The sequence below is a fragment of the Nuphar pumila genome, chromosome 16 (assembly GCF_984573655.1).
Source record: "Nuphar pumila chromosome 16, dmNupPumi1.hap1.1, whole genome shotgun sequence".
NCBI classification, from domain to species: Eukaryota; Viridiplantae; Streptophyta; class Magnoliopsida; order Nymphaeales; family Nymphaeaceae; genus Nuphar; species Nuphar pumila.
The window spans coordinates 24000434-24072522 of NC_143264.1; the positions used below are offsets into that span (position 1 = coordinate 24000434).

The 72089-nt window shown below is 37.9% G+C and overlaps 2 protein-coding genes and 1 pseudogene across 2 annotated transcripts in view; all 3 read left to right on the top strand.

Annotated features, from left to right (window-relative positions):
* Positions 1-10621: 10621 nt before the first annotated feature.
* LOC149813097 (OBERON-like protein) lies at positions 10622-25136 on the top strand. Its single transcript, XM_089991365.1, has 2 exons — positions 10622-12016; positions 24237-25136. The coding sequence occupies exons 1-2, from the start codon at positions 10834-10836 to the stop codon at positions 24857-24859; spliced, it is 1806 nt and encodes a 601-aa protein (XP_089847491.1). The 5' UTR covers positions 10622-10833; the 3' UTR covers positions 24860-25136.
* Positions 20128-21695, top strand: LOC149813098 (E3 ubiquitin-protein ligase UPL6 pseudogene; annotated as a pseudogene).
* A 40198-nt stretch (positions 25137-65334) lies between the features above and the next one.
* Positions 65335-72089, top strand: part of LOC149813099 (uncharacterized) — an 18839-nt gene continuing 12084 nt past the window's right edge. The window contains exons 1-4 of the mRNA XM_089991830.1: positions 65335-65480; positions 65562-65632; positions 65720-65800; positions 65934-65977. Coding sequence (XP_089847956.1) covers positions 65390-65480; positions 65562-65632; positions 65720-65800; positions 65934-65977 — 287 coding nt within the window. The 5' untranslated portion in view covers positions 65335-65389. The remainder of the gene's footprint in view (positions 65481-65561; positions 65633-65719; positions 65801-65933; positions 65978-72089) is intronic.

A 72089-nucleotide genomic window follows, 5' to 3' on the forward strand; every position in this document is an offset into this window, starting at 1 on the left:
AAACTTTATGTATTGTATATTATATTAGCTAGGGGTGGCAATCAGGTCAGGTTGGCAGGTCGTGTCAGCGGGTCAGCATACCTCAACACGAATCTGACCCGTTCATTAAATGGGTCGACTGTGGCAAACACGAATCCGACCCATTTATTAACCCGACATGACCTAGTTAACCCGTTTAATAAACATGTTGGGTCGGGTAAACGGGTTGCCAGGCGAGTCGGGGTCGGGTAAACGGGTTGGCAGGTCGAGTTCAGGTAAACAGGTTGACTCACCCGCCTAACCCGTTTATTAAACGGGTCAGCCAGGTTGGCATACCCCTAACACAAACCCGACCCGTTTAATAAACGGGTTAGGCAGGTCGACCCGTTTATGACACGAACCCATTTAAGCCAAACCCGAACCCGCCTAAGAAGCGGGTTGGCGGGTCGTGTCATGTTTTGCCACCCCTAATATTAGCTATGTGAATCTTACTGAGACTCTTCAAAGTCTAATGCTTTCAAAACAAAATATTTTTCAGGTAATATGTGATCTATGGAGTGAGAGGAGGATGCTGGAGGGCGCTGTGAGGACTGATGATTTTGAAATCTTAGGGGATACTTGTCTTTTCTTTTATTCGATGTTTATTGATTATTTAATTATCTATCTTTAGAATAAATTTTTGAATCGTTTAATATTTAAATGAGACTATTTCACATTTCAATCAATTTCTCTTATAGATGATTGAATGACAATATTTTTAAAATATAATGTGTCCGTTAGCTTTCACAAAAAATGTAGCTTATTAAATTGATTTCAAAATCAATATTTTTTTTTGTATTTACTCACATAAATAATAACTTAAGGATTTTTTCATTTGAACGCTTTATTCTCGAATTTTGTTATAGGGAGCTATTAAACGCCGATGCATGCGTAAGCTGACTCCTTAGAGCTTATTTTAGTTAAGGCAATGCTAATGATGAAAGACTTAATTATATAATTTCTTCTATATAGTGGTTCAATCAGATTTGTTAATGGTGGTTTCATACTGGATCGGGTACTAGGAGGCTAAGGCACGCTCGCACTTGCACTCAGGCGATCCATCTAGTACTTGGTATGGTTGAAACATGTTTGTTGGTGAGACTGTTGAATTATTACATATTGAAAAAGAAAAGGCAAATCAATAACATGTTAACTTTGAAAAAAAAATCCTAGTTTTTTAGCTTGAAATATGTTGAGCTGTTACAGTTGGTATCAGAGCCTGAGATCGAAAGTCATTGGTTTACAACTATCCAACAATCTAGTATCTCACTATAAGTATGTTTCATTAAAACCGTGTGGTTGCATAAAGAAATATTTAAATTTATAAATATTATGAGAATAATAATAAGATAAACAATGTTTAAATTAAATATTTTACATTGTAGCTATGTTGTGGTTAAATTTATTGTAGATGGTGTATCATGGGAACACTTCCAATAGAAATATTTCAATGAGACTAACTATAGTGATGAGTGGAAGACGTAGAGGGGTTTTGTAATGGACTCCCTTCAGAATATTGGTCAAGTCATTCAGGCACTCGTGTAGAACTAGAACCGTCTAGTTCCTTCTGTACAGGTTGTCCATCAGAATTCAAACCTAGGGCCGGTGACCTACGAGAAGTTCCTTAAGTTAGAACCACTTACGTTTGCAGGAAAAGTTGAGCCCAAAGCTGCAGAGAATTGGCTCAAAGAGATCAAGCGAGTTTTCTGAGTTATGCCTGTTCCTAACGACAGTCAGACAGATTTTGGTACCTACCGCTTGAAGGGCGATGCCAGAAAGTAGTGGAACACTGCTCACACTGTGTATTTTGTAAGAGTGACCGACATTCCATGGGAGACTTTTTGAGGAACGTTCTTGGAGACTTACTTTCCTCAACATGCTAGGATCAGGAAGCAACATGAGTTTTTGGAGCTCGAGTAGAACAGTATGAGTTTGGTAAACTACACTACCAAATTCAGGAGTTTGGAGAGGTACTGCCCTACGCTTTCACTGATGATGAGGCTAGGGTGACTAGGTTCGTTTGAGGTTTGAAGGACGAGCTTAGGTATTGGATTATGACCAATATGCTCGTGACCTTCGCTAATGCGATTAAGGCCTCTACAACCTTTTCAGTGGAGTGGGAGAAAGGCAAGAAGGAATCGTCCAAGCAACGGCAGCCTGTGAAGATCGATGATCATCGCAGATAGTATCCCGCAGGTGAAAAAAGTTTATTCCTCCTGCCAAGAGGCAAAAGCAGCAGACATGGAGAGATGAATAGCAGCTGCCCCAGCAAAGATTCAGGCATATGTGTCAAAAGTGCAGTAGGGTGCACAATAGACCAGTGTGCCCTAATGAGACCACCATCTACTACTACTATGGTAGAAGAGGCCACTTTGCTTGAGACTGATACAGAAAGCAGGGTGGTGAGGGATGACAGCAGCCTGAGAGGACTCAGCCCCAGCGACAGCTGCAACACCAATAGGTTCACCAATATAACCGAGTACTAGGATGCGTGTATTCCACTATGACAGATCAGATGCAGTCGAATGATCTGGTCCAAGGTACTATTCTTGTTGCGGAACAAGTCGCTTTAGTCATTTTTGGCAGTGGGTCTACTTACTCTTTTGTCTCAGTTGGTTGTACTAATCAGTTGGGATTGCCTGTAAAACTGCTTATTTTTGCTCTCGATGTTCATACCCTGATTGGGAATACTTCTTTGTGTTTTTCTCATATTCGTGATGTTACTATAGAGTTATAGGGGCAAATCTTCCTAAGAAGGAGACCCATTCTATTAAAGTAGGCCAAAAAAGGAAGAAATCCTTTCAAGAATACGTATTAGCATGCCTTTACTTTACACCTTACAATATTTATAGGTGTGGGTTAGCAAATTTTCAAAATTTACCACACCTGGTTGATTCATGTTTAGAGGAGAGATTTCCTCTCCTTTACAATGACTAAATTGCCTCTGGGTGGATGTTAGATCTTGATTTGAACTAGAATATCCCTATGATGGTGTTTTGTATGGTCATGTACCTGAAATGCCTCTCCTAACAATCTTAATTACCCCTCTTGTTACACCCATATGGATCATCAGATCCAATTTTTACTCGACAGATCCAATTACAAAAAGACAAAAGACAAACTAAGTAATGTCTTTGAGCCAAGCTATTATCATATATATATATATATATATATATATATATATATATATATATATATATATATATATATATACACTACTACTACTACTAATGAGCTAGAAATCATATGTGCAAGTTCTAACGAATCAATCTAACCACATAGATATTTTCAGCATTGTTTGTTTGCTAAGGATCAAGCTTTGGGTCACACTTTTTTTTATGTAAAATTGTGATATTTTGAGTTATGAAACTTTGGCACATTATGGACCGTTAATTTTTTAACCGCTTTAAAAACTTAATTATTTGTCCTAATCACATTATTCAAAACAAGTTTCTTACTCAACAAACTATGTAGATCACACATCCTTATATATATAGAGAGTGTGTGTGTGTGTGCATTTTTTTTTTTCTTGTTACACTTTTTGTTGCTATTGTATTTTCTTTTGTAATATTTTGGAGATTATTCGTGACTATGTTAACGGCCCATTAGTGGCGTCTCTTTACATGGACAAGCTTTTACCAAATATGATATGGTGTGCCTTCTGACTTGTTTATATCATTTTCCTCCTATATTGGTTATGTATATAGGGTTAGGACTCAAAAGTTAGATTTGTGGTAACGTAGGATTAATCAATATATGCCCTAGGAAGGAGTTACGTTGATGTGGGATGATTCTATCCAAATTGAAATTGAATTTCTTATAAACAAACAATGTAGACCTGTGAAGTAAGGTTATATCTTATGAATAGTGACACAGTAATGGATTCATTAATTGGGTCAATACATGATGGGTCAGGAAAGTGGTTTTCTGGTTGAGTGATAATAGTTTATTGTAAATATTAAGTGTAAGCAGGAAGATAGCCTTTTTAATAATGCATCACACGCCATGAAAAAAAATATGGTATGTTTCTGAATTATAACAATCTATGCAAAAAAATCTTGGTATATATGTATTTTGCAACTAACCACTTTTAAACTGATTAGGTAGTGTTTGGTGTTGACTGTCCCATATAAAAGTCAAAAGGTAGGGTTAGGCGGGCTTGAGCTCACAAAATCGATTTTCATGAGCTCATGGACCAGCGAATCAAGATTTTTCTATAATTTGTCTCAACACCGACTCCCCCAAAGGTGGTTCAGTTTGAGAGATCTAAAATTAATCTCATGGTCCAACTAGTAATAGTTGATGCAACTAATGAATCTTATTTTCTATGATCCAAACCTTCGCAGGGAAACAGGCCCCACCCACCTTGCCCCACTTTGCCCCATTTGGACCAGGGATGGATGTTAAAATCAAAACCTGTGCGAGGATGGAGGTAGGGATGGACTTACGCGTTCTCCCGCCCCGCCCCGTCCCCTCCCCAATCCTCATTAGTAAAATAACTAAAATATCTTTCGACGGTTCAACTTCTTTCTTTAGGAATGACAGTGAACTTTGGGGAAAACAGGGCTCCACCCCGCCTCACCCCGTTTGGACCGGGTATGAAGGACATGGAACGGGGATAGAGGTTCAAATCAAAATTAACCCGTGCAGGGATGGAGGTTAAGGCGGGGTGGGGATGAAGACCTTGATCCAAATCCACCCTGATCCACTGTCATACCTAACCTCAGAGAAAATGGAACGGCTGAAGATTCTAAAGGCTTTCACAATCTCTTTCCATAATTGTGAACCCTTCTTCCAACATGGACCAGAGAACCAATTGACTCGATCTCCCAGCAACTTTATTTGCATTTGAACAGCTGAAGAAGTGGGTGGTCCACCACCATTTACTTAAAAGAGCAATATTCTACTCTGACAATTGCCCGGCCTCCCGTGAAGAATTAACAATTGCTTTGTATAGCCTAGAACCATCTCAAAGATTTTTTTTGAAAATGCATATAAGATTTGCTTTCACGTTTTTAGGCATGTGAAACCGTACAATATGAAATAACAAAAGGTAATTTTCTATTTAAAGAATATCTAATGAAAACACATGAGTTTGGTTAATTTTAGCTCAGTAAGCAATGCAACTTCAAACTTTTAAATATAATTTAAATTCTGTTTTTTTATTTTTTTAAAGTATTGACTTACAATATGAAACTCTATTCAAAGTATGACATGAACAAAGCATTACCCTATAAATTATAAACATTGAATTAATCGTATCTATAAGTGCCTTATTTCTTCTTCTTTTTAATACCAATATGCTCAAAAGTATGTATACCAATATTTTATCTACGTATTTCATTAATTTTTTTACAAAAACTGATGAACAGATATTTACCATCTTTATCGGATCTAAAAAAACTTATTTTCTAATTGTAAAATTGAGGTAGGATCTCTTCTCTTTAAATCTAGCATTCCATTCAGCCAATCTATCCCCCCAAATCCAATAAGAAACCTGTGTTGATACTTTTAGGCAGAGACTAATGCATCACCCACACCTTATAATCCATCAGTGGGTGGGAGGAATGAGTCTAAGCCAGCCATAAAATCTTTGGCGGTAGCCAAAGACCGTCATCCAGCAAACATAAGTTGGCTATAATATTTACTTGTGACTAGGGGTGGCAAAATCTGACCAGACCCGCCAACTCGCTTCTTAGCCGGGTTAGGGTTTGACTTAAACAAGTTCGTATCATAAATGGGTCGACCCGCCTAACCCGTTTATTAAACGGGTCGTGTTCGTGTTAGGGGTATGCCACCGTTTGACCCTTTTAATAAACGGGTTAGGCGGGCGGGTCAACCCGTTTACACAAACATGTCAACCCGCAACCCGTTTATATATATTAACTTATCTAACCCTAACTCCTAACTTTACACTTTAGTCACCCACCTAACTCCTTCCTATCCAGCCGCAGCCGAGAGCCCGAGACCTCTCCTCTCCTGTGGTGATGTGTGCCTGTGCGGTTATCGTGTCTATGTTATCGAGTCGACCCGTTTAATAAACGGGTCGCCGTGTCGTGTCGACCCGACCCATTTATTAAACGGGTTAACCGTGTCGTGTTGGGTTACCCGTTTAATAAATGTGTTGTGTTCGTGTTTGCCACATCCGACCCGTTTAATAAATGGGTCGTGTTCATGTCTGACCCGCCAACCTGACCCGATTACCACCCCTACTTGTGACCATCATTAGGAAGTTATCATATTTAGAGTTTATTACAATTATAAGATAGATTTTATCAAAATAAAAAATCCTCATCTAGATGAACCATATGGGATGTTAGGGTTCAGAGTTTGAGATTAGTCCTTGTTTTATTTCCAAATTATTAGATTCTTTTTATCTTGCAATTTTATTAATGGCAAATGTCCTCCATAGCTGCTAAATATTGGGCATTTTAAAAAATGGATGCGACATTTGCGAAATTCTGTATATAACCAAAATTTTATTTGGTAATTTGTTTTGGAGAAATGTACATTTCATCTAAAAAATAAGCTGCTCTAATTACACATTTAAAACTATTTATTTTCTTTCATTCTACCCCCACCATCCCTATCACCGTCACCACCACTACCATTATTATCATCAAATATAACCATCATCGCCATTACCACCACCATTATTATCATCAAATTGATACTATCATCATCACCATTACCACCACCATCATTCATCATTATTGTCATCACCGCCATTACCACCACTAACATTACCATCATCACCGTTACTGCCACCACCATTACTATTGATATCACCACCACCATAATCACCATTGTCACCACCTCCATCCACACCACCGTTAGCACTATCTGTCACCACTGTGTATACAGCGTGCACCTAGCTGAAGGAAACTACTTCTTTGCCCAATACTCCAGCCACCCTAGCCTACTTCTCTTAGCACTTTCACTTACATCCACTCAGTATATAGGAGATTCCGTCCCCTAAAGCTCAGCATAGCCAGCACTACAGTGACCTCCATAGGCCTCACCCAAAATTGTCTTCCCTACTTGTTATATGTGCATAACCAGTGATGACCACAATGGTGGTGGTGGTGGTAATAGTGATGGTGGTGGTAATGGCAATGATGATAGTGGTGGTAATGGTCATGATACTAATGATAATGGTAATGATGGTGGTGGCAATGGTGATGATAGCAAAGGTGATGGATGGTGGTGATGTGATGACAATAATCTAAACCACATAAACATGTCATTGTATGAGCAGTTTTCTGTCGACATGCCATAGGACTTTAATTGCACTAAAGCAGCTCCCTTGCTAAAATTCGGTTCAACTTGGGTATTTTGTTTCAACCCCATCCCCTTACCTCATCTTGGGATCTTGTTTCAAGTTGTTTTCATCAAATCTGACTAAATAGACGTGATTTACATGATTCATTTAGTGAATATCAGTATTTGAATCGTCAAACTCTAACCTATCTAGTGATTAAAAAATCAATGGCTATAAAAATGCTATTTTTTTTTACTTAAATGATCATATTTTTTATTCAAATTAAAATGCAATTCAAGGGTCGATTTTCTATCAAATTGACCATGTCAAATCCATCTGTGGAGTCAGTTTTGATCAAAATGACTTTCATCAATGAAGGACGAGTATACCTAGATTGTGTCCTCCCTTCTTCTACACCTGGTGGTGTGGGGGCATAGTGACAAATATCGCGAGATTTATGAAAATCTCACAATAATATCATGAGAAATTGCTAGAAACTTTAAAACAGCAATTTCTCGTGAGATTTATGAAAAAACATAAATACCGTGATTTAAACGCGATATTTATATTTTAAACAGCTATTTATCATGAAAAATTCATGTATTTTTATTTTTAAATATTTTTTATTAATATTTTCTTATAAAAAATAAATTTTATATTTTTTTAATTTATTTTTTTATTGCCAAGATTTTGCCAAAACAATACGAGATTTACCAAAATTTTTCAATTTCTCATGAGTTTTTTGAAAAATGAGAAATTGCCGAAAAAAACTTTTGTCACTATGGTGTGGGGGAATGCTGTGTGCGTGCTAAAGTCGGTAGATAGCATGAAAGATGGTAGGTCCCACTACCTCTTTCCCATGAAGGTGTGGTTCTGTGTTCGGGGCCGAGCAATGTTGCATGTGATCTGTAGAACGTACCATGCAGAGGTGTTACCCAAAATATCTTTTATATTGTAGGCTAAAATGCAAACCCAAGAACCATAGAATGTAAGGTGAAATTATCATGTCTCATTTTTCTAGTCAACATGATTCAAACTGCATGATTTTCATGCTTATATTTGTTGCCATAAAATCAGATTATGTAGATGTGATCTGGACATATAAATAATTTCATTCCCTAAAAATCTTGCTTAACATTTAAATATCTTTATTTGGAACTATATATCAGGTAATATGAGTGGTAATGAGCATCTTATCTTATGGTGACGCATATGGTTGCAAACTAGAGATATAATTATGATGATCTAAATACTCGGGGGTGCACATCTCTTGTGGCAAGGCTGAAGCAGTGAAGAGACTTCATGGTGCACAAAGATAAAAAGGGAGGTACGTACTAAGGGTTTTTAACATGGACATACATCTGGAACAGGATATGGTAACTAGACATGCACCTCCTACATGATATGTCCAAAAAACTCGATGGTTTCCCTCATCAAAAAACAAGAAAAAAAACGCACTGTTAGTTGCATAACCAATGGGTCGGGTTTACCTGGACCCAACCCATACCAAACCTTATAGCCACCGGGTATGGTGATAAATAAGAAGACTCAAGTTCGGACCTAAAGGTCCAATTAATACATAGAGCCAAATATAGTTTGTGAAATTTTACATCAGACCTGGTCCCAACCTGAGTTCCAATTAAGATCCACAAATTTCTAAATATAAAAATGATAAAAATAGTACGGGTCTGGTTCTTGTAGTTTTTATCGTATCCCGGTAAAGCTTCTTTTATAGTGGGTCTGATTAGACCCGGGTCCGAACATGATACCATACTAGAAAATCAGGGCCAGGTCAGGTTTCACCTGGGTTTGAACCAAACCCGACCTGTTGACACCCCTCCTATATGAAATGGAATGGAGCCTTCTTCAGTAGTAAATGAATCCACCCACCTCGTTTGATTTCAGAGATCTCGTTTTGCAAGGGAAAAAGATATGTTGTTTGTGGCATCATGGTGAACCTTAGGAAAATAAATTGATGTCTTTCGGATTTGGAGACACACCCTAAGAAATTAGTGGCTGGTTCAGGTGCAATCACATTGCCCTCAACTGCACAAGTGATAAAAAGGGGCAGAGTTGGACTCAGGTTGATCCATATAGGAGAAAGGCAGAAAAGAAGCTGGATAAGTACTAGATTCGGATCCAATTTAGAAGTAGATAAGCTCATTTATTTTCTGCATTTTAATTAAATTCATCTAGATTTTTTATATTTATCTGAAATTTACAGTAGGATTCAGGTGTTCTTTTTCAGTATAGATGAATTTTTATGAGATTTGTAATTAGTTTCTTTGATTAATTATTCCAAATTTTTTTTTTTTTTTTTTCTTTAAACCCTATTCTTTCGTAGTAACTTATAGATCGGTAGGTAGATCTTTACTAATCTGACAATGGATTTGCATCATCAAGACAGATAGAGAGTGCTCATCTGCAACAACCCATTTGCACTTGATCCCAGTTCAAGAAATTACGGTTTTCGAAGTCACTAAAAAGCGCGCAAACAAACACACACCTCAGGATAGACGAACTCGTTTATCCAGAAAAAATGAGATAAAGTTTGGATAGATCAATTGTGCCATAAACACAACAATCCACGATGGGTGAAGAAGCCGGTTGTCCAGAAAAGAAAAGAGTATCTCCGATTTTCCCAAAAAGAGGATGCCAACGAATAATTCCGGACTGCGGGTTCGAGAAATGAGTGGAAATTTCTGGTTTTTGTGGTGGCATGGCATCCGAAACACGGAACTGGACAATTTCCACGCGTCGAAGTTGTAAAATTCCGTCGGGCCCACGCTGGAGTCGTGTGCACGCAAACTTCCACGGCACCAAAATACCCCTAGTTGATCTTCTTATTTCGGATGATCAAAATGACGAAAATACCCTTATAAAGCTCCCAACGAGGTAGGGGCTGCTTTTTACCTCGGGTTCAGTTTGCATATATCCGACCCATTAGTTATCACTTATCCCAGATCCAGTGAGTCCCTTATAGACCCGGGCAGTTAAAACTATAGAGCCCGACTGACTCTAACTCTAATTCTAACTCATGGATGTATTAAATTGGAGTCAAGCTTCATCGGTTCCGTTCGGGTGAAAGCAGAAAGGCAAGTGGGATTGGGGATCGTCGTCATTAACTCTAAAGATCAGACTAGTTACGTAATTCTGTCTCCAGAATCATACTTTCTGACAATGGGGCGCTAACGTACGCGAGCCGCGTTCTCGAGGGAGACGTGCCACGTCAGTAGCACCGAAGTGATGGTGGGCTCCAGATGGCGACCGGTTTAGCCGGTCACCAAGGCCGACGGTCGTCACCTCCAAGGAGATTTAATTCAAGCGGTGGAGACTCTTATTAGAAAAATTCCAGGCTAAAAGAAAAGAAAAAGGGAAAAACTTCGGCCACCATAGTCCACCCATGGCGTCGCTGGAGTGAGAACTCGTCCTTCCGAGAGAAACCCTAACCCTAATTCCGGGTTTATCTTACTCTCTCTCTCTCTCTCTCTTTTGGGGCCATAGATTTGGATGAGTAGGAGGTGAGGGTCAGTGAGGTGGGGCTTCTTCAGGGCATGGGAACCTCTTCCGGCGCGAGCTTCCAGCATCAGATGCCGCCCCTCCGGCAGCCCAGCGGCCTGCATACTTCGCTCTCACTCGCCTCCTCCGACGCCGGCTCCGCTGATCTGCCGGAGCCGGCCACCAACTCGGATCCCGGCCAGGATTCTCCGACGGAGTGCGCAAGCTCTCGGGAGACGTGGTCTGCGCACAACAGCAGAGGCGGGCCTGCCGCTGCCGCCGCCGGCGGCGTGGAGCTCTCCTCTCGTGGGAAGTGGGTGTCCGAGAAGAAGGAGAAGGAGGGTGGCGAGGAGGAGAGTGACTACCGCGCTGCAGACCACGCGGTCGTCCGGCGGGTGGCGAACTCCGACCGGATTTGGCTCCGGGACGTTGCCCGGGAGCGGGTGGAGGTGGTGGCGGAGCGGATGCAGACAATGCCGGAGGAGCTACTCGAGGGGCTTAAGGGCGAGCTCCGGTCGATCCTCGAGGGCACCGGCGGGCCGCAGCACCGGGAGGAGTTCCTCCTCCTGCAGAAGCTCGTCCAGGGCCGGGCAGACCTCACAGCAAAGTCGCTTGTTCGGGCGCACCGAGCACAATTGGAGATCCTGGTCGCGATCAACACGGGGATCCAGGCGTTTCTCCACCCCAACATCTGCCTTTCGCAATCGTTCCTGATTGAGATATTCACCTACAAGCGGTGCCGCAACATTGCCTGCCAGAACACGCTCCCAGGCGACGACTGCGCCTGCGAGATCTGCACAACCAAGAACGGCTTCTGCAATGTCTGTATGTGTGTGATCTGTAGCAAGTTCGATTTCGAAGTGAACACTTGCCGGTGGATTGGGTGCGATTCGTGCTCGCATTGGACTCATACCGATTGCGCCATCCGCGTGGGTCATATCAGCATGGGCCCATGCCAGAACGGTGGGGCGGGGTCCTCGGAGATATTGTTCAGGTGCCAAGCTTGTAACAGGACTTCGGAGTTGTTCGGGTGGGTAAAGGATGTCTTCCAGCATTGTGCACCGCAGTGGGATCGGGCTGCACTGATGAGGGAGCTTGATGCTGTGAGTCGGATCTTCAGGGGGAGCGAAGACCCAAAGGGGCGGAAGCTGTTCTGGAAATGTGAGGATCTTCTGGACAAGTTGAAGAATGGGGTTGCAGAGTCTGCTGTATGCAAAGTGTTGTTTCTCTTCTTTGAAGGTAATACTTGTCTCGATTTCAGTTTTTCCTTAAATGTTTTCCCTAGCTTTTATCTGAAATGGTTTTGGATTTTACTACATTACTTGGACGGTGCTGCTAGTTATATCAAAACCAATTCTGCAAATGTGAAATAGGCAAAAAGGAAATAGTGAGAAGATAAAAAAATGTGGAGTTTTTATGTGTTCTTTACTTCATGTTGATTTGTTGAAATGCAGCTGCTTAGTGTCAGTATGATACCCATGTCATCGTCAACGGGGACTTAGCAGTATCCCTTGAAAAAATTCTGCCCATGTGTTTATTGTTACCCATGATGATGGATCTTTTATAGTTTCTCTGTTTGTTGAAAGATCTTTATTGTTTTCTGTGTTTTCCATTATCACAAACTTCTTTAACATGATTGTAGTTTGATGTGTGAATTATAATTTCCCATTTAAATGACAGGATTTTGAGCTTGGTTTGTGGGTTTAAGATTTAAATGAGATGGACATTTTGATTGAATTTGGGAAAAGAAAAAGAATGAACTTTGGTTGCTAATTACTTGGCCAATTATGCTGCTATGGTCTTGACATTTTAAATGTCAGTGTCTAGTTGAAGGATGCCTGGAACTCAGGATCAATGCGTGTACGAAGCAAAAACTATCACAGTTTTACAAATGAGGGGAATGTCCCTGGAAAAAGTGGTCGAATGGATTGAATAGGAAAAAAATGTTATTTGAAATATGTAAACTGGGCAACAGTTATTTCAAGTTTCAACCATGGGTTACCTTAATTAAAGATGAGCCCATAGTGATGCAGCCATTTGAATTCGTGGCTTGAGAGAAAGTCTGTCAACTTGTCAACATAGGTTTGCTACAAGTCCAAGAATCTGCCGTTGCTTACCTAATAAGGATTGAGAAGTTGCTGCAAAGAGGGAGGTGAAGGGCGTCTCCTAATCTCTTGTTTAAGCATGAAGTTGTTTAAACTCTTTAGATGCAATTATTGAAGGTTCGGAAAAGAAGAAATCCCTCTTCTTTATTCTTCCCCAAATGATTCATTTTTTATTTCTACCCGAGTCATTTCTTTTCCTAGAATTTTTTAAGCCTTCCATTAAAATTATTTAGCAGGATTTTAGGTCTAAAAAAATTTGAGTGCAAGCTGTAAAGTGCCAGTTTTCTAGTTTCATTTCTTCCCCTGTTTAAGAGGTAATATTGAGTTGGGTAGGTTGTGAGATTTTTTAAAATTGTGAACAAGTTAATCCACCTTTGGAAAGTCAAGGGACTTGCCTTTCAGGAAATTTATTTGAAGGATTCATAGGAAAGGGATTCTCCTTTATGTACTTGATATAGAATTATTAATGTGAAAGATTATGAAAAATACACATTTACAGGTGTTCTATCAAAATGCAAGCTTCTTATGGTATTTTTTTTCTTTTTGGAAAACAAATGTGTAGCAATACATAAATTCCTCATGCTATGACATGGTGATTTGTCAAATTGTTGTCAGTTTGTGGTGTCTCTCTGCATGAGCACGTGTGTGTTATTTTTTGTTTTTGCTCGTGTGGTGTGTGGCATATGGCATAAATGACTCGAAAATGATGGTTTAAGTGTTTTGATGATGAGAAATGTCTGCATCTAACAAACATGAGTCAATGGAGTCTTGTTTGGACCAAAACCAAGTCAAAAGAAGAGACACACACGTGTGCGCGTGCATGCACACACACAGATGTTCTTGATTTCTTTGGAAAACAGTATTTTGGCTTTAGTACAACAAACATTGTTTGTTGGGCATAGTGTCTATGTAAAGGTATGATATTAGTTAAAATATGGTTATTCTTTTTGTCATGTTACATCTAAGACTGATGTTGAGGGTTTGAAGTGCTTGTGTGACACGCGTGCGCGTGCATGTACACACACACAGAGATGTTCTTGATTTCTTTGGAAAACAGTGTTTTGGCTTTAGTACAACAAACATTGTTTGGTGGGCATAGTGACTATTTAAAGGTATAATGTTAGTTAAAATCTGGTTATTATTTTTGTCATGTTACATCTAATTCTGATGTTGAAGGTTTGAAATGCTTGTGTGACACACACGCGTGCATGTGCATGTACACTCACACAGATGATTTTGATTTCTTTGGAAAACAGTGTTTTTGCGTTAGTACAACAAACATTGTTTGTTGGGCATAGTGACTATGTAAAGGTATAATGTCAGTTAAAATCTGGTTTTTCTTTTTGTCATATTACATCTAAGACTGATGTTGAAGGTTTGAAGTGCTAATGTGTATGTGTGCCTATGTCACAGGGCATTTCACTTAGTATGCATATCCCTTATCAACACAACGTGACATGGGGACGCTAGTGCACTTCATGGACACGGTCAAACCAGTGTGGGACACAATCAACATTGTGTCATTAGCTTTGTCTATTTCCTTTTATGAGCTTGTTTACTTGTGGATGTAGTGGTTTTGATATAAGAGTGCTTTTTTTTTTGGTGATTAAATTTTGATGTCTTGTGGTGGACCATTGATACTTGAAGCTCTCAAAAGCGTGCTTACACAACAGAATTGGATGATCCATGATATGTTTTAGACTAAATAAACCTTGGGGATCATATGTATAAGGCATAATCCACAAAACATTATGAAAATATGAAAAAATAAGTTATTTTTACTAGATTATGCTTTAGCTGATTGTACCAATATTGTCCCATAAAAACTGCTATGCTATCTAGTAAAAAGCCACGATTGCAGTTATTATTTGGTCCATCATGACCTTTTTAGATGCCACTTATCATAGTTTGTTTGCCAAGGAAACATGCTTTGAGTCTCTTTCTTTTGAATGTAAAACTTCTTTGTTTTTTATTGTGACAGTTTGGTGCATATAAGACATTGTTTTTAAGAATCTTTTGAAAGCCTTCTAAACATCAATTGTTCTTAATTTAATACATGTTTGTAACTAAAAAAATAGAGGTCGTGTCTTATGGTCAGATTCTCAAAACATCCAATGGTAGCATTAAAATGTTAATGGGGCTACTAGATGGTATGGTACTATAGAAGGACCAAAGCCTATAACCAATGGTATTTGTCATAGATTTTATCCACTTAATGAGATTTCTTGAATGTATTTTTCTTTTCTACCATGAAACATGTTTTGGAACAAGTTGTTTCAGCACAAAAACTCAATTCTTTTATTGTAAAGTTTTAGATGCATTGTGGGCTGTTAACATTTTGGGTTATTAAAAAACATGTGAAATATCAAATATCATAATATAGTAAATATCAAAAAACATGGTAAGGGAAGTGTTTCAATGCACACCCATTTGTGCATAGTAGTATCATGCACAAGTGATTCTGGGACAGATATGCAAAGAAAGAAGAGCCTTCAAACACAAACAAAAGTCCACCAAAGAATCCAAAGTGGACAAGCACAAAGGGCCATTGAGAGCACACTCACAAATGCCACTAAGGGCACACACCAAAAGAAGCCCCACAATAAAAAAATATATATTTTATTAATGAACAAGTATGCAAGAAGCATGCTTAGAATGGGGGAGGATCCCCTATTTATATACACAAGAGAGAGTGAGACCCTCTAGCGGTTGGACCAAACTAGCCAGCCATTAGACTAGGTCTAATGGCTAGATTAACTCTCTCTGCTAATTAGACTAGCTCTAATGTCTAGTCAAGGTCAACATAGGTTGATGAAAAATACAACAAATAAATAAAAGAAAAACAATACAACAAATAACAAAATAAAGAAAATATATACCAATGGGATACATATTTTAACACTCTAACTTGAACTTAGTCGATCTTTGTCTGCCTGTCCTTCGGTACGGGCAAAACATGGAAGGCATGGTCGATCTCTTCCACCCAGCTCTCAACGGTTTCAGGGTCGGCCTTCATAGAGAAAGTTGGTGGACACCGTACCGGCGTTAGGAGTCACAACTGATGCGGGCTGCACACATGATGCAGGTTGAGTAGTCTGTGCCTGGATGTGCGTAGTCACCTTCTCGGCCAAACTCTTGAGGGCATTTGTCAGAAAATCCCTTTGTTCCTGCCAGTTCTCAGCAGCGTTCGTGCAATTACGAGTATACATCTAAAAAATATCAGTAATGTGAAGACTGCTTTTGTAGTGCGAGTTTATGATTTTTATGGTGGTGGTTCTGACTAGCTTTGATATCAACTCTATAACGACCTTAAATTAACCCTCGAAAAATACATAATTTTTTTTAAACATTGCGTAAAACATCCTAGGGATTTGGGGTACATTATAGATTTAATATATACAACCCCAACAAGCATTCCGACATAGAATAAAAATTTAATCCATGAACTGAAATCGAATTGACCTAATCAAATAGTCTCAATGAAGGTTCACACAGTTTCAAAACAAAAAACAGAACATCTCATATACGTCAGAACCCGAACCACCAATTCATAACCCTTGTACCCTGTAGCCAATTGGTCTCTCTGTCACGGTACCTCAGTACCTGGAAAAGATTTTTAAAAACCGGGTAAGAACCGAAGTTCTCATACGAGACCTCAAAATTCAACTATAAAGAATTTATCATAAATCAAATCAAACACAAGTTTAAGAGGGCTCAACAAACAACACATATTCGGAACAACTTATTATGTTCATGCAAACAACCAATAAATTTCATGCTAAATAAAACATCTAAAGATGCATGAAACAATGCAACATGCATGAATAACTTTTAAGTTCAATTCTCAGAATTGCTTTTGCATGCATGCCCCTATTTAATGCACACAAATTTTAATTTTCATTTTCTTAACAACTTGCCGATACTAAAAACTTGACAAAGTTTTTGTTTCTAAGGTTTAAGACAATTCTTAGTGATAGCTTAACACACAATTTTATTTTATTTACTGGGTCCTATACATGTTCTTCGATCGACGTCAGGAATCATCACCATCGATCAAAACAATAGGAATCATCACCTTGGGGACAACAAATGCAAACGGCGTTTAGTATTCTCACAGTCCTCCATGACCACCATCCAAGGTTCCCACCTTTCAAAAGGACACCAAGAAAAAAAAGTTATTACACTATTTGGTCTCTTTTACTGAATTAAATTTAGAGTCATGCAAATCATCATGCATTAACATATTTGTGCCATTGCCCTGTCACATCAACAATGCAATTATTTCAAAAAAACCAATTTTCAACAAATTGTTTTGCAATGCAATTTACAATTTAGCATTTCATAAGCAACCAATACTCATGTCCTTCAAAGGCCCAACAATGGTTCATACATTACCATAATAAGGTAACATTGAAAAAATTTTAGTGAACATGAAGCACATATAGATATTCAAATTTTCATGTTCACAATACAACTCATGGTACAATAAAAAAAATTTGGTGGATGCTTATTGAACCATGTATAATGGTTTTGAATATTGACCTACACGCAGAAAAAATATATGCTTGTATTAAACCCAACTAGAAATTCAAATTTTCAAAATTGGTTATGCAAAAGACAGTTTTTTATTTTAAACCCAAACACAAATTTAAAAGTTTATAAATCTACTGTGTTCTCGGTTTAAGAATGTAGATATATATATACTTGATGCTTACCCTGTCTAAGAATGCAAACATATATATATATATATATATATATATATATATATATATTGATGCATACCCTGTTTAAGAATGTAGATCTATCATTCAAAAGTATGGAGAAATTTATGGAGATGTAAATCATAGGATAAAGGTTGGGTGGATGAAATGGAAAAGTGCAACTGGAGTGTTGTGCGATCGTAGAATGCCATTGCGGTTGAAGGAAAAGTTTTATAGGACGACTATTAGGCCCGCTTTACTATATGGTACGGAATGTTGGGCTGCCAAGAGACATCATATTCAAAAAAATGAGTGTAGCTGAGATGCGTATGCTTAGATGGATGTGTGGAAATACAATAAAAGATAAGATTTAGAACGAGGAGATACGTAAGAAGGTAGGCGTTGCACCCATTGAAAATAAGATGAGAGAGAATCGTTTACGGTGGTTTGGACATATTCGGCGAAGGCCTAATGATGCTCCAGTTAGAAGGATGGAGAAATGGAAAAATATATTAGTTAAAAGAGGTCGGGGTAGGTCTAGGAAGACTTGGATGGAGATGATAGGAAAGGATATGAATGCTTTGAACCTCACTGAGGACATGGCATTGGATAGAAATGATTGGAGGAGAAGGATTCATGTGGAAGACCCAGAATGATTTTCTTTGTTGGTTCATATCGCCGACACCAATTGTTTTGGGATGAAGGCATAGTTGTTGTTGTTCTTGATGCATAGAAGGTCCGGAACGTCCCAGACGTCACAAACCCAACAACAGCACGAAGAATGCTCCGGGTCCCAGACCAGACCCGAGACCCGGGTCCACCTGCAACCTTTAAAAGGCCCAGTCTAGGGTTGCGTGCGGACAAAGAAGATTGGATCATTGCAGTTTTTGTTTTTTTGGAGTTTTCTGATTACCTTTCCAGCATTCCCTTTTTCAGCATTTTTCGATTTATCGTTTTCGTATCCACTTGTTTCTTTTTCTGAATTCATTTTATTGTTAGATTGACTGTTATTGCAAAATAAATATCAACCATTGCGCATTCACGGTGGTCTTCATTATCAACCTCACATGACTGAAACAACCGTGAACACCTTTCTTTAGCACCCGTGTGCGTTGTTGCAAGCCACCCACGTTGCGTCGCGTGCACCACGATACCCCCACTGCATCAAAATGGTATCAGAGCCCGACCCCTCTTCCTTGGTCAACGGCATGTCGCGAGAAGCGAGGGACGATCCTACGAGCAGGAAGGTGTGAGAGGAGACCGGAAACGAAGATTCGATGATGCGGATGATGGACATGTTGATAACGATTCAGGAAGATCTCCTACGTCTAGACAAGGAGGTAGCCGGTCTGTCGAAACGCGCGGATGGGATTGAGGCACGGATGGTCGTTCTTGAATCACCGGTGGATGCGCACACAATGCAAATGAACCAGTTAGTCGAGCGTGTGCGGATCCCGCAGCCCCCGGTCCAGCCCAGTTGACGTTCCAGTGTGCGGCGCGACGAGAGGGCGTTGAGGAGGCCCTGCACAGGGATGCGGGTCGTGGCAACCTCTCGCAACGAGTACCCTTTTTTTCACCCAGCATGCTCGTAGCTATCGATTCCGGAGTGGGGGTCGTCCAGTCGAACCTAGTGTTCGCTGACGGACCCTCCAGCTATGGAGTGAATGCACAGGCCAGACCTCGAGCCATGACTCCAGGTCCGTAGGCCAGACCTGGTCTGCCGGGTCCGAGCGTGGCCCAGGGTCAGGGTGTTGGCATCGCAGCGTCGGCCAGGCTAGGGGCTGATAAGGTCCAATTTCCCTAGACCGCGCGTGGGAGTGCTGCTGCAGCCCACCAGCGCACAGGGGGTCACAGACCCTTGTGGATGGGTTCGAACTCGAGAGGGTCTGACCCAGAACTAGGTGTAGCGGGGCCCAGACCCGGGTCCTGGGGATCGCCCCTTGGGTCCTCGAGATCGGGTCCTAGCCTTGAACCCTTTCGTCCAACATACCCAGATGGGCTCAGTTCGGGGTTTGTCCCGGATCTGGCCCAACCCAACCGTTTCGACCCTAGCATGAGATCTGAGACCAACCTAGGCCTGCATCGGACCCGGATGGAGCTTCCGTTTTACTTTGAGCCGGGTCAAAACCAGACCCATAATCATATGGATTGTGGATCGAGTTCAAACCAAGCCTTTTACCCTCTCAACTTGATCCCAGATCCAACCTATCCAAATCTGGGTCCGACGATTACTTTAGGGTCACACTCAATCCAAAACCAATAGGGTTCAAATTCAAATTACAATCAACACCAAATCCAAAACCCCTACCCAAACTCAAATACAACTCAAATCCGAACCCATTATTCTACCCAAATCCAGACCCCTATTCCAATCCAAAATCCAACCACTATACCCTATCCACATCCAACCCCAAACTATTATCTGAACCCAAACACTAACTCAAACCAAACCTATCATCCAAATCCAAACCCTAACTCTATTACATACCCAGTCTATCCCCCTTTGTTGGGACCACCTCCCCCACCAGATCCTCAGCAGCGATTTCAACCAGTTCCTTTTCCTACTCGGAACCGACTGAGACCGCCTCCAACAACAACAATATTGGTACAACGTGATCTGGTGCGCCCAGAGCGCCAGCCATAGGGTGATAGAGATCGACGCCCTCAACAGGTCATGAGGCACATGCTGGTGATAATAGACAACAAAGAGTTTTATGAACAGCAGAAACCACTGACTCTGCAGGATGTCGAGACCTTAATAATCATTTTGAAGAAGGCTTTGTGGCATCTCCTGTGGGTGGTTCCTATAAAGAACTCTACGGGACATAAATCTACTGCGAATCTTTCCCGTCACAAGCGACTTTCGATTGAATTTATTGACCAAAGAGTTAGTATTGTGACATCTGAGCTTTTGGCACAGTTGCAAGATTGGAATAGCAAGCGGTAGTTTATATCACCTGATGACTTTCATGCTCACGAAGCAATCAACGAAAATTTATTTCCTCATGTTGTAAGTGAAAACACGAGAGCCAACAACATATTAAAGCAATCTCCTTTTCTGGTGCCATTTACGAGCAGAGTCAGAATTTACACTTCACAGTTGGGAGCTATACGACAATCAAATGGAGCTCATGCTGTTTTCACTAGACACCGATTTAGAATAAGACGTGATCGAATTGTTGAAGATGCATTTAGTCAGTTGAGCCTGTTGTCTGAAAAGGATCTTAAGGGAATGATCCGGGTGACGTTTGTCAATGAATTGGGAGTCAATGAGGCTGGCATAGTTGGAGGAGGGGTTTGTAAGGATTTTATGGAAAACATAACCAGAGCTGCTCTTGATGTGCAATATGGCTTATTTAAGGAAACCTCTCATCACATGTTATATCCAAACCCTGCCTCAGGAATGATACATGAACAACACCTCCAGTACTTACGGTTTCTTGGAACTGTCCTTGGAAAGGCAATGTTCGAGGGTATTCTTGTCAAAATACCGTTTGTGACTTTCTTCTTGAGCAAGTTGAAGCAGAAGCATAACTACCTCAATGACTTGCCTTCTTTGGACCCAGAATGGTACCAACACTTCCTTTTCTTGAAGCATTATAAAGGCGACATTTTTGAGTTAGGGCTGTATTTTGTAGTCGTAAATAATAAGTACGGTAAGCAAACTGAAGATGAGCTCCTTCTAGGTGGACAAGATTTACAACAGCTCATACAGCCATATTGGATAGAGATATTCAAGGATCATGAACTCCAGCTCCTTATTTCAGGATCACTTGATGGTATGGATGTTGATGACTTATGCTCAACTGCACATTATGCTGGTGGATATCATGAGGAGCATCCTGACATTGAGATGCTTCGGGAAGGCCTAAGGGGCTTCTCACCATAGCACCAAAAGAAAATTTTGAAGTTTGTTACTTGATGCTCTCGTGGGCCCCTTCCTGGATTCAAGTATTTGGAACCAAGATCTTATATACAAAGGGCCGCTACTGAAGGTGTGTTTGATCTATATGCATACTTGTGGTGACAATAAGTCGTCAGAGCCGACTTTTTCCCAACCAGGGGAGAATGATGCAGAGCAGGTCCAGAACGTCCCAGACGTCACAGACCCAACAACATGAAGAATGCTCTGGGTCCCAAACCGGACCCGAGACCTGGGTCCACCTACAACCTTTAAAAGGCCTAGTCTAGGGTTGCGTGCGGACAGAGAAGATTGGATCACCAAAGCTTTTGGTTAATCGGAGTTTTCTGATTACCTTCCCAGCATTCCCTTTTTCATCATTTTTCGATTTATCGTTTTCGTATCCACTTGTTTCTTTTTCTGAATTCATTTCATTGTTAGATTGACTGTTATTGCAAAATAAATATCAACCACTGTGCATTCATGGTGGTCTTCATTATCAACCTCAGCATATCACACGACTGAAACAGCCGTGAATCCCTTTCTTCAGCACCCGTGTGCGTTGTTGCAAGCCACCCACGTTGCGTCGCGTGCACCACGATACCCCCACTGCATCATATATATATATATATATATATATATATATATATATATATATATATATATATATAACCCTACTGCGAATTCTGTTCAAGAACATTAAAACGCAGGCCTATATATATGTATACTTGCTGCATATCCTGTTCAGGAACCGAAAAGTGCAGACATATATATCTGCCTATATAAACGCAGATTTGAGTTTTCTTAACCCCATGCGATTTGACCCATGCTAAACTCCTTGTTCTATCAGAAAAGGAGAAAAACCCGTACATTTTGGTGCAGATTCGCGAAATGAGAAAGAAAAGAAGGAAGAAGCAGAGGTCGTTGAAGGAGAACACGGGTTGTTTTACCTCTCTTTTTCTCTCTCTCTACTCGGTTCAGCCTCTCCTTTCTTTTTCTTTTTTTGTTGTTCAGCCCTCTCCCTCTCTCTCAAAATCTGATTTTGAAAGAGAAGTGCTGATATGGTTTATTCATAACACAATAGGGATTCCCATAGGGGGCATCCCCTATGTTTCTGGGAATAGAAGGTATTCTATTTCCTCAAGGAAATAAAAACCTTCTTCTAACCAAACTCTCAATATGCAACTAATATATATATATATATAATTTTATTATTTTTATTTTAGTTAAAATTTCATTTTTTAAAACTTATTTATCTACACTCTGGATCATGGATCTCGGCGATGGATCCAAAATTCATATATTTTGTCCCAAGTTCCAACTCAATGTCAACCACTATATACATATATTGTATACATTTTATATTAATCTAAACAACGAAAATATATTTATTTAATACAAAATATATTTATTAAATAAAAAAATTAGGCACAATTGTACGAGATATTACACCTCCTATTCTGTGCACTACCTGTTAACCTATGTCACATGGATATGGACGCTGGTGTGTGATATTATGCAGATACACTTAGTAGGATACAATAATTTTCAAAAATTAGGGGGGGCCGCACTACCTGTTAACCTATGTCACATGGATAAGGATGCGGGTGTGGGATACAATGCAGTACACTTAGTATGATACGATAATTTTCAAAAATTAGAACACAGGGACACAGCCTTATACACACATAGATGTATGTGTGTGTGTGTGTCTGTGTGTGATGTGTAAAACAACAATTTGAAATCACTACAATTAGCAACATCAAATAATGAAACTAATTTGAAACTGAAACATAATGTAATTGATGACAAATTTTAAAAGAAAAATAACTAAACTGAATATGAAATAAGTAAATAAGATCATACAAGAAAATAGATCAAGTTAATGACACGTTGTTGACTGTGTGTGAAACTGGTTTGACTATGTTGATGAAGTGTCGCATCATGTCCGTGAAGTGTCGTTTCATGTGAGTACGGGATATGCATGCTAAGTGAAGTCTGTGTGACAGCTGTTAACCTTAGTAGCTAAGAATATTACACAACTTCTAACAAGCATGTGTATAATTATACAAAAGGTTATACAAATATGACCAAAAAACTAAAACTGCCTTCTTATAGGCTTAACATTCTGAGGATGACAACCTATATACATGTTGCAGTCCTGGAGGAGGGAGTTTTGCATCTAACAGACATCACCACAGCATGTTTGTTATTAAGTAGACCTTGCAAAATGCATGTGGGTCTTTAATTACACAATAACACGTAACTAAGACTTTCTACTAGTTTGTACATAATCATTTTAGGATATCAAATGTTATCCCACACATACATGGAAGAAGAGAAAAGACAAATTAGAGCCAGAGGATGTTAGCAGGCCTGCAGCATCCTTCAAATCAAGCAATTTGAATCTCTTATTTTCTCACCATGACAATTGCTGCAGTCAGGTCTATTATTTTACCATTATCTAAAGAGTTGCCTTAGCATCGAAATCATCTGATCCATAGAATGTCTACTGTTGGTTAAAGACTTCTTTTTGTCCTTTGTGTTTTTTTTTCTTTTAATTTACGTTGATGTTATTGGGATCATATCTCTCCAATTGAATTTGAGATATTATTTTGAGAATGATATATTTTTTGAACAAAAATAATTGTTTTTTTCTTCAGAATCATTGAAGATTTTTTAGACATACACTAAGATCTGAACAGTCCCATCTGTTGTCACTTAGAATGAAATATCACATTTTATTTCTGCAGAGCTAGAGATGGAAGGGGTGAAGAATCCTGAAGCTGAAGAGGCTGGACGGCTAATATCGCCACGGGTGGCTTGCAACCGAATAACAGCAGTAGTGCAGGAGGCAGTGAAGAAAATGGAGATGGTGGCAGAAGAGAAGAAGCGGGCGTACAAAAAGGCTCGAAAGGCATTGGAAGCATGTGACAGGGAACTGGAAGACAAAAGGAGGGAAGTTGCTGAGTTGCAGATGGAGAGGCAGAGGAAGAAGCAGCAAACTGAGGAACTTGAGACCATAATCAGGCTGAAGCAGGCAGAGGCTGACATGTTTCAGATTAAGGCAACTGAGGCTAGGCGTGAAGCCGAGAGGCTGCAACGGATTGTGTTGGCCAAATCTGAGAAGGCAGAGGAAGAGTATGCTAGCAGTTATCTGCAGCAGCGACTTAATGAGGCAGAAGCAGAAAAGCGTTGCCTATTTGAAAAGATCAGACTTCAGGAATCCTCAAGACTGTCAGGTGGTGGTGACTCTTCTCAGATGCTGATGCTCGGTAAGATACAGGATCTGCTTAAGACAGTATACAATGTGCCAGCAAGCAAGGGAGAAGGGCAGAGTGCAGTGTCAGCAGACCATGAAACTGTCGGTTCTTGAAGAGTCTAGGTGAGTTAGATGTAGCTGTATTTTAAGCAGTGGGCAGTTGGTTCTTGTCTGAGTTTGCATGAATCCATGAGCAATTCTTCTTGGTAATTGGAGTAAGAGTGCTTCATGTCTTTGGGTTCAGAAAAATTGTCAAGCTTTAGCATTTGGCTGCTGTGTAATACACGTACAGTTAATAAGCTCTTGTATATTTGCTAGTTTTTACATCAGTTGTCATGTTATGTGATATAGTTTTATATTATTTTAAAGCAGTAGCTGTCATTTTCAAGAATTAATCCTGGAATCGTATGAAAATTTTATTAATGGTGAGGTGCTTTTCAAATAATTAGATTTAAGGACCGTGAAATATCTTCATTATTTCTGGAGCGAACTGTTTGAGTTGGTTCTATTATATACTTATAGTGTGTTGTAATTGTTCTACGTATCTGGTATATTAATTCAATTGGACTTCCTAGAGTTGAGTTTGTTGAAAATTTAGGAGCGGACTTCCTAGGTTTTTTGTTTTGGACAGAGAAAGCTGGGGTTAGGCAGACCCCTACCAGTTATACATCATACGATAGGGATTCAAACTTGCAACATCCCAACACAAGGTGATGTCCACTAACTACGACTGCCAGACAAGCGGAGCCCGCAGTTGATTGCGGACTTCCTAGATTATGCAACACAGATGCGCGGACTGATGTCAGTATCACTTAGTAAAAGCTAGGAACTGGAAAACCCAGCCAATCTCAAAGCCACTTCGGTAGGCCCAATTTTCATCTGTCCACAAATGATTTGTGGGAAAGAAAAATCTTCTAATTTGGATATACCCACTTATCCAGATAAACAAGATCGTGGGAAATTGCATTATGTAGCAAGATGCATTTTCTCCATGTATCCTGTTTATCGGTATAAGTGGGTGTATCCAAACGGGGCATATCCTGTATGTGAAATTTGAGATCATTTTCTTGGTTCTAACTCTCGACGAGCCCAGGATTAGGAAACTAGATGAGCAGCTCGTGGCTCATTTCATCTTGGCTGAGCTTCCCCAACGCTTGTTAAGGCTCGTAAAATGAGCTTGGGGCACTGAGCCATGGGTGGCTCATTGAAGCATTGCGGGCTGAGTGCTTGGCTAGGAAGGTTTAGCCCATGTAGGCTTGTTAACACACACACACGCCTCTCTCTCTCTCTCTCTCGGCTGCACATGCACACATATTATACCATACAGGTGGCAGGGCTTTCTGAGAAAGACCTGATTATAACAGCTAATAATTTATAAACATAATTAAACAAAATAAACTAAGAACATAAATGGTAAAACTTAATTATAGCTTCACGGCAACGCAGTTTTGACCAGATTTATGGTCAGGCTGAACCAGTTGAACCTCACAGAGGTCCACTTTTGTGCACACTATATGGTGAACTGCAACACTACCATAGATTATCATTTAAGAATTCTTTGAATTTTTCGTGGTAAGATAGAAGTAAAAAAATACTAGGCTAACCTAACTTGCAATTATTGTATTTAACCATCTTAGTCAAGATATCAGGCACAGTATTATACTTTGAAGCCTTTAACGAGCAAGGTTCTGTTGTCAATTATCTTCGTCTCATAAGGCACCGAGGGGTCACCCACATGGTCTCAAGATCGTGGATAGGGAGGTCTTGCCCTACCCCAAGTTTGAATCTCCGTGTGGGTGCCCTTTCGGCAAGGTAAAACAGGAGGCTCCCTGGGGATGAGGGGGGTGCCTGGAGTTTTATGCTATATATATACAGAAATTGGTACCTGCGCTATGAAGCAACGACCCCAAAAATGCACAAAAACACTTTTTTGCACTTTTGGGGGCTTTAGCACGGTTTTTGACCGCGCTAACGCCCCCAGGGACGTGCCTCATTAATAAAAAAAAAAGAGTTTAGATACGGTCAAGAACCGCCGCTAAAGACTGATTTTGTGCATTTTTTAGCTGCGGTCAAGAACCGCTGCTAAAGACTGTTTTTGTGCATTTTTTATGCTGTTTCAGTGTTTTTTGTGGGGAAAACGCTGAGTGTCCATCCTGCGATGAACACTCATCAAAGTTTGACTTGAAGTTGCGCTCCTATAGATTGGGCAACTATATATATAGCAAGAGAGAGAGACCTCATTTGTGCCTTCCTCTCCTTCACTGCCACACCCTCACCTTGACCCGCCAGAGATTTGTGACTCCCTGCCACTCGCTTTATCCCTCTCCCTCTCCTTCATTGCAATACCCTCACCCTCTCTCTCTCTCTCTCTCTCACTGCAAAACCTCACGTGATAGGGAGAGTAGGACGTCGGGCATCCTGTAGGTCTGGACCAGTTGGGTATGGTAGATGGCGAATGCAGCAGAACATGAAAGGCCCACACGTATGGATGCTCCCTGTTGGGGCCTCACTTAGACCCAGCAGAAAGGATATGTGGCTCTGTGCGCACAACTCATGAAACGGACAAGAGCAAAATGCAGCTTAACATTTTTTATCGACATAAAATTTCTATTGTGAGTCTTGACAGTAAACCACAATTAGGAAATGTAAACGAACAACTAGTGAACGATTGAACTATTTTTTAGACCTCAATTTTAACAACACACATTCAACATGCTCAAGTTCGATTCCAAGGCAGCACTTTAGCAAAAAGTTTTATTGTTCACGTCCAACATGAACGGTTTATCAAATCTGATGGTTCATTTGTTGGATCATTTTTCGGATCACACAGTTTCACAATCATCATCATGATATAAACCACGATATAAATCAGGAAATACAACAATGTAAATAGCATGATAAATAGACGATCGAAACAACAATAGGGTGCAGGCATGTCGGTTTCCGCAAACAACCAAAATCTAGACGACAACATAAGAGCAAACAGATGCAAAGAATATAAAGAAAATAACAGAAACATGTTTAGATAATGTAACAGGCTAAGGCGTACGACAGTACTCCCCTTAGATAAGATTCGCCCCCACATACAGTGCAAATCAAGATCCGACGTCCTTCCCCCAGGATACAATAGCCACGACGAACCGAACGGTACACTCCGACGGATCGTCCTTCGAAAACAGCCTCTTCGAACCAACGTTGCAGAACAACCCCTTTCGGGATAACTCAGGAGAGAAAGAGAGCAACAGGGAAAAGAGAAAACTCGCAGAACTTCAGAAACCAGAGAGTCTGTCTCAGCGTCTCCATAACCCCAGCCCCGACCACGCTTTTATAACCCACGAACGGTTATGAAACATGGAAGGAACCCGTTACAGAATCCGAGGGGACGTGACCCATTTAACGGACTTCGAAAGATCGAGATCCGTTACGGAATCTGAAGAGCCATAACGGGCATAGACTCCGAGGAGTCGTGACCCGTATCCACAGAAACTTTGGGTAAAAAGGTACTTTGGTCTTGAATGGATATGGCCCTAAAGGGCCAATTACCCGAACCCGAGCCCGGCTCGGCACGACACGACACGATGGGCAGGCGCGCACGCGCGCGTGTGTGTGTGGTGGTCATCCCACTCACTTGTTCTCAGGAACAAGTGTATGAGTTTACATGTGGCTTATAAAGCCCACAAAAAACTCAAGCACAATCAATATGGGACTATTCAAAACCAACCTTTTCCAAAAGGTAAAATAACCCACGTTTCTTCTTGGAATTTCTCTCTCCCTTCCTTCTTACACCTAACATTCCCCCACAAATTCAAAGAATGAAACATGAGGAAACCAAGATGCAAGATGAGACAATCTGCAACAGGACATATCATGCTTTCAGCAATGGTACCTTCCGGTTTGAACCACTACCTTAGTTAACTAACTTTACCCCCACAGGAACGAAGTGAACTGAAGTCTTGAACTTGAACCTTTTGTGTAGGAGTGTCCATTAGCAACAACATGATAAAGGTTCTGGTTGTAATCTTTAGGGGCGGCGCGTTAAAGGCCATGCGCTCGAATCCTGTTTCATGAGTGACTTCAAGAATAACCCAATTCCTTAAACTGCGGCCACACAGTCACACTCACATAGGTGAGCTTCTCCAAAGATGCACTGCTAACATCTCGCCTAGAAGGCTTTAAACTCATTCAGAGTTTTAACTCTTCCTTAACTTGCAGCTACAACACCTTTCTAGAGTAAACAGGGGAACATATACAGATACATAGTATCTCATAAATAAGGTGTTATCCAGTTCACCCTACAACTTGTTATTACCACATTGAACCTACTTTGTGGGATCTCCACTCAGATAGGTTGGGTTGCTACTGCAGATGAACTACTGATGGGTTTCAGTCCCATCCCCTCTCTGGATTTCAGGACTAAATACTTATCTAGTCCTTTCGTTAATGGATCAACTGTGTTTTCTTTGGATCCAACATAGTCCACAACAACCACTAACTGAGACACCAGTTCCCTTACAGATTTTATTCTGACTTGGATGTGTCTCGTCTGCTTTTGGTTATATTTTGTGCTTTTAATCTTTGCAATAGTGGCCATATTGTCACAATGCACAGATATCGCAGGAATTGGCTTGCACATTAAAGGAAGTTCCTCAAGAAGTCCCTTTAACCATTCAACTTCCAATCCTGTGACATCTAAAGCACAGAGTTCAGCCTCAAAAGTAGACCGAGACAAGATGGTCTGCTTTACTGATCTCTAGGCGACTGTGCCGCCACCCAAGGTAAATACATACCCTGTCACGCCATAACTTCCAGAGTTCATGACTAACTAGCTTGCATCACTATATCCTTCAAGGACTGCATGGATTCTCTTGTAATGCAAACTCAAGGAAATAGTTCCTTTCAGGTATCTAAGTACCCTGTCCAAGGCCTTCCAATGAGTGCGATTTGGACAACTTGTGTATCTACTTAATTTTGTCACGGAGAACGAAATATCTGGTCTCGTGCAATTTGCAAGATACATCAAACTTCCAATAATCTGGGAATACCTCAATTGAGACACAGGAACACCAGTCGTATTCTTATGAAGAAGGATAAAAGGGTCATATGGAGTTGCTACAGATCTCCCTTGGTTATAGCCAAATTTCACAAGTACTTTCTCAACAAAGTGAGACTAAGAAATGGTTAACCCTTCAGCTGAACGAGTCAGCTTTAAGCCTAAGATCACATTTGCAACACTCATATCCTTCATATCAAACTTACTACTAAGAAATGACTTTGTCTCATTCACAATTCTCATATTGGAACCAAACAATAGAATATCATCTACATACAGGCATAAAATAATACAACCATCACTTTTAACTTTGCAATAAACACACTTATCAGATTCATTGACAACAAAGTCAAATGATAAAATAATATTATCAAACTTTTCATGTCATTGTTTAGGGGTTTTTTAAGTCCATATAATGACTTAACAAGTCTACAAACTTTATCTTCATTACCAAGAGCCACATAACTCTTAGGTTGATCCATATAGATCTCTTCTTCAAGATCGCCATGCAAAAAAGCGGTCTTCACGTCCATTTGATGGACCGAGAGATCATAAATGGAAGCCAATGTAATAAACACTCTAATAGTGGTCATCCGGGTAACCAGAGAATATGTATCAAAATAGTCTATTCCCTCCTTTTGTTTGAACCCCTTGGCAACCAGTCTCGCCTTGTACTTGTCAATGGATCTATTTGGTTTCAACTTCTTCTTAAAGATCTATTTGCACCCAATTGTGGAACTACCACGAGGGAGGTCAACCAGTTCCCAAGTGCCATTAGAGATAATGGAGTCCATTTCACTCTTTATGGCTTCTTTCCAATGCATTGCTTCAGGTGAATCCATTGCATCTCGGAAAGTGAGAGGATCATCATTGATAAGTTAAGTGATAAAGTCAGTTCCCAAATCCTTGGTAATCCTTTGTCTCTTGCTCCTCTTAGGTTCAACCACTTCCTCAGACTCACTGGGTCTATGATGGGAACAAGATGGTTCTACTCTCATATATGTCATCTTTTCCACATATTCGGGAATGGAACCAAAAGTTGAAGGTATATCTAAAGAAGACAAATTCTGAGGTATACCAACTTTTATGGGAAATACATCCTCAAAGAATGTAGCTTCTCGAAGCTCAACAATAGAGTTAACATCTATGCCAGATATCTCAGACTTAATTACTAAGAACTTATAGGCATAGTTGTTCTCTACATAACCCAAGAAGACAACATCTACTGTTTTAGGACCCAACTTCTTCCTATTGTGCTATGGGACAAGTACCTTAGCAAGGCACCCCCACACTTTAAGGTATTTCAAGCTAACTTTCATATTTCTCCAGAGTTCAAAAGGGCTACTATCCTTATGCTTCTGAGGTACTCTATTCAGAATATGGCAAGCTGTATTCAGAGCATCCCCCCACATAAATGTAGGTAATCCAGAACTTTCAAGTAGAGTATTTATCATGTCAGTTAGGGTTCTATTCTTCCTTTCTGCAATCCCATTGAATTGAGGAGAATATGGAGCAATAAACTCATGAACTATGCCAACAGACTTGCAATATTCATCGAGTTTATTAGAGGTGTATTCTCCTCCTCTATCAGACCTCAATCTTTTAAGTTTTCTACCAGATTGTGTTTCTGCTTCATTCTTAAAAATAAGAAACTTATCAAAAGCTTCATCTTTTGATTTTAGCAAATACACATAACAGTATTTAGTGTCATCATCTATAAAAGTGATAAAATTCTTTTTATAATTTCTAGTTAACACTCCATTAAACTCAGAGATATCTCTATATGCACCAGATCCAATATTTCAGAATCTCTAACAATTGTATGGAATGGTTTCCTATATTGTTTTGCTTGCACACAAATTTCATATTTTTTAGTTTTATCAATGGAATGCTCATGAATCATTTTCAAGTTCATCATGCGTTTCACATAATTGAAATTCACATAACCTAATCTATTATGCCATAAATCAGATGATTCTATGTTATATGCAACATTAGACAATGAATCAAAAGAAACATCATTTTCTAATTTATCACTACAAACATGTTCAATACGAAGTTTAAACAAACCATCATCTAAATACCCTTTGCCAATAAAAGTTCAAGAATGTAAAATAACAACTTTATTACATTTAAAGTTAAATTCATAACCCTCTCTAACAAGACATGAACCACTTAGAATGTTCATTCTAACTACAGGCACATGGTGCACTCTGTGTAAAGATAGAACTCGTCCTGAAGGAAACTTCAGATCCACGCGTACAATCCTTAACATCTTTGCAGCCGTTGAATTGCCCATAGTCACGGATCTGCCTGCAACAGCCTGGTATGAGACAAAAACAGACTTATCAGCACAAACGTGCATATTAACCCCAGTGTCAACCAACCACTCAGTTGGCTCATAAACGTGATAGATTAGTGGGTTAACATAAACATACTCAGTACTGGTCCCAACGACCTCAGTCACCATGTTGACTTGAGGCGTTCCGTCTGTGGTCCCATGAGCTTTGGCCTTCTTGGAAGGACATTCCTTAGCCCAGTGCCCAACCTGCCCACAGTTCCAGCACGATTTGTTCTTTGCCTTTTTCTGGATTTTGGCCTTAGGTTTAAACTAGTTTTTCATTGCAGATTTCGGTTTTTGTCCCTTGCCTTTAAAAGCTCCAGTCATCATGTTCACCTTAGGCGGTTCAGTTGGCATCACAATCTGTTTCTGGCTCCTATGCTCCTCTTCAATGGCAATGACTACCATAAGATCATCCAGGGAAATCTTTCCTCTACGGTGCTTGAGAGACATACCAAAGTGTACCCAACACTTAGGAAATTTCTCCACGATAGTCATAACTTGAAACTTCTCAGGAAGCTTCATATCAGCCTCAGCCAAACTGTGGAGCAACAGCAGAAACTTGTGTGCTTGCTTAATGACCGACTTGCTCTCTACCATCTGATATTTCAGAAACTTGGCAACGGAGTACTTTTCAAGACCTTGGTCTTCGGTATTGTACTTCTTGTCAAGTTGGTCCCATAGGCCCTTAGCAGTGGTAGATGAAAAACAGTACACATCGAACAATGTGTTGGACAGAGCCAACAATATGCAACCACGACATATACTGTCCTTTTCTTTCCACTGGACTGCCGCAGTGACTGCAGCAGGGTCAGGGTCAGTATCAGAAACCGAAGGGCAGTCGATTTTCAGTACCGACAACAACCCTATCGTAGTGAACCAGATCTTCATGCGTTGTTGCCAACGCTTGAAATTCTAACCGACAAACTTTTTCGGCATACCAGACATGTCTACTTTTGGTACAAACGCAGAAGAAGACGACATGCTTAGGATCTTCTCTAAGACTGTTGGATCATTTTTCGGATCACACAGTTTCACAATCGTCATCATGATATAAACCACGATATAAATCAGGAAATACAACAGTGTAAATAGCATGATAAATAGACAATCGAAACAACAACAGGGTGCCGGCATGTCGGTTTTCGCAAACAACCAAAATCCAGACGACAACATAAGTGCAAACAGATGCAAAGAACATAAAGAAAACAACAGAAACATGTTTAGATTATGTAACAGGCTAAGGCGTACGACAGTACTCCCCTTAGAGAAGATTCGCCCCCACATACAGTGCAAATCAAGGTCTGGCGTCCTTCCCCCAGGATACAATAGCCACGATGAACCGAACGGTGCACTCCGATAGATCGTCCTTCGAAAACAGCCTCTTCGAACCAACGTTGCAGAACAACCCCTTTCGGGATAACTCAGGAGAGAAAGAGAGCAACATGGAAAAGAGAAAACTCGCAGCACTTCAGAAACCAGAGACCGTTACGGAATCCGAGGGGACGTGAAACGGACTTTGAAAGATCGAGATCCGTTACGGAATCCGAAGAGCCATAACGGGCACGGACTCCGATGAGTCGTGACCCGTTATCATTTCTCATAACCCGTATCCACAGAAACTTTGGGTAAAAAGGTACTTTGGTCTTGAATGGATATGGCCCTAAAGGGCCAATTACCCGAACCCGGCACGGCGGGCTGGCACGCGCGTGTGTGTGGTGGTCATCCCACTCACTTGTTTTTGAGTTTACATGTGGCTTATAAAGCCCACAAAAAATTCAAGCACAATCAATATGGGACTATTCAAAACCAACCTTTTCCAAAAGGTAAAACAACCCATGTTTCTTCTTGGAATTTCTCTCTCCCTTCCTTCTTACACCTAACATCATTCACATCCAACAAATCCAATATCGTTCCTACGGTATTCAATTTAGCAGAAACACATTGCCAACGTTTTTAGCATGTCCAAATTTATGAATGTAACAGATCCAACCACATTCACTAGTTGATAATAGGAAATATCATGACAGCAAAAATATGTATGAACAACACATTCAAGAGAGCACTCGTAAACAAAAGAAAATCTGTTAGCAATGCAACAGAGTTACGAATAGATTAAAACAAAATCTAATTCAACACAGAACATAAAAATAGGAACAAGATTAATCATTCAAACCTTAGAAAAAGAAATATTCGCAGCAACGAACAACTCCCTGGTTCGTTCGACAATCACAACCATTCAGCAGGGAGACTCGAACAATAGTCTGAAAAGGGAACAAACGGAAGACATCTTAGCTGGACCTCGTCCTCGAAGTTTGAAGGGTTAAGCAGCAACAACAACAAGCTGACTCTGGTACGACAATGGTCGAAGGGACTGGGGGGTCACACCCAACACATCATTTTAGCTGCAGCTCTGTGGTCTGGTTCAATATTCAGCCACAAGGTTCATGCACAAGCTCTACAAGTTTTAACACCCCAAATGGAACTCACAAGTTTCAGCCACAAGTTCACGCAACTCCCATTCAACCCTCACACTCACTCTCACCTTGTTCCCTAACCACAAGTTTACACTCACCTTTTCAATCGTCTCATTTTCCTCTTTATCATTGTTTCTTCCTTTCTTTCTTTTTTTAAATATTTTTTTAAGTTAAACAAAAAGCTTTCTACCTTCTTTCAGATGAAAACGTTTTATACGCGGGAGACAATGTAGCATATGGTCTGTCATTGGGCATTTGGGAGATCACCTTCTAAGACAAAGCATGTTATATGTTCCCCCCCGAACAGGGCATCTCATGCTCGGGGGTCCCAAAAAACACCACGTATTTAAGCCTGTGCATCTCGTATCCCCATGTTTGTCAGCATTAATTAGCATTGGAGTTTGATGCTATTGCAAAGACTTAATTACCCTCTCCTCCATTGGTGCCAAAAAAAATAATGATTGTAGAAAATGAGTGATTGTAAAGACTTAAGTGCCCCAAAGATGATTATTTAAGACCCAGTCTCTGCACTGCAGGATTATCCGAGAAAAAAACTCTCTTGGAGGAGGCCATGAACATCAACCCTCTCACACTCTCTCTCCTTTCTCTTTCTGCTTCTATGCACATCTAGCAGAAGATCCTACATTGCTCCATCAAGCACTGATTGACCTGCACATTGACTGTTGTGGAGTTGATTCAGAGTTTTTACCCTTACAGGAGGAAGGTTTGGGGGCTCCTCCCAGCGTGGGTAGCATCATTCAACTAAATGAGTTGTAGATCCTGATTCAGAGTTTTTACCCTTACAGGAGAGGGGTCTGGGGGCTCCTCCCAGTGTGGGTAGTATCATTCAACTTGAAGAGTTGTGGAGCCTGATTCAGAGTTTTTACCCTTACAAAAAATGGGTCTGAGGGCTCCTCCCAGCGTGGGTAGCATCATTCAACTTGATGAGTTGTGGATCATTAATTTGTAGTGTTAATCGCTATAGCCATCACGCGTAAATCGCTATTTGAATCAAGACCAACTTGTCGGTGGCGTATCTCCCTAACCGGAGATCGGATTTCAAATCTGTAAAAAGCGGTATCTTTTTTATTAAGTCTAGTTTATTCCTGTCAATTTTCAGCAATTTTTATGGTCGTTTGTTTTCTCATTTTGATTAAATACCAGACCCCTATTATTCTGCATTATTTAAGTTGTACATATTTTTAGTTCATTTTGCAAGAGTCATATCTCCCCAATGAAATATCATTTTCCAAATCTGTAAAAAGGGTTTTCTTTTTTTAGGTGTCTAGTTTATATCTGGAAATTTTTATAACTGTTTATACATATTTGATATTTTAAATTTGTTAAAATTCAAGACTGGTTATAAATTAATCTTATTTAACCATGATTAAACAAAATAGTTTTGGTTTTTTATATATTTGAAATATCAAATAAATATATAAAGTTATAAAATTTTCCAGATATAAACTAGATAAATAAAGCAAAAAAACCCTTTTTACAGATTTGAAAAATGATCTCCCGTTGGGGAGATATGACTCTTGCAAAATGAACTAAAAACATGAGTAACTCAAACGATATAAAGTATGATAGGGTCTTGGTTTTTGACCAAAAATAGGTATGAAATAACCATAAAAATTTCTGAAAATTGACAGAAATAAATAAACTAGACTCAATAAGAAAGACACTGCTTTTTACGGATTTGAAATCCGATCTTCGGTTAGGGAGATACGCCCCCGACATGTTGGTCTTGATTCAAATAACGATTTACGTGTGACGGCTATAGCGATTTGTAGTGTTAATCGCTATAGCCATCACGCGTAAATCGCTATTTGAATCAAGACCAACTTGTCGGGGGCGTATCTCCCTAACCGGAGATCGGATTTCAAATCCATAAAAAACGGTGTCTTTTTTATTAATTCTACTTTATTTTTGTCAATTTTTAGCAATTTTTATGGTCACTTGTTTTCTCATTTTGATTAAAAACCAGACCCTTATTATTCTGCATTATTTAAGTTGCACATATTTTTAGTTCATTTTGCGAAAGTCATATCTCCCCAATAAAATATCATTTTCCAAATATATAAAAAGGGTTTTCTTTTTTTAGGTGTCTAGTTTATATCTAGAAATTTTTATAACTGTTTATACATATTTGATATTTTAAATTTGTTAAAATTCAAGACTGGTTACAAATTAATCTTATTTAACCATGATTAAACAAAATAGTTTCGGTTTTTTATATATTTGTAATATCAAATAAATATATAAAGTTATAAAATTTTTCAGATATAAACTAGATAAATAAAGCAAAAAAACCCTTTTTACAGATTTGAAAAATGATTTCCCGTTGGGGAGATATGACTCTTGCAAAATGAACTAAAAACATGAGTAACTCAAACAATATAAAGTGTGATAGAGTCTTAGTTTTTAACCAAAAATAGGTATGAAATGACCATAAAAATTGCTGAAAATTGATAAGAATAAACTAGACTCAATAAGAAAGACACCGCTTTTTACGGATTTAAAATTCGATCTTCGGTTAGGGAGATACGCCCCCGGCAAGTTGGTCTTGATTCAAATAGCGATTTACGCATGACGACTATAGCGATTTGTAATCAGTCTTGGTTTTTAACAGGTTTGAAATATCAAAGAAGCATAGAAAGTTATGAAATTTTCCAGATATAAACTAGACACATAGAGGAAAAAAACCTTTTTTACGGATTTGGAAAATGATCTCCCGTTAGGGAGATATGACTCTTACAAAATGAACTAAAAACTGTATCATTCAAATAAGGCAAACTGATAGGGGTCTGGTTTTTTATCCAAATGGAGTACCAAATGACCATATAAATCTCTGAAAATTTATAAGAATAAACTAGACTCAATAAGAAAGACACCGTTTTTTACGGATTTGAAATCCAATCTCTAGTTAGGGAGATACGTTCCCGACAAGTTGGTCTTGATTCAAATAGCGATTTACGCGTGACGACTATATCGATTTGTAACCAGTCTCGATTTTTAACAGGTTTGAAATATCAAATGAGCATATAAAGTTATGAAATTTTTTATATATAAACTAGACATATATAGAAATAAAACCCTTTTTACGGGTTTGGAAAATGATCTCCCGTTAGGGAGATATGACTCTTACAAAATGAACTAAAAACTGTGTCATTCAAATAAGGCAAACTGATAGGGGTCTGGTTTTTTATGCAAATGGAGTATCAAATGACCATATAAATATTTGAAAATTTACAGGAATAAACTAGACTTTATAACAAAGAGACCATTTTTTACGGATTTGAAATCCGATCTCTGGTTAGGGAGATATGGCCCTGACAAGTTGGTCCTAATTTTGGTAGCGATATACAACGATTTGTATTGCAAATCGCAGTAGTGTTTAGCGGAAAACACTACAAATCGCTATAGCGAGGTCCAACAACACAATAAATCACTGTGGGTCTCGTTAGAGACCCGAAAACTCTATAAATCGTAGTTAAAAGATCAGACAACACTATAAATCATTGTAGGGGTCATTGGAGACCCGAAAATACTATAAATTGTAGTTAAAAGACCAGACAACATTATAAATCGTTGTAGGGGTCGTTGGAGACCCAAAAATACTATAAATCGTAGTTAAAAGACCGGACAATACTATAAATCGTTGTAGAGGTCGTTGAAGACCCGAAAATACTACAAATCGTTGTTAAAAGACCGAACAACACTATAAATCATTGTAGGGGTCGTTGGAGACCCGAAAATACTACAAATCATAGTAGGGACACATTAGAGACCCAAAAAAATCATAACAATGATTTGCTGAAGAATATTGTCAATCAAATAGCGATTTGTTGAAGGAGGGTTACAACAGTCATGATATGGGGGAGAAAATCAAAACATTTACAAAATCTGGATACAGGGTTCTGGTATTAAATCAAAATAAAATAGCAATTGATCATGAAAAATTCTGAAAATTTACAGAGATGAACTAGACACATAAACAAAGCGAACTCATTTTACAATATTAAAAAATGATATTTCATTAGGGAAATAAAATTCTGACAAATGTATCAAAATCTGAGCCGTTAAAATGACACAGGGTGACAGGGTTGTAGTTTTTGACCCAAAAATGGTATGAAAACACCATAGAAATTGCTGAAATTTAGTATAGACAAACTAGATTCAATTTAGAAAACAACCTTTTTACGGATCGAAAATATCATCTCTGGTTAGGGAGAAATCACTCCCGCAAGTTGGTCCTGATTCTGCTAAAATCCTGACGGTGCAAAATAACAGGTTCTGAACCTCGATTTTTAAAGTCGGTCAAACAAACTCAAAATGATTTGATTATTGGTGGAGAGTATGAAGACATATGAATGAATTTGCAGTAAACAATTCAGATTGAAATGAGCTCTGATTACATACAAATAGATGGATTTAAAATACACCAGAATTGAAAGTACAATCTAAAAAATAACTGAAAATGATAAAAGTCATCTGCACATTAAAAAAGAAATAATAGGTTCCAATGAATCCGAGAAACATCTTTGTATTCTCCTATACATATCAACTCTTCAAGTTGAACGATGCTACAGTCAGTGTGCAGGTCAGTCGGTGTTTGATGGAGCAATGTAGGATCGTTTGTTGGATGCGCACAGAAGTAGAGAGGGAAGGGAGAGAGAGTGTGAGGGTTGATGTTCATGGCCTTCTCCAGTGAGAACTCTTTGCCTGCCTTGATTTCTTTTCTAGAGAGGGGGGGGGGGGGTTTACAGTGTTTTACGGAGAAAGAAGAAGAAGACTTTGAAGAGTCAACATCATCCTCGACTTTCTGGATAAAGGACATGTTTGTCCTTTTTTTGAACGGAGAAAGAAGAAGAAGACTTTGAAGAGTCAACATCATCCTCGACTTTCTGGATGGAGGACATGTTTGTCCTTTTTTTGAACTGTTTGTTTTCTCTTTTTTGAATGAAGGGCATTTTTGTCATTTTCTCAAACCATCACTTTATGAGAAGAATAGCAAGAAAGGGTACTTAAGTCTTTGCAACAACACCAGAGTCCGATGCAAAGTTATGTCAACATACACGAGAATACGAGCCCCATGTGCTTGTATACGTGGTGCTCATTCAAAGCCCCGAACACAGACGTGGGATTCAGTGAATCATCGGGGGGGAACATACACCACCCTCTCCTTCTAAGAGGCCTACGAGAAAAAAAGAGATTTAAATTTTCTTGTCTCATTGACCAATGAAAAACCACCAACATTGACAAAGAGGAGTCAAGATGGGTGGCACCTTTAGAGGCTACCAATGTGGTGGGCGTGAGGTGACTCAATTTTAAATGGTTAGTTATGTGGCCACCTCACTCCATGCTCAATCACAAGAGGCCACTTGGCAAGTAGGCCTACAAATAAGATGGATCCAAATTTGAATCTAAAAATTAACTAGAATTATATGTACCTATAAGATTCAGCTTCAATAAAAAAATATAAAATAAATAAATATTAAAAATTAAAATATTATAACATTGTTTGAGGTTTTAAAATTCATAAAATAGAAACCAAATACAAAAATAAATTTTCTGAGATATATTATGCAAAATTCTCAAAAAATTACTATGGATAAAATTATCAAAATACCCATGGGTCCTGAATTGACCCAAATAGATCGAACACTACTCATGTAACTTTGATTTTGCTGTTTGGATCAAAATTTTGGATATGGATCTCGCTCTCACTCCTCGCATGTGAGGCACAGATCTCGATGCTCTTGCATCAGTACTTTTTGGCTAGTTCCAACACATGGACCCCAAGTATTACTTGTAAAATCATGTCTTTATCATTTTCTCATGCTTTATATGTATTTTGCATGAATTTTATATTGTTTTCAGTTATCCATGATATTTAAGTATAAATTATGACTAAATTCATGACTTGTAATATGTTTCATCAAAATTTTATATATGCATATGAAATGAAGCACAAATTTGTGTTTTTGATGTTATTATATATAGTTTGTCATTAATTACATGCATTATCATGAGTGCATGAGCATGCTCTATAATATGAATATGTTTATAGTAAAATATCTCAATTAACTGACTCAAGCAATCACTAAAGCGATCTAAGTTATTTTGATTGATGATTCTTTGGACCATGCTAAGATTCAGTATTATGAATGTGTGACTTTATATAATAATGATGCTACCCAAAAGAAGGTAATTCTGTTTCAAATTCACACAGGGTGTAATAGTAGATGCGTATAGTCCATGAAGCATGTTCGTACCTAAAGGTATAGTAACGAATTAACTTTGGTTACATGATCTACTAGTTATCACCAATTGAAGTAAATTCCTTGAGAACTGAGGAGTCAAAACAACTTTGAGTATTATCGTTTTCCATCAAAGGAGAACAATAGTGACCCTATTATGCTTGTCTTAGAAAAGGTGAATAATAAAGGGTCTCAATTTTACCTTTCCAATATGAGTCCTATTTTAGTATTTATATAGTCTTTTTCTTTCATTCTTGTAGTACCAAGTTCATTGATCATTGATGATTATAATAATATATCTATCTTAGACAGATCTAATTTTTTGAATTGAAAAGAAATAATGTTATTCACTCTAGGTTATATGGACTTAGATTTGGCTCTTAGAGTAGAGTACAATTGATCAAAACACTACCTCTAAGAAGTGAGAGTGCTCGAATAGAGTTAGCTTGTTGTTTTTGCAATTAAGAGTGGATAAGAACATTTGAGGCATCATCCCTCACTATAGGATAGTGAAGAAATTTCTTGGAGCCATTGAGACTCAGTTTGTTAGTTCTAATAAAGCTTGAGCCAATACCATGATGTCCAAGTTGGTATCTATGAAATATTTTGGTGATAGTCGCATTTGATTGCATATCTTAAAATTGAAAAACTTTGTATCTCAGTTGAATGATATAAAGTTTGTAATTTTAGACTATTTTCTATTTCATCAAATTTTGACCTCGTTGCCTACTAAATACAGACCCTTTAAGATTTCTTACAACACACATAATGATGAGTGATCCTTCAATGACCTTTTAACCAAGTGTCTTGAAGAGGATGAAAGATTAAAGGGTGAGAAGGTATCATGTGCACATATAGTTTCTCATCAAAAAAAATATGGGCTACAAGCAAAGAAAAGTTACTTCAAGAAGAAGAATGAGAAGAAAACCTCTGGAGAGAATTTCAACTCTCAAGCAAAAGTCAAATTTTAGGTAGGAGATTCTCTTATAAAGTGTTTCTTTTGCAAGAAGAATGAACATAAGAAGGTGGATTGCCTGAAGCATAAGAAATGACTCAAGAATAGAAGTAACGAGTCTTTCATTTCTCATGAGTGCAATTTAATCAATGTTCCATTGCATAATTTGTAGATTGATTTTGGTATCATGGTGCACATTGCCAACTCTTTTCAAGAATTTCTGAACAAAAGGAAACCAATAAAGCATGAAAGAAGCATCTTATCAAGAAATAAGATATGTTTTCATGTCAAGAAACATTAGGACTTGTAGAGTTGTATTGGAGTCTAGATTTATTTTGGATTTAGTTGATACTTTTTATGTTCCATCCTATAGTCGAAACCTCATTTCTATTTTAAAACTTAATAAGTTTGGGTTGACATTTAAGTTTGAAAACTTTAAGCTTATTATTATTAAAACATTTATTTTTGTTGGTTCTGCATATGTGTGTGATGGTTTGTATCTTTTGAAAACCAAATTTCAAATCCGAGAATCTTACTCTATTGAGAATACACTGATTGACAATAAATATGGTCTAAAGGATGATCAATCTTATTTGCTTTGTAATCAAAGGTTAGGACACATCTCGAAAGACATAGTCCAAAGACTTATAAAAGAAGAGATTTTTGGATTTATTGATTTCATGAATAGAGAACTATATGTTGATTGCATAAAGGCTAATAAGTGCAACACATATAAGAAAGATGCTAAATATATCAATAAAAAATTAGAGATTGTGTATACAAATATTTGCGGACCATTTTTCTCATGTTACACAGGTAAAAAATATTTTGTCACATTTATAAGTAATTATTCACGGTATATATATCTCTACTTATTATTTGAGAAATATGAAGTCTTTCGGGGTTTTAAAGACTTTAAAAAAGAAGTAGAAAAACAGATCAATTAAGTTACTAAAGTGGTTAGGTTTGATAGATGTAGCAAATATTATAGTCGTTTCACTGAGATTAGACAAAAGGAATGACAATTAGCATAATTTCTAAAAGTGAAAGATATTGTATATTGATACACCATGCTTGATAGTGCTTACTAGAATAGTGTAGCTAAAAGGAAAAACCATATGCTTAAGAAAATGGTTTGAGCGATGTTAAATCACTCTAACATTTCCTTGACCTTGTGGGGTGAAGCTCTTAGGATAACAATGCATATATTAAACAAGGTTCCTACGATGGTTGTCCAAAAGACTCCTTATGAGCTATCGACTGATAGAAAACCTTCATTGTCATATATGTGCATATGGAGATGTACAACTGAAGCTAAATTATATATTCCACATATAAGAGCCTTTGATCCAATGACAATTAATGGATTTTTTATTAGTTATCTAGAAAGATCAGAGGGCCTTAGGTTTTATTGTTCATCTACACCATAAATAGTATAAACAGATAAAGCAAGATTTCTTGAAAATAGTTCTATTGGGATAGATGCATCTTAAAGTTTTGAATTTGAGAAATTGTAGGATTCAGTTTTCACACCTGTAAAAGAAAAATGCGTAGTTTTCCTGATTATTGTCTATGTGAATGATGCTAGAAAAAATTTGGTTGATAAACATCAATTCCAAATAGAAGAAGTTGTTAATGAGGATATACAATAACAACATGATGTAGAGATTCATTTTGAACCACTTGTACCACCAGTATGGAGGTCCACGAGTACTAGAAAATTTGCTATCTATCTAGACTATGTGGTGTATTTACAAGAGTTTTTTCAATGATTTCATATATATTGATGATGATCCCTTAACCTTTGTCGAAGCTATTGAAAATGAAAAATCGACACATTAGATTAATGTCATGAAATAAAAGTTTGATAATATGGCAAAAAACTAAATGTGAGATCTTATACCTCGACCTGATAGAGTAAGACCTGTTGGTTGTAAGTGAGTTTTTAAGACTAAAACAGACTCCAAAGGGCGAGTAGAGAGATATAAGGCTAGGCTCATTGCAAAGGAATTCACACAGATGGAGGGCATTGATTATAATGAGACTTTTTCTCTTATCTCAACTAAGCAAACATCGAGAATAATTATGACTCTTATAGCTTATTTTAATTTAGAGCTACATCAAATGGATGTAAAAATAACTCTCCTGAATGAGGATCTAGAATAAAAAGTATATATGCAACAACTTTCTGATTTTAGTCTAGATGACTTGAATAATTTAGTTTGCAAATTAAAGAAATCAATCTATGGACTTAAACAAGCCTCCCGCCAGTAGTATAAAAAGTTTAATCAAGTGATTTTGAACTTTGGATTTAGTCAAAACATTGTTAATTAGTGTATATACCTTAAGGCTAGTAAGAGTAAGTTCATAACTCTGGTTTTATATGTTAATAATATTCTTCTTGCAACTAATAATTTAAATATACTATATAAGACAAAAGATTTTCTTTCTTCTAATTTTGATATGAAGGACATGAGTGAGACCACATATGTCTTTAGAATTAAGATCTCTTGTGATAGAACTAAATGTGTCCTTAGCCTCTCTCAGAAATCTTATATCCTTAAAGTTTTTAAAAAATATGTGATGGAGAATTGCTCTCTTGGATGTACACCCATAGTAAAAGAGGATAAATTGAAACTGGAGGATTGTCCTCAGGATGATAATGAGAAGGCTCAGATGGCAAGCCTAGAGGACTAATATGTGGTGTTATCTCATGGAGAAGCGGGAAGCGGTCTACAATTGCAGCTCATACCATTGAGGCATAATTTATTACTCTATACAAAACTTCATCTCAAGCCATTTGGATAAGAAACTTCATTACAAAACTTGAGATTATAGACTCTATTGATAGATCACTGAAGATCTTTTTGTGATAATGAAGTTGTCATATCTTTTTCGAATAACAACAATAGTTCAACCTCATGTCGACACATGAAGTTAAAGTACTTTATTGTTACAGAAATGACTGAGAATCATTTAGTGTGTATTGATACAATCGGTACAAAGGAAATGACTGTGCATCCCCTTACTAAAGGACTAGCATTGGGATTATATTACCAACATGTAATGGGGATGGGTCACTTTGATTCCTTCTGATATATGCCAATATATTATGGTTGTATGTGATTACATTTATGAAACTAAATTGATTCTATATAATTTTATACATTGTTGATTCTCTATAAAGTATCTCTTATTTGGGTAGAGAGAATAGCAGAATAATAATATTAAAAAGGACCAATAGAATGGGTTAGAGACCAACTCATTTATAAACGTAATCTTAACATATTAAAACATCAAAAATGAATAATATTGTACTGCATAAAAATATGACATCTCGTATAGAGGTGTTCATCTACATGACTCATATGATTCATTCTTGTGATACATGATAGCATGTGAACCCACATGAAAATTGAATCGAGATAATGGTAAAAAATCTCGATTATGTGGTTTTCCACGTCAATGAGTCAAGTGGGAGAATGTTGGACTTTTGGAGTGAGTCTAACCGGAGGTTACCCAGTTTGACACAGGGCACACCAAAAGACAGAGGAGAGTGGGGAGGGTTGTTACGTGAATGTGAAGAACTCACATTCAATATGGGAATGTGACTAGTTTGCATGCATAAATGCCATGCATGTAACCTTCACTCTTTCTCCCCTATATAAAGAGATGCATGGCTGCTTGATGAGTGCAGCCAAGGTGATCCATCTCTCATTGGGTTCAAGGGTCCTGCTCACCTTTCAACCTAATGACCTAGGCTTATCGAGGAAATCGATAGGCTGAGGAGAACGTCGACCACCCACGTCTATGCGTTCTTTGACTGGGACGACAATGGTGGCTTCTGGTAAGTAGTGTTCTCTTTTGGTTTTGCACCAACACTGAGTACATAATCTCCCAAATATTTTTGAACAAGTACCTCAATATATGTTTTGTTGCGCACCAAGGATCAAACCATAGCTCTACCTGGCACCCATTTCCCACTCTCCACCATACTCCTTCAAGTAGTATTGATGCTCCAATATGAGTTCCTTTCCTGCCCCAAGACACCTCTAGCTTTATGTTGGGAACCCATAACAATTCCTTAGTTAAGTATTTGTGCCATTCTTGCTTGGCCAACAATGTGATATCGGTGTCCTTTAAAGCTAGAAGGTTGAAGCCACCCTCTTCCACTGGCTTGCAAACCTCCTTCTAGCCAAGAAGATGGAAGTGCTTTGTGGCAGTCATCATTGTGCCACAAAAACCTTTTCATTATGAGCTCCATCCCCTTCATAACTTGCACATGCAGCTTGAAGCTTTCCATCCAACACACTAGAAACACAGTTAAGACTGACAAGCATGATTCGTCCCACCATTGATAAGAATCATTCATTCCATGATTCTAGTTTCCTGTGTAATTTAGCAATGAAAGATTCACACATTGACTTACGTAGGTGATCTCTGAACAAAGTAAGACCCAAATAAGGGATCGAGAGACTTGCTTGTTTCCAACAACTGCATCGGTGTATAGCATTCACCCGATCTTGGTTAAGGTTAAAGGGAACAAATATTGTCTTTTTAGTGCTTACAACCAGCCCTGAGACCGCTTTAAAATTGCTAATTTGCTCAGAAAGTTCACTGATTATTTGTTGTCTTGCAAGAAAAACAAGGAATCATTAGCATAAAATGAGTGATTCCACTAGAACTCCCCTTACGACCATTGGTCTTATGATCTTTTTTTCTTCCACTAGGTGAAGATGCAAGGAAAGATGCTCCATGATGAGGATGAACAAATATGGTGACATTGGGTCACCTTACCTAACACCCCTACTACTACAAAATTGTTTTACTGTTTGCCGTTAGAAGATTTCACACATTCCATAATTTTTCCTATTCACTCATTCTATAACCCAAAACATTTTAATGTCTTCTAAGAACCAACTCACTCTATCATACGCCTTAGACAAATAAGTTTTAAAGGCAACACTCCTCTTTCTTGTCGCCATCAAATCAATGAGTTAATGCACTATTAGGATGTTATCTTGATTGTTGTACCCCTTCAAAAGTGTCCTTTGATTGTGGCTTATTAGCCTTTCAAGAATATTGATCTTTTCAACTATAATTTTAGAGATTACCTTGTATGTGAAATTGCATAAGCTAATCATTCTATTGGCACATTCTAATTTAGGGATAAAAGAGATGTTAGTATAGTTGATTTACCTAAAGAAACTCACTACCCCTTGTAGAGGTCCTTTCCAACAATCAATTAGAATCCTTGGAAGAAAGAGTCAGGGAAGCCGTCACACCCTAGAGCACTCTTTGGGTCTAGCTCAAAGATTGTTGCTTTTGAGACGACTGTCAAGAGGGTTTCATTTTCTTCGACAATTACTATTGGGGTGAATTGGCCTTTTAAAGGTCCCACCCTTGTGTCTTCAACCTTGAAAAGCATCTCAAAATATATCCTGGCCTCCTCCTTGATGTCTTCCTTCAAAGATAGTATAGTGCCATCCTCTTTTTGTATATTAAGAATCTTCTTGATGATGTTCATATTGATTAGGGACTGGTAGTAAGCAATATTTTTAGAACACAGATCCCATCATTTGAAGTAGTTTTGCTGAATGGCTAGGATTAAATGTATAATGAAACCCATCCTATTTCAAATGATGGGATCCATTTTTGTCCCCTTCCTCCAACCACCTAGATTGTTGCTTGAGCATCTCCTCCTCCATGTTTCTTAGCATTTGTAGCTCCTCTTGCAGATGCAACTCTTTTAGGAGCTCTTGAGAATGACTCAGGTCGACACTGTTGAATTTGTTCCAATTCCAATCCTAAGGCCTTTATCTAAGAAGAGATATATCCAATTGAATTCCTGGACCATTCCATGAGTTTACACCCGGAATGACTTTCCTACAAGCTCAAAATTTTAAAGGATGACAGGTTGAAGGTTCGGTTGATTTAAGATCATTAGAGTCTGAAATTGTCTTAGGCAGCAGTCAGTAGGAAGTGTTAGGGAACTCTTCAAGCCATAGTGAGTTCACCAAGGCTTGATCTAATCTACTCCCACTCTGCCTATTGTGGCAAGTGAAAGGAGATCCAATGTGCATCAACTCTACAAGGTCGCTACTTACAATGACCTCATTGAATCTTTTATAATAAGGGTGGCTCCTCAAGGACCCCTATATTTTAAAGTTGAACGGGTTGTGTTCCAATATCTAAGGATGAGCCAAGGAGCCTCCCACTACAAGAAAAATGCAGATTAGTGACGGACGCTATCTGTCGCTAACATGTTTAGTGACAGATTAGCGATGAAAAGCATCCGTCGCATAATCCTGGTCGCTAAAATACGACAGAATTTATCTGTCGCCAATCCGTCGCTACTTAGTGACGAATTAGCGATGGACATGGTTCGTCGCTAAATAAGGACTGATTTGGTTTTGCGAAGGAATGTATTTTGTTGCTAAAATTTAACAATGAATACGTATCCGTCGCTAATGTTCGTCACCAATTTAGCGAGAGATTAACGATGGATTAAATTTCATCGCAAAATATCAACTGATTTAAATTTGCGATGGATACTATCTGTCTCTAATCCATCATAAATTTTAAAAATATATATATTTTTTAAAATATGAATATTGAGAAAAATTTCTCGTTATACAATTTATATAACCTGTGTATAACAAATAAAGTACACATAACAAATACATATACAAAGCAGGTGAAACAAATTTAGCACAAGTTTTAAGTTAAACAAATTTAACAACCCAGTACAGTCCTTGCCAAGTTCTAATTAATTACAAGTACGTGAAACAAATTAAATAGATGAATCTAATCCTCGCCAAGATTTAGGGCATTATCCTCTTTATTGTCTCGCTCTGCCCCTTCATCCATGCCTCCATTAGTTCCTCTACGCTGATAATCTTCAGCATCCTACAAGAGAACCAAAATGTTAATATTGATAAACAAAATATAATAAAATAAATTATATGCAATGCACCTAGTCTAATACAATCAAGGTAAATGGCTGAATGACACATAGACTAGCAATAAAGTGAAAAACAATAACAGAATTCAAATATGTGTTCTAAGACTGACAAAAAAAATTCATAGTGATTCAATCATGCAGATATGTGTTCTAAGGTTGTCAAAAAAATGTCATAGTGATTCACGCATGGATATAATGTTTATAAGGCTATCAAATAAATGTGTTATGTATCACAATCATGCATATATGTGTTATAAGGCAGTCAAAAAACTTTCATAGTGATGAAATCATGCTTATATATGTTCTAAGGTTGTCAAAAAACTTTTATATTGATTAAATCATGTATATATGTGTTATAAGGCAATAAAAAAACTTTTATATATGCTAATATCATGCTCATATGTGTTCTAAAGTTGTCATAGTGATGAAAAAATGCTTGTATGTGTTCTAAGGTTGTCAAACCACTTCCATAGTGATTCAATCATGCACATATGTGTTATAAGACAGTCAAAAAATCTTATAGTGATGAAATCATGCTTATATGTGTTCAATCATGCATATAATAGCTTGAAGTCTAACGACATGAAACAAATTACATGAATCTTTATACCTGACGGGCACCAGAGCTCGTGTTGAATTCAGACAAAGTTTTCTTGTCTCAAAAAAAGTTGCACAACTCATTATGGACAAGGTTGGGAATGACTTCATGTAAAAAGTCACGCATTTTATCCTTAAGACACTGGCAGACACCATCCCAGGATATAGCAGGGTCAATCGGATGGTGGGAGTTGATGCTGACAGGAAAACTCTGAGAGCCTTGGCTGCAGGAGGCAACGACTGGTGTGATGTTCATGTTACTCCCAAACTTGAACACATGACCCTTTTTGGGTTCACCGATTACAGTCACCCATGCTGCAGGATCAAAAGGCAGATGCTAAGTGGAGTCATCGCCATATCGCTCTACCATCTGCTGCTCGTATGACTCCTATAAAGTAATGATTACAATATGAATTAATAATCAAGAATTACAATGTTTATGATAATGTAATTCATAGTAACTTGTATATTATAATATTTATTAATACAATAAATACATACTGATGTCACTCTCGCCTTCTCTGATACAAACTCTCTCGTGCTCTTACGTTTATGTGTTTCAACAAACACATCCTTGTAAGGCACAATGCCTCCTTTTTCTGCTTCCTACAAGGTTAAAGGATAAAAAAATCAATTAAAAAGTATACATAAATACTTATAAATTTGACAATATATATATATATATATATTGATGAGTTATCATTTTCTTTTGATGGCTCCCAAAAGTCTTATATCTACCTTTGTGTAGATGGGCATCAGGCATCTTCACTCAGTTTTATGCAGCTTTTGCTTAGCGGTTTTGAAATTCATTGCTCGCCTACTTGTCACGCATTCCCTCCCAATTATCTCTCCTGATAGTAGAAGGGTCATGGCCTTTCCATTGTAATGAATCATCTATCCCACCAATTGCTTTTATTGCTACAGTCTTCATATTATGCAGCATGTTGGCAAATCGATTGACAACTACCTTCTACCATACTATCCTCGCGTCCTTCTCCTTGTTCGCAGTCGCGAAGCGATGTGAAGCCTACAAATACTTTCAGAAAGTTAACACACATGACTATAACAAAAAATTAAATATGAAACACATTAGTTATGATAAACTATTGCATACCATGAATGAGGACAATAATTTGTCCAACACCTCCTTCGGGTACTCTTTTCATTAAGCGACCGATCTTGGAAGATACTGAAGTAGTAACTTCTTAATTTCTCGTATTACTTCTTGTGGCTCAAACCTCGCGCTACACATGAATTGATACACATTAACAATCGACTTTCAATATATACTATTTATAAGATAAGTATTGAACAAGTAATTATGAAATACTTATGGTCGACTATCGATATACACTATTTGAATGAGTCATCATGTGTCAGACTAAAAAGACCCTGCATCCGACGTTGTCTCATGTGCAGGAAAAAAATCATCTATAGAAAATTGAGTTAGAAATTTACACAATGCATATTTAAACTAATCAAGTATACAATTAGTTAAATTATATACCTATCGAAGCAGTCCATGAAGATGAAGGCTGAGATTGGCTACCACTGGGTGTTCGACCACTGTGACCTCCAAAAACCATATTCTAATAAATATAAATTTTATTTTGATCAATTATATAACTCAATATCTTCATTGATACATAATCAAATTGAAAATAACTTCATGCAATACATTCAAATCATTGCAAATCATTCACATCAAGCATTGCAATACATTGAAATTATTCACATCAAACATTATAATACATTCAAATCATTGCAATACATTTCAATACATTCAAATTATTTAAATCATTTACAAAAAACATTGCAATACATTCAAACATAAGGTGTGTATTACAAAATGCATTTCACTAGCTCGAGTATGTTTCCTCATCACTTGTTTGACTTTTATATTATTCTTTTTCTTCCTCTTCTTCCTCTTCATCCTTTTCATCCTCTTCTTCTTCATTGGGCGCCCATCCACTTAATATATCATTTGGATCACATTCTTCTATACATGTGCCATCATACAATAGAGATATGACATGCATACTTTGTGTGATATCGTGACCATAACAGATGTCATACATATCATCTCATTGATAGTAATTACCCTCTTCAGCAATCTTATCTTCCTGTAACTGATCATACTCGGGGTATAGTTTAGACTTCACCTTGCAAACTGCCCACCATTCATTTTTACCTGACTTCCTTGTATTCGGATATGAAGTATAGTAAACTTGTTGAGCTTGTGAGGCTAATATGAATGATTCATATGTTCCAAACCTTGATTTATGATTCACCTCCACAATGTTTGAGGCTTTGTCGACTCTTGTTATTGTTAGATCAAACCAATAACACTTGAATAAAGTTACCTTAATATTTATGCCTAAGTAAGTCAACTCCATTATTTCTTCAACAACACCGTAGTAGTCAAGTTCATTTTCACCGTAACTGCTACCCTTGACACACACACCACTATTCATCATTGACTTATTTACACCGTAGTCTTTTGTATGAAATCAATAACCATTTATGATGTATCCGTTGTAATATTGCACAACTTTGGTCGGACCATTTTGTAAATAACATATTCCTTGATCATTAACATCACCATGGCGGACATACAAGCATAAACAATGACTATAAACACAACTAATTAACATATTATTGTTTACACAAAAAAATGCATGTCATCGTCCTTACCAACTCTTTCAACCATGCCACAAACTTATTTTCACATTTTTTTTGTAATTCTGAATCAATGAGATGAAAAAGTTCTTTTCGTAACTCGAGATCAGATTGTCTGTACTTAATAAATAATTATATTACCGAACCATGTACGTAGAGAACTTAGTGTAACATATTATGTATACTTACTCGGTGTAGGGGTCGATCGCTGAGTAATTAAAAAGGATATAGATTTGTGCTACGTCTTGCTCTTGATCTTCTAAGAGTCTTGACCAGCAATTACCAAAGGCATGCCCAAGTGGTTGAAATATCGACAGTTTGTCAGCTACAGTAAATTGTTCTCCATCATCATTACAAGGTGGGCAAGTGCAACGTGTTAGAATGTGAGACTCAAAGTACATAGATGAGAAATTTGAAATCTCTTCTAAAGTGTATGCCTCACAAATAGAACCCTCCACTCTTACTTTATTCTGAACCTTTTTTTTGAGGTCAAACATGCATCTGTCAACAATATACATCTCGTAATATAATAAATTTCTAATAGCATTAGAGAAAAAAAATACCTTTCAAATGGGTACATCTACCGATATTGCACAAGATCACCAACCCTAATTTCATATGGCAAGTGTACGATCACATGTTCCATAACATCAAAAAATGTTGAAGGAAATATCTTCTCTAGATGACAAATAGTAGTGACGACAAAATTCTCTAGATTCTTTACCTCAGTTACTACTACCTCTTATGCACACAATGTTCTAAAAAATCAACTTAACTTGGATAATACCCCCCATATAGGTTTGTCTAACATATCATGTAATGCTAGGGGAATCAACCGTTGCATGATAACATGACAATCATGGCTCTTCAACCCATATAATTGTCTCTCATCTATCTTCACAGCCCGAGCAATGTTAGAGATATATCCATTTGAAAATCTCAACTGTCTCAACTACTGGCATACCTGCTTTACTTGATCTGGTCCAAGCATGTACCTTGCATTTGATTTTAGTAGTTTTTCATTATACTCTTTGAGTTTCAATTCTGGTATTTTACATATTACTTTTAAATTCATACGGGCCTTCGGATTATCTTTCGTTTTCTCTTTGACATTCATTACTGTATTGAACACATTATCAAACATATTTTTCTCCACATGCATCACATCCAAATTATGTCATATCAATAAGGTCAGCCAATATGGTAGTTCCCAAAATATAGATTTCTTTGTGCAATTGTAATCCTTACCAAATCCAAGGAAGGGCGTTACACTTTGGGCATCTGTCAGTTTATAATAAAAATATCACAATCATCTTAAAATCTCTATGCCAGACAACCATGTAGGTGGACCTTCTATTTTAGTTGTGCCTGCTTTGAACACATTTCTTTGTTGTCAGAACAGATGGTCACTAGGTAGAAATCGACGATGACAATCAAACCAACACAACTTCCTTCCATGTGTCAATCTAAAAGATTTTGTATCTTCCATGCAGTACAAACATGCCAACCTCCCATGTGTGATCCAACTAGATTACATACCATATGTAGGGAAGTCACTAATTGTCCACAAAACAACAACCTTCATATTGAAGTTTTGTTTTTTGTGGGCATCGTACGTGAGAACACCGTCATCCTATAATATTTTCAGTTCATCAATCAATGCCCTTAAATATACATTAAGATTTTGGCCTGAAGATGTCAGACCAGAGATCAATAGAGATAAGAAAAGATTTTGACGCTTCATACACAAGCTTGGAGGAAGGTTGTATGGGGTGACAAATACTGGCCAACACGAGTATGAGGTTGATCTACCCCCAAATGGATTAAATTCATCTGTACATAAACCGAGCCTAACATTTCTCGCTTCCATTGCGAAGGTCTGATGAGTACGATCAAAGTGCTTCCAAGCTTTCACATCAACAAGATGCGTAATCTTGCCTTCATCATGTCGAACTTTATTTGCATGCCATCTCATATGTGTAGCTGTTCTCAAAGACATATACAATCGTTGCAATATAGAGGTGAGAGGGAAGTAGCGGAGCGACTTGTATGCCACTTCTTTTGACCTCGTGCTACCATTGCCCCTTGTCTTTGGCTTGAACCAAGGATGCCCATATGATGCACATGATCTGCTATTTTCTTGATCTTTGAAATACAACATGCAATGATTTGGACAAACATCTATCTTTTGATACCTCATACCTAAAGTGTTGACCATAACCTTCGCACAATAGAAATTTTGTGACAATTTCTCATCTTTGGGCAACATACTCTTCACAATAGAGCATAGACAGTCAAAACATGATTGGCTCAAATTATACTCGGACTTCAAATTCATTAGTTGAAGAACTGCAGAAAAGATAATGTGACTCTCGCAACCATTTCAAAGTGGCTCATCAGCATCTCTAAGTAAATCATAAAATCTACTAGCTGAATCGTTTGATGCTTCTTCCTCTATCCCAGTTGATACATCATTAGGACCTATAGCAGAACCTAGTTCTGGTCCTGTGACATCAAATATCAAATCCATATAGGAAACTCTCAAGAAGGAATGCACAAGGGACTTAGCAAATTTCCCCACTTGGCCTTTTCTTTTTATTAACTTAGAAGAGTTTACAAGTACAATCTCATGCACTTGCCTTCCTTCTCTTCTATCCGCAAGTTTTTACTTATAACTTTACAAAGTAACCAAACAAACCAGGTGGTGCCTTGAGAGGCTGCCACCACACTTAACAATTTACGCAACAGTTAACTTCCTTGGGCGGGTGGCTATCTTTCCAGACTGCCACCACACTTAACAGTTTATGCAACTGTTAATTTCCTTAAGTAGGTGTCTGCCTTCCCAGGATGCCACCATACTGCCAGCAACTGTCGAAATCACCCAACAACGGTTGAATAGTTGGCAAGCCACGCGGTTGCCACCCGCTTCTCAATTTTGGCTCTATGAGGGCCTTTACAAATGAAACACCCTGAATAGGTAGAAGACTTAGTCATTTCTACCTTAGTTTTTTCCTTCCTTGGGGTCATTTTCTTGCCAGGATTCCCCATCCTCACCCTAGACTTGGTCGAACTGCTCGCAGTGTGGGCTTTATAGTCTACCAGCCTGTCAGCCACAACCAAGGCCGACGATAAATCCTTCACCTCGATACGACACAACTCCGTATGGGCCCAAGGGGTCAATCCGCTCATGAAGTTAAACAACTTATCTTCCTCGGATATAGTCTTCACATCAAGTAGTAAAGCAGAGAAAGCCTTGACGTATTCATGAACTGTTCCAGTCTATTGAAGACGTCGAAGTGCCTCTTGGGCTATCCACGCTACGTTGGAAGGAAGGAACTGCGCCTTGAGTTCCTTCTTCATCTCCTCCCAAGTAGCAATGGCTGGCCGTTGAGCATTGGCATCATCCTTCAACTTGGTGCACCACCAAAGTTTTGCATCTCCATTGAGATACATGCTCGCCACAATGACTTGTTCACTCTTGTTGGTACGGTGTGAACACCCCAAAATATTCAAAATCTTATAAATATTCCCTTTTTGCCGCTGATTTCATTTTCTAAGTAATTGAGTCACTTTTAAATCTAAATTCCATTTTATTTCTCAGATTTTATTGAAATTAAATTCATTTTATATATCTGAATCAATCTCTGATCTAGATCCAATGTTAAGATCCAAATCTGAGCCTCACTATCCGATTTTCATATTAAATTTTACAAAAATACCAAAAATAAATTCTAAAAAGCTCAGATAGTCGATCCAGTGTCCATTTGGATTCGAGACTCTATATTCCTCGATTTGAGGTTTAAAACTCGAATATTTTCTCAAAACCCGGATCTAAACCTGTCTTCTGAAGAAAATTGCAAAAAAAAGATAAACCCAAATTCTCAGAAAATACTTCTTTAATAAATTATTTTTAAATTTTGCCAAATTAATTTAAAACTCTTTAGTTTTCAGAGTTTTTATATCAAAAACATCAAAAAAATAAAAATAAAAATATAAAAATATATAATGCAAAGACAAAAAGTAAAAAAAATAATAAAAAGGGAAAAGAAAAATGCAAAAAAATTGGTTTTTAGAAACCCCTTTTTAAAAGTTTCTTTCTTAAAACCATCTTTTCAGAAAATCCTTAAAGAGGAACCACTTTTCAAAATTTTTGAAATGCTTTTTGGACCTCTCTTGAAAAAAAAGTAACGGCCTCCTGTTATAAAACAGGAGGCGCAGGAGGCGATTCCATCGACCTTCACCTCCCCATTGGCCTTCTGAGCCTCTTTCCTCTCGTTCCTCGGGTTCTCTCCTCCATCAGAAAAAAATTTCAACGAAAGAAAAGGGAAGCTCCCTCTCGATCCTCTAGCAAAACTCTGCAAAAACAAAGGTAAGCCTCCCTTTTCATCTCTTATTCATACATTTCGTTGATTTCCATGAATGTTCTTTTTAGTTTGATTATCCTTCATCTGAGTTCTTTTTTTTTATTTTCAGTGTTATTTTCATGGATTTTTTTATTTTGATTATCTTCCCCTATATATTGATGATTGACGATGCCTCACAATGGCATCGCCAATTCCTTTGGATTTTGAGTTTATTTTTGCATTTACTTCACTTTTTCCTCTTTATTTTCCCTGTTTTATTTTTTATCCTCTGGTTTCTACTCTATTAGAGCACCATTACTGGTGTTGAGTTGCCTGTGCAACATCAACCCCTCTCTCGTGCAATAGCAAAAGGAATGACCCCGTTCTGACATTTTTTTTGCTGCTTTCCTTTATACTTTGTGGTTTCATTTATAGTTTACATCGTGTATTATGCTAATCCCCCTTTTCCTTTTGATTTTCTGTTTATGTTCAATCCTCGGTTCTACTCTGATAGCTTTTTGGGATTAACATATCCAGATATTTCCATCGTATGTGATTTCTAACTGGTGTCACCAGTTGCTTATGGTTGATTCTAATTTCCGATTTATCTTAATTTCTGGTTTTATAATGTTCACTGCCCTATCTGTATTTGGCCAGCGTTTCCTAAAAATCTTCTGAATGGTAATATCTGGATATCTTTTCTATTTGTTTTGATTATAACGTCATCTTCCATTTTACTTAAATGATTCCTCCTATTTCTTTATTCAGTTCATTGGTTCTACTCTGTGAAAACTAGTCGTTTAGACCATTTCTCGTTTTTTTTTTGAATCACCCATTACATGTTGTTAGGATTGCTTAGTGATTTATTTTGCTAATTCCATTTGCTTGGTACTCTTTAGTTTACATGTAGCTTTTCGGTTCATTATTTAGTTTACTGGTCTACAACATCGTTATGTTACCTTGCCCTTCTCATGTCTGATGGATGGTTCAGTTTATATCTACATTTCAGCATTGATATGAATGCTATTTTTTTTTTTGAGAAGTAGCTCTGATTGAATCCTGGTACAGAGTGTCATCCGAACTACTGCCTTCCCATCTCGTCAGTCTGCAACGTTCGTAGGTTTTATTTTTTTTTTCTTTCATTTTTTTTCTTTTTTCTTTTTCTTTTTCGTCATTTCCTTGGAGCTTCAATTTACTGTTTGCTGCTGAAAGTCCATTTTGATTTGCTCTATTCAACATTGTTATTTTCGATATTCCTTTTATTGATTTGTTGGAACCAGTCAGGCGATTCTTCTAATTCCAGACCCATCAAGAAAAGGAAAAAAATGGCTTAATTTGGCCTTAATTGTTTGAGAATCGATTCTGGTTCAGATTGTACTAATGAAATGAACAATCCAGACCATGAAAGAAGTCAGATTGTTTTCTCTTTAGGCCTATATCTGCATGTTTCTGATCTTAATGACCTTCGTAACTGGACAAACAATGTCCAACCCTATATACCGATCTATGTGGCAAAAACGTGACTCTGAGGTAATAAAGAAGATATGCTACTATTTAGTGGACACAAGGGGAGTTACAGCAGGAGATGCTGTCTCAGAATTGCAGGAAGAACCATTTCTTGCCCATGATCTAACTATGTAGGCTAAGTGATGCCAGTGAGATTCCAGAGGAGACATATTTGCTACTCAAGGGTTGTAAAATCTTAATTTCTGAATGCATTGAGATCAGATCGATCAACTGCAACATATTTTTTGGGGGCTTCTAAAGGGGCTAGAGGAAATCAAAAGAATTCAATCAAGGTAGACATTGTTCACAGTTTGTCTTATAAATGCAATTTTTTTTCTTCTCTTTCTCTTTGAGGTTCACCCTCTAGGCCCTGTCATGCATTTCCTGCATTTTATAGTGCATAACTTCATTTAAAGCTCCCATCACATTCATAACCAGCACCCTTGCAGCCCAGCCACCAGTCATGATCCTTCGGCTGTTGTACCTGCAATAGGTTCACTACCATGGTTATATCACCTCATTCTACCTTGTCTAGCCTTCATACCTACAATTTCTTGTCATATATATATATATATATATATATATATATATATATATATATATATATATATATATATATATTACCTGAACACATGCTTCATATTCATATTCGCATAGGCTGCACTCACTGTCACTGTTTTCACTTACCTACCAGCTGCATACCTCAATGCTTATGGCACCACTTATCTTGCTCACCACCACTTTCATGTACATCAACAACACTGTTCTGTAATATAGTCTTTAGCACCCCATTCATTGTTGTTGCACAACCTCTCAAAGCCATCCCTACACTCCCACCTACAACATAGTCAATGTTTCCCATTCAACTACACATTAATCTACATTTACCTGTTCCACAGTATTTACCCTTGCACACTTTCACCCATCCATTTGTTGTAGGTTACAACCCAACATGTTCACACATTGACTATGCTGGCAACAATATTTGTCCAACACAACCTCTGTTTTCCCTCATCTAGCATCCCCTAGTTGCTGCAAATACATCAGCTTCCACCACATGGCACTATGCTGCCTCTTTACAATTCACCGTTCCCCTAATACCATTTTGCTGTAGGTGTCTCAAGAGCACCCTGTCACGAGTACTGTATCCACAGCCCCTTACTTGCCACCTTCACTTCCCATTATCACTATGTTCCACCTACACTTAGCATAATTCTTATGCTATTCCAGTATACATTGCAACTTCATGCAAGCATCATCTGTGTCCAGTCTCTGTACAACTTCAAAGCTCACCGAATGCCACAGTCCATTGCCTTCACCTCCCACTTTGTTCCATCTGTTACTTAGTCCATCACTGATGCGCACAACTCCTGCACCTTCTTCATCTGTGCCATTGCTCCCTGCACTTAAAATTCACATTTTGACATCTTTCGCTTATCATCTCCAACACAACTTGTTGCACTTCATCTTCAATTTTCCTGTTCACCGCCCCATTCTCATAACACACAACAACATTTACCTTTGCATAGCCAACTCTTCACCCAATACTACTCACCTCGACATAACATTCCATTTACATCTCTCATTACACAGCATAGTTTTTACAGCTCACTGTTGTGATCTCTTGTTGCTCCATCTTTTCCAATGCCTTTTTCACCTGTAAGTACACAGTTGCATCACTAGCCTCCATCTCATCCCCAGTAACTTCATTCACTCATCTCTCACTTTCTACATCACCTCTAGGGCAGGTGCACATTGTTGTCTATTCAGAGATGATGCCTTTACAACATTTCCCTGTGAATTTTGTTCCCCTGCTAGTATACCCCCTTCACTGCTGCAACTACAGCAGTAGTTGCACTTCATCCCATCTCTACCCTGCTGCAACTCTATATATATATTAGCAGCTATACCCCAGCCACACTGTGCAACCAGCCCTTCACTTACCCTTCACAGCATCAAGCATCTCCCAGCTCCAACACATGATAACACTACTATCATGAGCTGCTGCAAATCCGTTTTTCTGCACTCATTTTTTCTGTAACATTCACATCTATAGCCACTCCAACCTAACTCACCTTCACAACCACTTGCATATCATACATCTTCCTCACATTTCTTGCACATCATGAATTATTGTTATATTGGAGACTTCCACAAACACGTTCCATCGGTTGAGGTAAGTATCACCTTCTCATTTGAATGAGGGCATCTCCATGTATATTTTCCATATGAACATAACATCTTAGATTCAGTTTAATATCTTCTATCATCTTTCACATTTTTGCAATCTTGCTCTATACTAACTCTGTTTTGCAGGTAGTGAGTTAAAGATGTTATTTTAGTTTAGGAACATTAAATTCAATTTTAAATTCAGTTGGAAGGTTGCAATAATTAGGTGTTGATAAAACTTTCATATATTCCTGTCTTAGGTAGAATGAGCAAGCATTGTAAATATCCTGAAAGGCTTGTTTTCATATTATTTTTCTCTTGGTTTCTCAAAAATCCACGAATAGAAACACGAATGGCACATGCACCATTCTAATAAAAGGTAATTAAATCCTAAGTTGATGATTTACATCAATGGCCATAGTCAAGATGTGAACAAAACTTAGGATTTTCGTCTTTTATGGAATAATACTGGATCCACACTGGATCTTTTTCCAAAAATCATCATATTTTCAAATATTTTCTTTTTTTATCAGAGTTTAACTTAAAATTAACTCAAAATATATATCAATGGCCATAGTCAGGATATATTGAGAGTTAATTTCATCTTAAACTCTGTAAAAGCACCAAAATATATCTTATTCTTCACCTGAATTCAAATATGATTATTATATAATATATTCAATGACCATAGTTAGGGATATATTATATCTTCAATCCTATTTGCATTCATTTAAAGAATGAAATATGATTTTCAAATCCAATTTCAAATTCTTTAAATTCATTCATCATTTGGGATAAAATTGCATCATATTTTCAAAATTCTTTTTCAAAAACCCAAGTGATCTTAAATATCTTTCTTCAAGTTTTCATTCAAATTCTATCTCATTTTCCAGATTCAAAATTCAAGTCCAATTTGACTTTGAAATTTCAAAATTCCTTTTATATTTAAACTTCAATTTCCAATTCAAAACAATATCTCAAAACCAATTTCAAAGTTCAATTTAACTTTGAAATCCCTGATTCATCTTCTGATTCACAATCAAGTTTATTTTCTTATCTTCAAATTCAAAATCAAAGTTTGAAATTGATTCTGAATCTCAAAATTTGACTCTTCCCAAATTTTAAATTCAATCTGGGTTTTCAAAACCCAGACCCATTTTCAAAAGTCCCATCTGGACTTTCAAAATCCAAATCCGAAGTTAGAATCCAATCCCAACTTGGATCCAGATTTCCCAAAATCAATCTCCACTTTTTGGATCTCAGATTTCATATCCAAATTCCATTTAGGATCCATAATTTAATTTACATCCTGGATGTCAGATCTTGGATCCAATTCTATTTAGGGTCCAGAATTAAATTTCATTTTGGATCTCAAATTTCGGATCCAATTTCATTTAGGGTCCAGAATTAAATTTCATTTTGGATTTCAGATCCAATTCCATTTAAGGTTCCAGAATACAATTTCATATTGGATCTCAGACTTCAGATCTAATTCCATTTAAGATTCCAGAATTCAACTTCATTTTGGATCTCAGACTTTGGATCCAATTCCATTTAGGATTCCAGAATTCAACTTCATTTTGGATCTCAGACTTCGGATCCAATTCCATTTAGGATTCCAGAATTCAACTTCATTTTGGATCTCAAACTTCGGATTCATTTAGGATTTCAGAATTCCACTCCATCTTGGATCTCAGGCTTCAGATCCAAATTCCATTCAAGATTTCGGATCCAACTCCATCTTAGATCTTGGACCTCAGATCCAAATCCATTTAGGATGCCAGATTTCAAATACAAGTTTATCTTAATTCCCAAATTCCAAATTCCATTTTTCATATCTCATCTAGATCTCTTAAAACCCAATTCTATTTTCTTTTTCAAACTCAATTTGGATTTCTCAAATCTCATTCTGATTTCAAAACTTTAAATCTAGGATTCAATTCCATTCCAAATTTTAATTCCTCTTCTAAATCCATGTTCAAAATTCAAATTCAAAGTCCATTTCTGACTTTGAAATTTCCTTATTTCCCTTTTATCTCAGCTTCAAAACATTCTTTTCAAAGTCAAGATTTATTCTCCCAAACTCTGATTATTTCAGAGACTTAGAACTTCAAATCTCTTTCCTGATCTATCTCAAGTTCTAAATTAGATTCAACTTTCAAAAAAACCATTTCTTCACTCTATTATCAAGTTCATCTCAAAAACACTTGAAAAATTTCAAAATCATTTTCTCAAAAGAGCATACATCCTTGCATTGCACAAGCATGATTCTTTGTGCACTTTAGACTTAGAATAAATTCTTAGATGATCTTTTAGGCAAAGCAAAAAGACATAAATTCGATCCTTGGTTCGATTACCTCTGGTAAAGGCGCTAGGAACGGTCGAACCTCGTACCGACGAGCGAGCCCCGTCTTCCAATTTTTACCGCAATATTTCAAAAATGGAGGCGAGTAATTTTTTTAAATATTTTCAAATTAAGGTCAAGTGAGACCCCACAAAAGAGTTTCTCTCTCTCTCTCTTCTTTCTTTTCTCTTCTCTCTTCTTTTCTGTCTTTTATTTTCTCCTTTCAAAAAAAGGAGGAAATAGAGGTTAGAAAGGAAAGGAGAAGGAAAAGAGAGAAACTACAAGAGGAAAAATCTTGCGATGATCACATATGGGCAACCTTAAAGAACTGCTTCATATCCCAGAGAAATTTCTCCAAGTCTTTAGAACTTCTTGTGCCGTTGAAGCCTTTTGATCTAGCACTTTAACCCGCGGCTTGTCGTTGAGTGTCAGGTTTCCAAGGGCCTTTCTCAAGATATTTATTTCGGCCTGCAAATCTAAGGTTGTAGTGTCGAGTTCTCTTTGCGAGTCCACCAATCCTCTATCTATCTTGTTGCCAAGATAGATAAGCATCCCTTCTAAATTATTCAGGTGTCCTTCCATCACCTCCATCGCGATGTCTACTCATTAAGTCGAGTGGACTGAGTTCCCACCGTTTCCTCCAACCGAATCAACCTTTCCCGATTCTCCACAACAGCCATACACGAACCTAGCTCTGATACCAACTGTCACACGCCAAATTTTTCTTTTAAGAAAAGAGACTCCCGTTTGCGGCCAAAGTGATAGTTTCGTTTACCACTTAGCAGCCTAAGCACCTATTCACGAATAGCAAAGATCGACAGGTTTCACTCTAGGAAACTCTCAAGAAGGAACACACAAGGAACTTGGCCAAATTTCTCCACTTGCCGTTTCTTTTTATTAACTTAGAAAAGTTTACAAGTACAATCTCACACACTTGCTGTTCTTTTCTTCTATCCGCAAGTTCTTTACTTATAACTTCACAAAGTAACCGAACAAAACAGGTGGCGCCTGGAAAGGCTGCCACCACACTTAACAATTTACACAACTGTTAACTTCCTTGGGCGGGTGGCTATCTTCCCAAACTGCCACCACACTTAACAATTTATGCAACTGTTAATTTTCTTAAGCAAGTGGCTGTCTTCCCATGCTGCCACCATATTGCCAACAACCGTCGAAATCACCAAACAACGGCCGAATAGGTGGCAAGCCCCACAGCTGCCACCCGCTTCTCAATCCACCTATCTTCAGACTGTACGACACTTGTCCTTCAACAACCCTTACGCAGACTTGCCTTAGTCCAAGCATCCTCTTGCAAACAATTGCCTTGCTTGACTTTCCGTCAAGCATCCACTCGCTTGATAGCTTTGCGCCCGTTTACACTTACGCACCGATAGTCACTGCGTTTTTCACCCGCATGTTGGCTTCCAATCACCACCCCGCCCATCCGCTTGGTCCCAAAGTTTCCAGTGTTACAGTAGGCAATGCTAGTAGCCAAAGGTATGCTTTGGAGTTTGAAGAACTCTTCCCAAAAGGCACTCACAAATATGGAGTCTCTGTCATTCACAATGATCTTAGCATCCCATGCAATTTAAAGACGTTCTCCACGAACAACTAGACCACATCCTTGGCCGTGTGGGGGTGTACGAGTGCTATGAAGTGACCATGCTTGATCAGCCGGTCGAAGAGGAACTCAAGTAGGCTAGCCGTTTTTTATGTGAGTGAATGTATCATAGTATTGATTTGATAATGTAATAACAAAACTAGCCGTTTTTTTATAAGGTAGACCATATGTTCTCTTTAAATTCAAGTAACTTCAATTTTTCTATCATAGTTTCAACATACTGAGTTTACAATTACTAATTGATGTCTTGAAGCATAGCAATTTTTTCAACAGAATTCTCTTGTATAATTAAGATATTAACATGATATCAATTTTAAGAGCATAGATAACCCGTTACTTATTAATGTGTTAAAATTCAACTGTTAAATACAAAATTCATGATTTTGCCGATTAATCATGATTTACAAATCTATCGATTAATCACGATTTAAGGAGGACATTGCATGACAAGGTTAACCCATTTTTATTCTGATTAACCAAGATTTATCGAGGAAGGCAATCACCGAGAAATTGCCAAGGATGAGTTTGGCTACTATGGTCAAAACACCTAACCACCGTCTGTTGTAAGTAGGGGTGGGCAACCAGCCCGGCAGCCCGATGGGCCAAGCCGACATGATTTTAGGCCCGGTCATGTTAGGTACCCGGTCCCATTAGGTATCACGCTGAAACCCAGCCCGTTATATACTTGGTCGGGTTCGAGCCGGCCCGATGGGCCTGAATTATTTATTAATTTTTTATTAATATAAAAAATTAAAAAATTAACTATTACATAGTAACTTGAATAACTATTATTATTTACCTAATTAGTTGCATGTCAACTTGCTATTTGCTAATTATTACTATTTACCTAATTAGTTGCACTAATTAAAAATTAGTTACATGAGAAGATGCTATTCTCTCATTAACCCATAATTTCAATCAAGCATTTATGCATTGTAAGATTGAGCCCGGCCGAGCCAGGCCCGGCCTGCTTCACATTGGTAGGTTGGGCCAATGAGCTCGGCCATGGGCTTCTCCTCAAAACTAGCCCGTTAATGACCAGGCCAAAACCTGGCCCTGTTAGTAAACAGTTCAAGATGGCCAGGTAGGCCCGGTCCATTAGCGGGCCGGGCGGGCCGATGCCCACTCCTACTTCCTACTTGTAAATGGCAGAAACAAGGGCCTACGCCCAGCCTTAATCTAAAGTCTCTGAAGTCAACCCTTGCCTGCCCACATGTTTCTACAGATAATTGTGTACCTAACCTAATTAAGAAGTCATTACTATGGCAAAGCAGCTGATATTTTCCAATGTATTGAATAAGAGAGAGCACCCGCAACTGCGGGGTCAATTGCTATATGCAAACTCACAAGATTAGGAGGAGGAAGAGGAGAGAGAAAGAGAGCACAATGAATCCGGCAATCTGGCACAAGGTGGCTGGTCTTTCTGGTAACTCGTTTAACCCTCTCTCTCTCTCTGCATGGTGTTGTTGAATGGCTAGCTAATAATGTAAGAGAGCGCTTGACGCAGGTATCGCTGCTCTTGGTCTTGGAACTTACGGTGCCCATGTCTTCAAACCTAAGAACCCAGCCTACAAAGAGGTATAAACTCTCTCTCTCTCTCTCTCTCTCGAATCACATACCCATCAATTGAGGATTTGGTGATGCAAACTTTTGATGGTATGATAGGTATGGCACACTGCATCTCTCTACCATCTGGTCCACACAGCAGCCTTACTCGCTGCCCCTGTTACCAGGCACCCCAACATTGTGCGTACCCATTTATTCTCTCTTTTCCTTAATGGCTTCTTTCTCATGAGCCATGTTTCTCTTGCTTTAGCATTGTATTTTGCAGATGAATGATTTTTTATGCCATTAACTCTCTCTCTCTCTCTCTCTCCAGTTTGGTGGCCTTTTGACTGCTGGGATCATTCTTTTTTCAGGGACGTAAGTGCAATCCTTTTTCTCAAAACTCTTTAGGTTTTAATTCATTTATTTTTGCTTTTTCAAGCAGTTTCTTGTTTTAATTTTCTGACTATTAGGTTGCAGAGCTATGATCCCGTTCTATTTTTTTTGGAATAATTGGATTTTTTTTTTGGCATGTGGTTTCAGATGAAGAAGAGGAAATGTTTAATTATAGTTATTCATCATTCATAAATGCCATTAAAAGATGTTTTGGTATCTTAAAAGCGAGATTTTCTATTTTGAAAGTGATAGTCCAATATCCTGTTAAAACGCAAAAGGGCATAGTAATTGTAGCTTGCATACTTCAAAATTATATTCGCATGAATAATGCTGATGATTGGCTATCAAGAGCCTTTGGAGAAAATTGGTTTCCATGTAAACTTCTAATAATCAGCAAGCTCAGAGGACATCCAAAAGAAATAGTGTCTCGATGAAGACAACGTGAAGCTCTTAACGTCTTTTGAGTATCTCTTGCTAAGCTAATTTGAAAAGACCTTATATATGGATATGATAGACATTAGTAGTAGGCTTTGTCTCTTTCTCATGTTCTGTGTTGCACAGACTGTTATTTGGATATTACAATATTGTTGGGCATTGGAATGCTTATTAACTATGTTTTCAGAAATGGGGATTTTTGATTTTGAAAGTGATAGTCCAATATCTTGTTTAAACACAAAAGGGCGTAGTAATTGTAGCTTGCATACTTCAAAATTATATCATCAAGAACCTTCAGATAAAATTGGTTTCCATGTAAAACTTCTAACAGTCAACAAGCTCCTAGAGGACGTCCAAAAGAAATATTGTCTCAATGAAGACAACATGAAGCTCTTAAAGCCTTTCGAGTATCTCTTGCTAAGTCAATTTTAAAAGACCATATATATGGATATGATAGATATTAGTAGTAGGCTGTCTCTTTCTCAGGTTCTGTGTTGCGCAGACTGTTATTTGGATATTACAATATTGTTGGGCATTGAAATGCTTATTAACTATGTTTTTAGTGATGCTTGATAATGGAAAAATTGATTATTTCTATAAATGACACAATAAACTGAGTGTTATTTTGTGAAGATCTTTTTTTAATCATGAAATCATTAATTTTTACTTGAAAATTGATTATTATAAGTAAATGTAGTCAATAAATTACAAATAATTCAAACAACATTTTTTAGGTAGCCAGGTTGTATAAAGGTTAACAACTGTCATCCAAATAGCAAAACCAGGTTTTCAAGATGTTTCATAAACCAGGTTTTAAACTAGGTTTTCTCAGCTTGTCATCCAGACAGTACCTAAGGAAAGACCTAGAGTTTTGCCATTTAGTGGTATTCATCCTTCACACAACAATCATCCGTCAGAATCTTAATATATAAGAGAGTTGCATTAGAGAAGTGTGTTAAGATGTATTGATAAAATGTATTGTGTATATGACATTCACATTATATATATATATATATATGTGTGTGTGTGTGTGTGTGTGTGTGTGTGTGTGTAGTTCACTGTGTATGTAAACTGAAATACCCATCAGGGGTATTTCAGTCTTTTCATATTGCAATAGGTGTCAGTCCAATAGGGACTGACGAGTTCCTCTTTCTTTTTTGTCTTTTATTTTCTTATTTTTCCTTTTTTAGTAAAGTGTAACAGGTGGTTTTGGGGGGTGGCCCAACCGCTAGTAGGTCCAGCCCCTTTTGAATCTCCCCCTTCATGTATATTTTATGCTTGTTGCCAAGCATGGTTCAATAAAGTTATTATTTTTATGTGTTCTTGCTCTCTTTTGAGAGTTTGTGTGATTAGACCTTAGTGGCTCTTTGTATTTGGTCCATTAGTGGCTCTTGTTCTTGTGAGTGTGCACCTTTGTAGCTACATTGTGGCATTGTATTTGTGCAGTTTTTGTTTCATTACAGTAATATGTATTTTACCATTTATTTTGTGCTACCCCTTATTGTGTATATACCATTATTTATAGTGGCATTCTTGTACTCTTACTCTAGTTAGGTCCAAGTCAACAACTTTCTGTTTTTAGTGTAACAATAGAGGGGTAGTCCCCATGTATGCTTGTAATCTTCTTTTTGTGAAGGAATGAAGTCAGGAGTTTTCTCTCCATTGTTATCTCTTTCTTGAGTTTTCTCTCTTGTTGCTGATAAAGTGTTCCTTGAAGATGTAATGATCCTCTCTATCCTTGTTGCCCACCAAGTTGTGAGGAGCCAGAATTTCCATATTTTTTTCCGTCTTTTGTTATGCATTGGTTGTGAAGGACCTCACAAAGGCTTCCTAATGCATGTGTCACCAGAGGCTTCAATAGTCAAATAGGACCATGACAAAGTGAAAACCTGCTTGAGAAAAGAGCAATTCCACAACAAATATGCTATTGTTTCCTCTTCTTGAGCTCATATAACACACTTACTGGGGCTCTAAAAGGCCAGTTTTTGCAAGTTATCATGCATATAACTTTATCCAAGGGCACCAGCCATGCAAAGACATGGGGTCCTTCATGGTTTTCTTTCTTATGGGTAGGGATTGGACTTCCCAAGTCTTGGCTTTGTGGAGGGCATATAGTTTTATTTTCATAGCTTCAATCCATTTGGGATACTCTTTAACTTCTTTATATTTACATGATTTATTTGAGTGAATGGCTATAAGACTTGCTCTATAATTTGGTGAAAAGGTTTCATAAGATACAAACCGGTTAGGTGGTCTAGAAATTCTTTTAGGATGTCTAATGCTAGGTCCCTCTATTTCTTGGTTTGGGTATATTCATCAAGGGCACATGGAAGATTCTCCACACCACAATGAGAATAACATTGAAGCTCATGTATTGGCTCATTACTGGTATCATGGACATCATTATTCATAATAGGACGAGAGGAATTATCATGATCCTCAATATTCTCATTATGCTCAATATTCTCAAAATTTGTATCACAATATTCTAGATTATTAGACTCATCATTTTCCTTAGGCACCAAATTAAGAAGAAATGAATATGCAGTATCTTCCTTAGACTTATTCTGATCAAATCCATTTTTATTTTAAAGAAATGTGACATTTCTAAATTTATAAAGGTTGTCATTTTTCAAATCATAACATCTAATGTGTTCAACATAACTAAAAAATACACATTCAATAGCCTTAGAAGAAAGTTTATCATTCTTTTCAAAAAGGATAAAAGATTTGCAACCAAAGACTTTCAATCTCTTGAAACCTAGGGTAATTTTAAAAAGTTTTTCAATGGGTGACATATTTTATAGAGCAGACGAGGGCATTCTATTAATTACACAATGATAAGTGTAGCTTCGACTCAAAAATTCTTGGGACCAATTTTTCGAATAAAGTCTTAGTTGTTTCAACAATGTCAGTGCTTTCTTCGAGCAAGACCTATGTCACCCGGGTACGGGTATAGGTGTGTGTGTGGGTACGGGTATGGGTACAGAGGGTACAACATGACAATTCAAAAAAATGTGGGTACAAGGACACAACTATATATATGTATATATATATTAAATATCACATAAATACAAAATAAATTGAATATGATATATTGTATACTAAAAATATATATTATATATCTAAAATATATATTATATACTGAAAATATATAATATAATATAATATAATATAGGACATGAAAAATGGCGTATCCGGTACCCATAGTCGTGTCGACACGGGTATGCCACCTAAAGTGGCATGCCCGGGTAACATAGAGAAAGACAATTTTGTTATGGTATTTTGGGGCAAGATCTTTGATGTGAAATCCCTTTATATTTAAATAATTCTTAAAATCATTTGACAAAAATTCTCCCCTTAAATCCAAGTGAAAGATAGGAATGTTGGTTTGAATTTGGTTCTTAACTAAACTATGACATTTTTTAAAACAAGAAAAAACTTCACTCGACTCCAAGGAAGTATGCCATGTATGTCTAATAAAATCATCTATGAAAGTTGCATAATAAGATAAACCTCTTTTTGATATGACATAAGCAAAGCCCTACACATTCATGTGCACCAATTCAAAAGGTTTTTTAGACACAAAATGTTCTAAAGCCAAAAGGAAGGGATTTCATTTTTTTAAGTGCTAAATCTTTACATATAAACTCTTTTTCATTACAATTTTTTTTCAAAAAAGGAAAAAGAGATAATTTAGTAGGGATGAAAATGGATCAGATCCAGAACAACTAAATACATGAAAAGTTGGATTTGGATCAGATTCGGAACAATAAAAAATTACAAAACCTCCATCTTGGATCCAACCCATTTGCATCCCTATTATTTAGATACACTTGGATGACCTAGTCTTTTATGCCAAAGTTCAATATCCTTTTCTTGAGCATAGTTACAATAAGTTTTCTTAGGAAGGCAAAGAAAATCTATATAATAAAGATCTTTTTTATGTCCTTCCTCTATCAACTTTTCTGAGTGGCGATCCTATACCTAACAACCCTTAGATGAGATGATCTTGCACCCATGTTAGAAAATTTGAGCAACTTAAAGTAAATTTATATTTAATTTTGGAATAGCTTTAACTTTTAAAACTTAAAAACCTTTAGTCTTTTGAAATATTTTTTAGATCCCCAATGCTTTTGATTTTAAAGTTCTATCGGTTATGAGTTGGTGAAACATTGAGATAGAAGGGATTCATTAGGTGCCATGTAGAAATAAGCTCTCAAGTGGAGAATCCAAGAAGACATATCGCGGATAAGAAGTCGACAAAGATGACTTTAAAAATTGTTGGAGAGTTTCCGTCAATTGGGAAATGGATATGTCTTTAAGATCACCACCTTTCTTGCTTGCTTCATCTACTTTTTTGGAAGAGCCTTCACCAACAGAAGCCACATTCTTCTTTAGTTCAAAGCATTTTGGTATGATGTGCTTCATTCCATTGTAATGATGACCGGGGATGCGGAGCCATTGCCACTCGAGGAGCATAGTTGTTAACAACTTGTCCATCGGAGTTTGTACCTCCTATCCTCTCTTTTGACAGAACCAAAGGATGAATGAGTATGTTAGGTCTTATTTTATCTGACAACCCATTCAACATGCTCTGGTCTTTTATACCAAATCGAGCATCTTGCCTGTAAAGGCGATCATCTCTGTTTATGTGATTTCCTTTAACATGGTGCATTGTTGCATTACGAGGTTATCATAAGCCTCCAATCTATTCATCGTCGTACTAGCATGTCATGCATGTTCGATAGTACTACAACAATAAGAAAGATATTGGTTTCTTAGAGAGAAACCCAAACACAATATTGAAAATCACGATATCCAACGTCTTAGGTCGGAGAATATCTAAGTCATTTTAGATACAGAAAAGGACCTGACGTACGTACCACTGAAGGCTACGTAGTTGGAGCCTTCTTGTTATATTGGTTTAAAAAGAAGACTCAGTTGCGAATGCCTGAGACATGGAGATCTCAACTTATTTTAAAGTTCGAACCATGTTGGAAAGGTGATTAGAAAAATCCTCCAATGTTAGGGTGTTTGTTCGATAAGCACGGACGAAGCCTGTGCACATGATAGCGCAACGTCAAAGTAAATAGCGTTTTGCAGGGTCCGGTGTACGAAACCATACATCGGGCTAAGTAAATTGCATAAAGTTGGAGCTTGTGCATATTACAACACGACGACGAAGTAGATAGCGTAAAGCAGGGCCCAGTGTACGAAACCATACATCGGGCTAAGTAACAAAAGGTTTTTATCGCACTGCGTAAGGAATGAGGTTATGTTCTTAAATTTAGCGGAAGAGGCGATGATCGTGCCGCAGTGGTTGAAACTGAACCCATTATAAGTTGACCAGACCGAGCCAGGTTTTGACTTGGTTAAAAAGAGACACCAAGACCAAGCCAGGCTCGGTCGACCATCGAGTCGAGCTCAATACCTAATTGACTAGAGACCGAGTTGAACTCAGTTGGACCTGAGCTCAACTCAGTTCTGGTCGAGCCTAAGGTAGCAGCAGTTGTTGTTGCTGCTGCACGCGAGGGGCAGCGGCCAGAAGAAGGGGGGGGGGGGCACGACGACGCAGGTGGTGCTTTCGTGGAGCCTGGACCTACCGTGCCCCTTGTGGTGCAGCGGGTGGTTGGGCCACTGCCGAAGGCAGTGACCA

Bases quoted from the DNA above. Each gene is read 5' to 3' on its own strand.
- LOC149813097 (XM_089991365.1), top strand. From the start codon at position 10,834: ATGGGAACCTCTTCCGGCGCGAGCTTCCAGCATCAGATGCCGCCCCTC. The intron at 12,017-24,236 runs GTAATACTTGTC...TTATTTCTGCAG, and splicing joins GTTGTTTCTCTTCTTTGAAG to AGCTAGAGATGGAAGGGGTG.